The sequence below is a fragment of the Leopardus geoffroyi genome, chromosome C3 (genome assembly GCF_018350155.1).
Source record: "Leopardus geoffroyi isolate Oge1 chromosome C3, O.geoffroyi_Oge1_pat1.0, whole genome shotgun sequence".
In the NCBI taxonomy this organism is placed as follows: Eukaryota; Metazoa; Chordata; class Mammalia; order Carnivora; family Felidae; genus Leopardus; species Leopardus geoffroyi.
Genome location: NC_059338.1, coordinates 102,724,247 through 102,796,335, shown reverse-complemented (window position 1 = coordinate 102,796,335; position 72,089 = coordinate 102,724,247). Strand labels below are relative to the sequence as shown.

At 38.4% G+C, this 72,089-nt stretch overlaps 1 protein-coding gene and 1 long non-coding RNA gene across 3 annotated transcripts in view; both read left to right on the top strand.

The window, feature by feature from the left end:
* The window catches only part of ZFPM2 (zinc finger protein, FOG family member 2), a 473,986-nt gene extending 468,940 nt beyond the window's left edge, over nucleotides 1–5,046 (top strand). For both annotated transcript variants that reach the window (XM_045453925.1, XM_045453926.1), the window contains one exon: nucleotides 1,512–5,046. In XM_045453925.1, the coding sequence (XP_045309881.1) occupies nucleotides 1,512–4,003 (2,492 nt within the window). In that variant the 3' untranslated portion in view covers nucleotides 4,004–5,046. The remainder of the gene's footprint in view (nucleotides 1–1,511) is intronic.
* Nucleotides 5,047–12,619: 7,573 nt separating this feature from the next.
* On the top strand, nucleotides 12,620–63,973 carry LOC123585609. The gene is made up of 3 exons (XR_006706312.1): nucleotides 12,620–13,431; nucleotides 13,640–13,760; nucleotides 63,769–63,973. It is a non-coding gene; the product is annotated as an uncharacterized LOC123585609 (long non-coding RNA).
* The last annotated feature ends 8,116 nt before the right edge of the window (nucleotides 63,974–72,089 follow it).

Genomic DNA, 72,089 nt, shown 5'->3' with positions numbered 1-72,089 from the left:
ATAACCACCAAACAATTCTCCAGATACCAAAGGCGTGTCCTATGACTTAACTCAAATCTGACACTATCACCTGGAGCAGAGTCAGATTCTACAGATTAGGGGGGGGTCAGCCCCCTGCCCCAACTTCAGATGCCAGTTGAAAGCCCAGGTTGTTACCTGTGCTTCGACCAACTGGCTATAAATCAGAGGTTGCTAAGATCCCTCTTTGGGTTCAATTAATTTGCTAGATTGGCTCACAGAACTCAGGAAATCCATTTACTCACAAGATTACTAGTTTATTATAAGAGGTAAAGATTTAGGAACAGTAAGATGTAAGAGATCCCTAGAGCAAGGTTTGTGGAAAGAGTGAGGAGCTTCCGTACCATCTCCCAGCCTGTCATTCTCCTCAAACCAACTGGGAAGCTCTCTGAAACCAGTCCTTTCGGGTTTTTATGGAGGCTTCATTACCTAGGCATGACTGATGAAATCGTTGACTGCTGGCACTTGAACTCAATCTCCAGCCCTCTCCCCTCCCCTCCTTCCCCTCTGGAGGGGAGGAACTAAAAGTTCAAACCCATCAATTGCAAGGTTGGTTCCCCTGGCAACCAGCCTCACCCTTAGTTAACCTAGGGTTTTCCAAAAGTCACTACATTAACATAACAAAAATACCTTTATTCCTCTCATCACAGGAAAATTCCAAGGATTTAAGGAGCTGTGAGCCAGGAAGCCTGGTCAAAGACCTAATATAATATATATGAATGACCAGACACACATGACTTTATAAATCACAATATCACAGTAAGGCTGACTCACCAATCATTGGTGATATTCAAAATATTTTATAACTGACTAGAAACAGGTGGTGATTGGTCAACACAGATGTCAGTCCTAAATGACTTTATTAAGGTACTGGTGTCTACCAGCTGAATATCAGCCCTGGATAGAGATAAACCATGTTCAGCAAAATCCATGCATAAAAATCTAGAGTTGTACCAAAGATAAATTAGGAGGCTATTGATTACTTTGCAAAATTGTTCCTACTTGGATTCTTCTGAGTAAATACCTAACCTGGTGCACTGGGAGTTATTTGATTTTCACCTAGTTTATCAATATCAACTCTGATGTCTACCTGCTTCTTCCTAGTGCAGAGCCTAGTGTTGTAATGAGAAGGTTATTGGATTAGAAATTACAAAATCTCAGGTTTGGGCATGGCTCCATCATTGAATAGCTTTAGTACCATAATCAATTCCCTTGACTTCCTTGAATTTGCTCCCTGACCTGTACAATGCAAACAATGAAAGCTGTCCCACAGGATATGATAATATACTTGGCTGTGCTCTGGAAACCATGAGGTGTTATTACTCTGATGACCAACCTGACAAAAGACGTCGCGAGAAAAAAAATAATAATAATAACAGTATCGCAAATGAGATTCTGAAAGATTTCAATTCGTTCCTGCAATGTAAAGGTTCATATCATTAGAAAACCAGTGCACGTGGTTCTCAGTGTTCTTATTTTGTATGTCTCTCCAGGAGTGAAAATGGAAGAATTCCTCCCCCCTGGTGCTAGTCTAAAATGCACCGTCTGTAGCTACACCGCTGATTCCGTGATCGGCTTTCACCAACACCTGTTCTCCCATCTCACTCAAGCTGCCTTCCGATGCAATCACTGCCACTTCGGCTTCCAGACTCAGAGGGAGTTATTGCAGCACCAGGAGCTCCATGTCCCTGGAGGCAAACTTCCCAGAGAAGGTGATATGGAGCACTCTCCAAGTGGAACCGAAGACAGCTTACAGCCAGCCACAGACTTGTTGACCAGAAGCGAACTCCCGCAGAGCCAAAAGGCGATGCAGACTAAAGACGCGAGCTCTGACACAGAGCTGGACAAGTGTGAGAAAAAGACTCAGCTCTTTCTCACGAACCAGAGACCAGAGATACAGCCTACGGCAAATAAACAAAGCTTTTCTTACACAAAAATCAAGTCTGAGCCCTCCAGTCCAAGACTTGCCTCATCTCCGGTTCAGCCTAACGTTGGGCCTTCTTTCCCTGTGGGCCCTTTTCTGTCTCAGTTTGCTTTCCCCCAAGATATCACAATGGTCCCTCAAGCTTCAGAGATCTTAGCCAAGATGTCTGAACTGGTACATCGGCGACTGAGGCACGGAAGCAGTAGCTACCCTCCCGTGATTTACAGCCCTTTGATGCCCAAGGGGGCCACTTGTTTTGAGTGTAACATAACGTTCAATAATTTGGATAATTATCTAGTGCACAAAAAACATTACTGCAGCAGCCGATGGCAGCAGATGGCCAAGTCCCCAGAGTTCCCTGGCGTTTCAGAAAAGATGCCTGAGGCCGTGAGCCCCAACACTGGTCAAACCTCCATAAACCTTCTCAACCCAGCTGCTCATTCTGCTGATCCCGAGAACCCACTTCTTCAAACATCCTGCCTCAATTCTTCCACTGTTTTAGATTTAATTGGGCCAAATGGGAAGGGCCATGACAAGGACTTTTCTGCTCAAGCTAAGAAGCTCTCCACCTCTAACAGCAGTGATGATAAAATTAATGGAAAACCTGTTGATGTGAAAAATCCCAGTGTCCCCTTAGTGGATGGGGAAAGTGACCCAAATAAGACTACCTGCGAAGCTTGCAACATTACCTTCAGCCGGCATGAAACATACATGGTCCACAAACAGTATTACTGTGCCACACGCCACGACCCTCCACTGAAGAGGTCCGCTTCCAACAAAGTGCCTGCCATGCAGAGAACCATGCGCACACGCAAGCGAAGGAAGATGTATGAGATGTGCCTACCTGAGCAGGAGCAAAGGCCTCCCCTGGTCCAACAGCGATTTCTTGACGTAGCCAACCTCAGCAATCCCTGTACCTCCACTCAAGAACCCACAGAAGGGCTAGGAGAGTGCTACCACCCGAGATGTGATATCTTCCCAGGAATTGTCTCAAAGCACTTGGAAACTTCTCTGACGATCAACAAATGTGTTCCAGTCTCCAAATGTGACACTACTCATTCCAGCGTTTCCTGCCTCGAGATGGACGTGCCCATAGATCTCAGCAAAAAGTGTTTATCCCAGTCTGAGCGGACGACCACGTCTCCCAAAAGGCTGCTGGACTACCACGAGTGCACTGTGTGCAAGATCAGCTTCAATAAAGTGGAGAACTACCTGGCCCACAAGCAGAATTTCTGCCCAGTCACAGCACATCAGCGTAACGACCTGGGCCAACTCGACAGCAAAGTATTTCCAAATCCAGAGAGCGAAAGAAACAGCCCCGATGTCAGCTATGAAAGAAGCATAATAAAATGTGAGAAAAACGGAAATCTGAAGCAGCCTTCCCCTAATGGAAACTTATTTTCATCCCACTTAGCAACCCTGCAAGGCCTGAAAGTCTTTAGTGAAGCGGCTCAGCTCATTGCTACAAAGGAAGAAAACAAACATTTGTTTCTTCCCCAATGCCTTTACCCCGGGGCAATAAAGAAGGCAAAAGGGGCTGACCAGCTTTCTCCGTATTATGGCATAAAGCCAAGTGATTATATTTCTGGTTCTCTTGTCATCCACAACACTGACGTGGAGCCGAGCACAAATGCCGAAAATGAATCCCCTAAAGGCCAGGCTTCCTCCAACGGGTGCGCCCCGCCGAAGAAAGATCCCCTGCCGCTGTTACCCAAAAACAGAGGCATGGTAATAGTCAATGGTGGACTGAAGCAAGACGAGAGACCTGCCGCCAACCCACAGCAAGAGAACATTTCCCAGAATCCTCAGCATGAAGACGGCCACAAATCTCCCTCTTGGATCTCTGAGAACCCGTTAGCCACAAATGAGAATGTCTCCCCAGGGATTCCTTCCGCGGAGGAACAGTTGTCTAGTATAGCAAAAGGTGTGAATGGCTCCACCCAGGCTCCCACCAGCGGGAAATATTGCCGCCTGTGTGATATTCAGTTCAACAACCTCTCAAACTTTATAACTCACAAGAAGTTTTATTGCTCATCACATGCGGCAGAACATGTCAAATGAAATAACTTCATAAATAAACACCAGTCACCTTTGGTACCAGTGTTTAGTATGTGGTTCTACCCAGTCCAGAAAACAAAAACAAAACAAAACAAAAAACAAAACACAAAAGCTGTTTGAATTACATCTGGGCAATCAGGAGATAATTCATTAAGGCTGAGTTGAAGACTTAAGGTGTAATTTCATTACAGTCCATTAGTAAAGTGTATTATTGGTGCCATTTTCAAAAAAAAAATTAATTTATTTTACCAGCAGTATTCATAGCTGTGGTTATGTTATTTTTTATTTAAAAACTTTATATTAAAGTCATTTGTAATGTTATTGTATAGTTATTGTGTAGCACATATGGTTTGCACAGTATAGTAGCTTTTAAAGAAAATAGTCACGAACAATACCGAAAAGCATTTTAGAAATAGCTTCAAAAGCACTTGTGGATCTTGATTTCTTCTTATATGCTGTTGCAGATATATGTATATGCTAAAATATAACTTGCAACGATGTTCTAAATACACATGCTATAAGTTCGCCTTAAGATTTCAATTCTTGGATAATCAGGCTCTGTTTGCACTTTATATTTTAGCAGATACAGTCTCTTAGTCACTAGGCTTTGCATTTGTATGTAGCTGTATGTTTCTGTCCATTTTCTTAATCTTAAACATGTATGTTAAATGAAGATGGCAATTTTTTTCTTGTATAGTACTTGTATTTTCTTTCGCTGATGCAGCTCTGTCTCAATTTTTAAACCTTTGCTGTTAAATGCAATACTTTATAAAGAATGAACAAAATTACTGGAAGCAGTATTGTAAGTAATGAGGTAGTGTTAATCAGTTTTATCTTTTGAAAGGCACAGTCTAAATCGAAACCCTAAACTCAATGCTGCAAGTATGAATTTAATTCATATATAAGATCTATTTAAATATAAGAGTAGCAATACTGCACCTGGTGATCACAAAGATAATGTTCTACTTCTGATAGAAATGATTTCTCAACAAATATTGTTACTATGCATGTATATGGATGGAATAAAATTCCAGATTGTTGGAGAAGTTTGGCAGACTTTTTTTCTTTAAAATACAAAGGAAAGTATATATATATATATATTCTTTGTGGTGAGAACAGGTTCAAAATAGCACTGAATAGCTGAATGCTGAATATTATATATATATATATATATATATATATATATATATATATGTATATATATGTATATATATACATATATATATAGATATATAGATATATAGATATGGTGACAAATCAGTAAAGGAATAGATTGTCCATTATATGTTCCTAATTAATATAACACATATAACATCTCTCCCCCCACCACTGTAGCACAGAAAGAAAACAATTTCATAAAAGACTTGCAAAGCCTATGCACAAGAACTGTAACAAACGTTGATGAAAAGCACCCAACTTTTAAATGAAGTTTACCAGAGAGAGAGAGAGAGAGAGAGAGGTTTGCCTGTCAAGGAGCCATGAAGTGGTATAGTCAAGCAATTCTGATGAATAAAGACAAACAAATTTCATGCAATTTGCACAAGACCCTAGATTTCACACATCTCACTTGTACTTTCCAAGGGTTTGCATACTGACGGGGAGGGGAGAACAGGGGATGTGAATCAGATCATGAAGGACCTCATGGGGTATCCAGAGGTGTTGAGGTGTGACTCAGCAGGCAAGATGGGCACCTATTGCCAATCAAGACAAACCGCAGTCTACTGCACTTTTAGAAACATCCAGATCAGTTACCTCACCTGTAGTTAAGATGCACTATTCACAGGCGGGCTGTGATGCACTATTATTTGTCCATATCGGATTTGGTAACATAATGAACTTAAGGTGCCAGCCTGAACACAGCCTATAAATACTGTGACGAAACATAAAAAACTACTGTGCTGTCCAGAACCATTCCTCCGATTGTTGTCTAGAATAACTATTTTTAAATGTAGAATCTTGACCTTAACTGATGTTTTTCATTTCAGTCCGTGACAAAGCAGAGAGGTAAACAGAACTGATCCGCTTAATAGAGTTTTTCAGGAATCTCGTGAAGCATCAGAACCTTGGGGACCCATAGGCATATTCATAAGGACCCATGCATTTCTCAGGTGGGAACTGGCAAGACTGGGTAGTCCCAACAGGACTTGTCTCCCCAGTCTCTTCTTTTTCCTCTTCTCTAGGAAGGAAGGAACGAAGGAACAAAGGAAGGAAAGAGAGGGTGGGAGGGAGAGAGGGAGACAAACAAAAAGAAAAACAGAAAGAGAGAAAGACAGGAAGGAAGGGAGGGAGGGAGGAGGAAGAAGTCAGCATATCTTTGTTGACCACCTGGGATTGTACCCACTATTTGGGGGATGGAGGCAGAGGTATAATCCATGATAGCTTCCCTGGAGGAATTTATACTCTGACTCAGTATAGAGCTTCTCAACCCTGTTCTTTCATTAGAATCACATAGGGAACATTTTTTAAATGCCAATGAATATGTGTTCTTGGTACATTGAGCTTTACATGAGATCAATTAAAGAAAACCTCTTATCTGGGAATCTCTATTTTTAAACATCTGTCCAGGTGGCTCTGATATGTGGCAATGTTGGGACACACTAAAGGGTCAACTAGGATGAGGTAAAAAGGACGAGTGAGACTGAGTAGAAAGATAAAAAGAAAAGGAAATCAATATGGGACGAAAGCACTGGGAAAGATCGTGAGGATAGGGTAAGGTCTAGAAAGGTGGGCACAGTGACGAGGAATGCCACCTGTCCTTCTGGTAGCCCTGAAATATTTTGCTGTATCCAGAAGAATATTTCTGATATTGTTCCAGTAGCCATTCACAGAAGGAAATTGATAGCAGAGGCTGAAATAGTGATGTTCAGACCACAGCGAAACCCTGAAGAGTATAGAGGAACAAAACAGTATTTCTCCATGTGGAGATCACTGTAAATAGTAGCATGGAAGTCGCATGTGATGATGAAGGGTGAGTAAAAAACTTTCCAAAAGAAGGGTCAGACTGCAAAGTAGAAGTAAACAAGGGTATAGAGATCTGGTCTCCCAAGACCTTGAGTGCCAGGCTGAGGTTTATGGGTTTTCTTGTACCTTGCCTCTTACGTAGAGTAATTGTGTATAGGAACAGTGACAGGGTGAAGCAGGAGGCCTAAATGCTAGAGGGGTATTTTCTAGAAGGCCATAACGATGGTCCAAATGGGGACTACTGTGAGCCCACACGGAGTGAACGAAGAAGGACAAGTCTGTGTACAGCTTACATTATAACAGATCTTGGAGACCAAATTGAATGGAAAGCCCAAGGTCTTCAACCCTGATTGCAACACTCTATGTTCAACGAGACAACATTGAGTCAGAATATTAGCACCAGTCGAATGGTCTGGGGAAGGGTCGTAAAAAAGAATGAGAGTTTATACTGGTTCTTCAGATTGTCCGTGGGATTTAAATCCTCTACAGAACACTAACATCTACTACATCAGAATATTTCAAGACGGCCATGGGTTTCTAGGGTTTTTTGGCAAAGCAACCCGAGGGTATTTTATATTATCCTCCACTGACCACAAATGAAAATCACTGAATTAAATATAGAGGGAAAAGGAGCGCCTGGGTGGCTCAGTCAGTTAAGTGTCCGACTTTGGCTCAGGTCATGATCTCTCAGCCCATGGGTGTGAGCCCCGCATCAGGCTCTGTGCTGACAGCTCGGACCCTGGGGTCTGCTTCAGATTCTGTGTCTTTCTCCCTATCTTTCCTCCACTCATTCTCTCTGTCTCTCTCAAAAATAAACAAACATTTTAAAATTTTAATAAATACATAATAAATAAAGAGGGAATGGCAGCAAGTATTCTGCAGTTGACACCAAAATAAATTAAGCTAAGCAGAATTTAATACTCAATTGGTCTTCAAAGTTGCTATCACATATATGACACATTTTGGTGTTTAAAACCTATAATTTAAAAATAATTCAACACGTGTTTTAGTATTGAAATTAAAACTAAAAATTAAGTCATTATGGAATCTGTGAACAATATTTGAAAATCTTTTAATACGATGGAGCCCTCTCGTTTCCAGGCAGAATTAAGGGCAGAGACTTTAAGTGCCCAAAGTCGCAAAGCTAATGGGTGAGATCCAGAGACCTGAGCCTTGTTCTCAGATTACCTCTCCACCTCAAGTTCCTTTCTCCACTAAACCAGAAGGAAAAATACTAGGGCCTGTTAGCTAAAATTCCAGCTACTTTTTCTTGCTCTGATATATTTAAGTCTAGCCCAAACAATCTCTGGAGGTAGAGAAAAAGGAGCATACTGTTTTCTCATGACTACTGTAACAAATTACCACAAGCTTGGTGACTCGAAACAACAGAAGTTTATTTTGTTATGGTGCCCAGCCAAACTCTACAAATGTGTAGCAGCACAGCAGAAATTGTTACCCGGAAACTAGTAAGTCTCTTGGAACTTGATGGAGACATGAATGTTATTAACAAACATGGATGATAGCCATAAAGGATACAGCATCTAAACTATCACGTCTCAGCTGATGACTGTGGACCCAAACATGAAGCAGAATGTTGTCTGATAACAACCCTGCACCAAGCAGTATATCTGTCTGGAACTTAGTAAATCTTAATTCAGAGAACCATAAAAAGCAGAGGCGGGCTGGGTAAAAGTTTACTTTGGCACTATCTAGAAAAAAGAGTTTGCTCAGTATATTAAAAGAATAAATAGGACTGAAAGAAAATAAACTTTTTAAGAACCTAGCAGCCCCATTTTTCAGGTAAGTAATATATTAATTTCAAATGATTTTTATCTTTATATTCAAGAAGAATGTCAGCACTTTTTGCTTCACAACACTTCTTTGATCATTAATCCCACTTCCTACATATGACATAACTTGATTGCAGATGATGTAAATGTTTGAAATTCACTAAGTGCAGAACTTTTCCTATCAGGATTCAATGACCCTCAGGAAAACAATCACGTAAATAAAATACAATGTTGTTATGTCTATGAAAAAATATGCAATGATGAAATCATCTTTTAAAATTAGTAACAGGGACATAAACTTTATAATACATAGAAGAATGTGTACTCGATATCATGGCTAGTTTAGAAAGAGGAGATGATTCAGATGAAGAAAGAAGGAAGGATTTTAGCATAGAAATTGTAAGAAAATAGCTGAAGAGGAGAGCGGGAAATTCAAGACAAAGGAATTAATAGGAAGGTGTTCATATCAAGATCCTCCCAGATACACCTGGGTGCACCCTCAGAATCCTTCCTCCCGCTATAATGGGTGAATTGTCCCTGATTTTAATCAATGCCATTCCTTCCACTTCAGCCTTTCATTCCCTCTAGCTGATTTGATGATTTAGCTCCTTCAAGTATTCCTTCTTTCCTGGCACAAAAGCAACAGATGTGCCTTTTTTTTTTTTTTTTTTTAAAGGATTTTTTTTTTCAACGTTTTTATTTATTTTTGGGACAGAGAGAGACAGAGCATGAACGGGGGAGGGGCAGAGAGAGAGGGAAACACAGAATCGGAAACAGGCTCCAGGCTCTGAGCCATCAGCCCAGAGCCCGATGCGGGGCTCGAACTCCCGGACCGCGAGATCGTGACCTGGCTGAAGTCGGACGCTTAACCGACTGCGCCACCCAGGCGCCCCCAGATGTGTCTTTTTCAATTTGTGTAGGGACTCAGAGGAGAAGCATCAACATGTGCTCTGAGTTAAAGTCTGAAACAGAAATTAAAGGGTCCTTCTCACAGGTAATGGATTGCATAATAATCCATCAATTTCCTCATCCTGGAAGTTGGAGGGAGTTCCCATAATGCTCAGATTAAATTCCCGGTCAGTCTTGTCAATGGAGGCTTGGAGCAGATTCAATTTAATGTAGCGAGCAGAAGAATGTGATATTACACCTACGTAGCGTTGAGCCGCGTTATCCCTGCCGCATCAGTACTGCAATGACTATTTTACCAACAAACAAACCAAGGCTTAGAGCAGTTGAGTGAGTTCCCCAAACGATAGAGGCAGTAGAGCCAAGTCTTGAGCCCAGTCGTCTGTCTTAAAGCCTTTGCTACCCTTTTCCACGAGGCCCCAGATCTCACTCCCTCTACCTCGAGCTAAACCCCTTGCAATCATGTTGCAGGTCTGCCTGACACCATTTTATTGTCCACTGGCACTGGAGTTGCCTGAGTCGGGATAATCATATGTCCCATTCTGCCTGGGACATTTTTTGGCCTGGCTTGGAATTTATCTTAGATTTTTCATAGTAAGTTTTATTATCAAGAGTTACATCCAAATAAGCTGGGATGGATTCCGCAGATTTCATTTGTATTTCTGGCTTCTAACACTGTTTCCACTACTAGTGTGGGTAAGGTGCATGTACGGTGAAAAGTTTTCTCTTTAACCCGTCGTTAAAGCTGAAAGACAATCAGAGATAACCTGCCTTTTGCAATGACCCCCTCCAGAGGCAATGTAACTAACACCTTTTCAAGGACAACATGTAAGGTACTCTATGATAAAGCACCTTTGGAGAGAAGCATCTGGGAACAACTTAATACTTCTGTGTTTCAGTGCCTGTGGGAGAAGATTTGGAAACACTACCCCTGCATACTGTTGGGTATAATTGTGCTCTGACCTCCAAGATGCACAGAGCCCCACTAGGTAATGAGAGCTGTGAAGAACGTGAGGAATTACTAGTTCCAGTACAGAATATGCTGAAAAATATCTTGTCAAAGTTACAGGTAGACAATAGTCTGAGTGCTCTATTTACTCTGGTTTTATCACTCAGTATATAGTCGTATAGGGTATAAATACGTAGTTGCTATCTATTTTGTTGTTTGGTAACATCATTTTATGTAGCAATATGTCATTTTCACAGCAAAATGCTTAAAACAAAATATATTTGATGTAAAAAACTAAGAACTTAAGTTTGCACCTTTCAGGAAAGCTAGATAATGAAGCTGTAATTCCTCAAATGATTCTTTGACACCTACCTTTCACCAAGGAAGCTGTCAAGTTATAATAAACCATGCAAAATCAAATCACATAAGTCTGCTCAAGAATGTTTAGCAATGGGAACCTGGATGGCTCGGTAGTTTCAGTGCCCAACTCTTGATTTTGGCTCAGGTCATGATCTCATGGTTCATGAGTTCGAGCCCCACGTTGGGCTCTCTGTTGACAGCATGGACCCTGCTTAGGATTCTCTCTCCCCCTACCTCCCTGCCCTTCCCCTAGCGCACCCTGTCTCTCTCTCAAAACAAATGAATAAACTTAAAAAAGAAAGAATCCTTAGGATTGACTTCAAATTTAGTCATTATTTAACTCATTGGGCCTGAAGATGATGATTCAGTGTGTGCAGTCGTGGAGGGTATATATGCATTACCCTGGCTTGGCTTTATGTTTCAATCAAATGTTGATCCATATTAAGTTCATTATGGAGATTGGTACAGTGCACATATAATCTAGAACTTTTGAAATTAAGCTACAACATTCTATCAGTTGAAATAGAAGTCATAATTGGGGAAATTTAAAATATATATATACTTTTAATGTAAATTAAATGTAATTGATAATTTAATTTAATTTGAAAGCTTATGTATATATGTGTATATACCAATAGTTGAATAACTGAACAAAATTTTTGTGATAAAGCTTATGTTGAATGCAAAATAGTCATTGCATGGCCGTACTCCATTTCTCTCCACTTCCCCTCAGAAGATTTTAGAAATGTTTGAATTACTAATTTGAAGAAATTCTTTGTATACCCACATATATGTTAGATAATGATATTGACTTTTTTTTTTTTTTACCAATTCCTTTGAATTTTGTTTGTATTTAAATCAAAAAATTTGGAACTCTTTATTCAGTATATTCAATGAATGGAGTCTCAAATGTTTTCATAGAAGCTAATAAGAATACATGAAATTTATCATACAGAATTGAGAATCTAAATCTGTTAAACATTAAGAGTTAAAACTGTCCAAGATTTACTCTTTAAATGCTATAATTGCATTTTGTAATATCCCAACTTTGGGGAATGCTTTTCTGTTGGAGCTTCTATTTGCAATTGGATAAATTTTTATTTTCTATTGCAAGGGAATCAAATAAGGTTGATGATCTTCCATTCATATTCAAAAAACAAGAGATAAATTATATGATAATTTTTCTTTAAAATATATTTGTCAAAAGAAGGCAGTTAAATTGAAACAAAAAATAGTCCTTCTGTGGATATATGGGCCAACATATTTGCATGTTTTGATTAAAAATAGATGAAAGTAGGGGCGCCTGGGTGGCTCAGTCAGTTGGGCGTCTGACTTCAGCTCAGGTCATGGTCTTGCAGTTCATGAGTTCAAGCCCCACATCGGGTTCTGTGCTGATAGCTCAGAGTCTGGGGCCTGCTTCGGATTCTGTGTCTCCCTCTCTCTGCCCCTCCCCCACTCACTCTCTCTCTCTCTCTCTCTCTCTCTCTCTCTCAAAGATAAATAAACTTAAAAAAAATTTTTTTAAATAAATGAAAGTATCTCATTAACAATTTCTTTCTGAGATTATACTCTACATATTAGATACTTTTTTCTATGACCTTGATATTTTTGAAGACTATTAGTCACATACTTTGTTGGATACCTCAATCTGAGTTTGCCTGAGTTTTTTTATGATTTTTTCCCTGGTGTTACAGATTTGGAAGAATAGCAGAAATGCAAAATGTTTCTCACTACATCTCATCAGGAGACATCTGATATCAACCCAATTATCACTGGTGATGTTAACCTTGACCACTTGACTGAGTTGTATATGCCAGGTTCTCCACTGTAAAATTACCTTTTTTTTTTTTTTTTCTCCTTTCCACTCTCCATTCATTAGAGGTGAATCACTAAAGCTGGTCACCATTCCAGGGATAGGGAATTAAGCTCTACTTCCTGAAGGGAGAAGTATCAAAACATTTGTGCACCTACATTAAAATCACTATATAGTTAATGCACATCTGTGGGGAGATACTTGGAGGCAATGTGTACATCCTGTTTCTCTGAAAAGTTTCACCCACTGATTTTAGCTTTCAGAGGGGTCTTGCCTGCTGCAACTGTTACTGTGGCATAGATCTTTATTTCTCTCATTCTTTCTATATTGATTATTGAAGTTCTTAGAGGAAAGCCCACCCCTTCTCCTTCACGTAGGTATTTATCCAATCATTTATTTATATCAGTACAGACTTAGGGCTATTTACTTTGTTCTCTGTCATATAACCTGTAGTGTGCCTTTATCCGTGGTTTTACCTTCTGATTTCAGTTACCCGCAGTCAACCAGGGTCTGGAAACAGATGATTCTCCTTCTGACATAAGGTCAGAAGGTCAATAGTAGCCTAACGCTCTGTCACGGTGCCTACGTCATTCACGTCACTTCACCTCATCACGCAGGCATTTTATCATCTCACATCGTCACAAGAAGAAAGGTGAGTACAGAACAATTGGATATTTTGAGAGAAAGACCAAATTCCCATACTTTTTGTTAGAGTGCATTGTTATAATAGTTCTATTTTATTGTTGTTGTTGTTGTTAATCTCTTACTGTGCCTCATTTGTAAGTTAAACTTTATCACAGGTGTGTACGTATAGGAAAAAACATACCAAAAATAGGATTTGGTACTATCTTTGGTTTCAGACATCCACTGGGGATCTTGGATAACCCTTCCATTGGATAATGGAAGGATGATTGCACTACCACTGTTTCATTGTTCACATCGTTCTAGCTTTTGCTATGGTGCTATGGGCAACTCTTTAAGGTAGGTGCAACTTTTTTTTTTTTTAAGCCATTTCCTTATAGTCTGGCACTATGAGATAATACATGCTTCAGAATGCCTAATTTCACAACCTATTTCTATGGAACTCATCTTATATTTTCCTTGACCCAGCCCTAGAGTTAATCTCTTCAAAGGACCCTCATTTCTCTTATTGGAGAATGGTGTTGAGAAGTCAAGATCTTGACGCTAGGTATATTTGTTGTGACTCGGTATCACTGTGTCTAGACCATCTCAGCAGATGGCGCTAGGACACGTGTATCTATAGTTACCAGTGTAAACACACATTTCCATACTTACATGTGTACTACGTATATTTTAAAGTAAACCTGAGTTTAGAATAAGCATAGGGTCATACTCTAATCCAGCAGTTATGTTATATTTTAATATCCAGCTCCATACAAAGAATTTTTCTCTAATATACATTTATTTCTATTTTTTAAAAGAAATTTACTTTTAAAGATGATTTATGATTGGGGAGCCTGGGTGGCTCAGTCGGTTAAGCATCTGACTCTCGATTTTAGCTCAGGTCATGATCTTACAGTTGGGGAGATTGAGCCCCACATCAGGCTCCACACTGACCACACCGAGCCTGCTTGAGATTCTCTCTCCCTCTCTAGCCCTCCCCCACTCACACTCTTTCTCTCAAAATAAATAAACATTTAAAAAATAAAATAAAAATGGTTCATGACTATAACTATTATATAGATCCATTTATATAAAAATTAATTTGTCCTAATAACCAAATGTTTTAAATATATACAGTTATAATTATTTCTTTTTTCAATTTTTAAAAATTTATTTGAGAAAGAGTGCTCGAGTGAGTGGGGGAGAGAGGCAGAGGGAGAGAGAGAGAAAGAGAGAGAGAGAGTCTCAAGCAAACTCCACACTCAGTGTGGAGCCCGATGCAGGGCTCAATCCCATGACCCTGGGATCATGATCTGAACCAAAATCTAGAGTCAGACGCTCAACTGACTGAGCCACCCAGGCGCCCCTATAATTATAATTATTTCAGTACTTCCTTTTCACTCTCAAAAATGTCCTAATCTCGATAATAAACTCTAAAGTGACCTTACAATGAATTCATCTGAGCTATGACTTATGAATTCATAAATGCTATGATTTAGAGCAAAGCCTCCCAAGATTTAAGGTCCATACCAATCACCTGAGGATTCTGTTAAACTGCAGTCTGATTTAGTAGGACTGGGGAGGGTCCTGAGAGCCTGCACTCCTCACAAACTCCCAGCTGAAACCAGTGCTGCAGGTGCACACACCACACTTGGATTGGCAAGGCTGAAGACCACGTAGCTGTCGTTGCATGTGCCTTGTACACAGTTGTCCTGCGTCCTCATCCAGACCCATTGCTACTGAACTCTGTATCCTACTCACTAGGATTCCATTCAAGTCTGTAGCTCTTTTCTTCATTGCTATGCTTATTTCAGTTTGGTGGCTTTGTTCGTAATACAAACAAGGCGAGTTTATATCACTTTGTACGTTAGATTAGTTGTATTTGACAGGTGGGAATGGGAGGGGTGTCCGGCTCGCCCCCTTTTTATTCTTTAATAGTTTGGAAAATCGAGAAACTTTAGAACTTATTATTTGCCAGGATACATTCATGTTTTACTTACACAACAGCTGCCTTTTATGAACTTTCCCATTTTCAATTTAGTATTAATTTTGATGAGTTTTTTAACCCAAGGAAAACACTTGTGGAGTCTATTACAAGATTGGTGGACTCACACTGTGATCAGAGACAGATGCTTAAGGGAATAGTGGAGTCATTTGCGATTCGAGACCATTCCTGGTGGGGGGTTGGGTGGGAGTGGGGAGAGAGTGAGAGCGGGGGAGGAACAGAGTAAATATGTAGAGAGTATTGCAATCTCACAGCCATCTGTGCTAACTGCATGCTGCAAATCTCAAACAGAAACAGACAGCGTGAAAGCAAATGTTATTAGTTGGTTTCAATATTGTGCCCTTCAAAATTATTTGTTTCACTCCCTTCATTCGTTCATTCATTTATTTGTGGTTACATTTGAATTTTGAGTTCTTATTCTGACACAAGCATTATAATGGGCCCTGGGGACCAAATGCTAAGGGATAGTTCCTGTCTTCTATTAGCAGTGGGTAGAGAAGCTTAGAATGAAAAGTACACAGGTGAATACAATGTTATGTAAAATGTTACGCTGTTGCATGGAGTCCTAAAAACACATTAAGAAAGCACCATATCCTATCTTGGGGATCCTAGGAAAGTTTCACACAGGAAATGGCGTCTACTCTGAGATGTAACAGATGAACAGAAGTTATTCAAGTACAGAAAAACAGGTGGCAAATAACAGAGAAAACGGGGAAGGTAAGAGGAACTGGGTGGAAATAGGGTTGGCTTTAGAACATTGTAAGAAGAGAGATTAGCAGGTGCAAAACCCAAATGCTGAGAAGAAGATAGGATTATCTTGAAGAGAAGAGTATAATTCACTATGGTAACTGTAACTTCCCACTGTTCCCTTTCCCCGGGCTCACTAACTTGGTCATATCAGTGCCACCACCCACCTGGTCACCCAGACGACAAACTAGGAGTCATTCTGGTCTCCTACTCTCTCAATGCTCCCAATTAGATGATCATCTAGTTCTGTCAATTCTTCCTTCTAGATATATTTAAATTGTATTTATTGTCTGCCTGCATGGGGCCACTAACCTATAGCATGATTGTCTCATACCTTGATTACTATAGGAGCCTCCAGACTGAGTTTCTTCATTTGTTTTAAACCTTTTCAGGTGGGAAAACTTATTTTGACTATAGTGATCTTCCCAAAGACAAAATCTGGTTACTGTCACTCTCTCCTTAACTACTTAAGTGACTCCCCATTGTCCACAGGATCATGTCCAAATTCTTTAACATAGTTACAGCTAAAACCTTTGTTTGGCCGACTCCTGCTCACACCTCCACCTTGCTGCTACGGTACTTGATTCGTTTCATGTACACTTGTTGATCAGCTATAATCATCAAACCAGACACTCTAAATAAAATGATAAATAAAATAAATAACTTGACATACACAAAATTTATATCCTACCAGAAAAGATATTTAAAGAAATAATTAAATTATTACCAACAGTTGTGATAATTCTTTGCTACCACCACTATACTAACTCTATAGTATTTAGGATTATCTTGAGCCTGACCTATTCTGGAGTGAAGTTTTTCTAGATCTTAATTTTCAAATACACTGATTATTAAAAAAGAAAAAAAAAGACATAGTCATGCTATTAGTTACATAGGCGTTATGATAGATAAATCATGAAATTTCAGTTATTTAAGACCATGAAAATTTATTTCTAGTCCCTCAAGTGCTCAGAGGCAGGAAGGACCAGGCAATAATCGTTCAGGCATTTGGGCCAATGAAGATTCTCCCATTATTAACCCAGGGTTTCTAAGTTCGCTGAGCACTGACATCCTGCTGATAGTCAAGGAAAGAAAGAAGTTGGAGACGGGTTTTAGTGGACCAGAACTGGAAGCAGCATATATCCTGTCTAACCACATTCAGTTGTCTAGAATTGTCCATGTAGTCAGGCCCAAGTGAAAAGGAGAAATTTCTGGGGAAATTCAGAACAGTTCTGTGCCCAGAAACAGAAGGAGGTGGGTTTGGAGAATTGCTAACCAATCTCTACTGCACTCACCAAAACACACAAATGACCAGAAGCAATCATGACCTGTGCCTGTCCGTGAGTGCAGTGAGGTTCACTGGCATTATCCACTCTCATCTATATCATCTGCCACTTTGGACTGACAGGACCACTGGCCACACACAGCCTAGCAGGCCACCCCATCAACACGTGCCTCACACTAGTGAGGATTTCTTCAATTATCACAAATTCAAAAATGGATGATCACTTTTAATATCTTTAAAAAGTTATTTTAGATGCTTCTGGTGTTAAGACTGAAAGGGTCATCTGGCACATTAGTTTTCTCTCAGCTGTGAATCCTCTGTGGAAACATTCCCTCCCGTGCCTATCTTCCCCATCCCTGCCTGTGTCCCCACCGATCTGTGATTTGCTAACTCTTAGTTGTCTTTTAGGCCTTAGTTAAAAATTACCATTTATGTCACGCTCTTGTAGATCACCTCAAATCTGGGTTAAGAGTTCCTTCCGTGAATTCTAAAAGCACTTTGAAATCTCTATCTATGTATACTATAAATATGTGTGAATAATTCTCTAGGTAAACCTTGTATTCATGGAATGTAGCACAACCTGACATATCATGGCTAATATATACTTATTGACTGAATTTATTTGAATTTATCTGTGTGTCATTTACGCAAATGTTAGATAATGGGACACACAGATATATAAGAAATCCTAGATTTTGAAGACCTCTAGACACACATACATTTATATAGAAACACATTTGTGAAAAATATATATGTATGTAATAGATATTCTTTATGATGAATATATGTATATATATTTTATATATGTTTAGTATATATAACATATAGTGTGTGGACAGGTATGTATGCATATATATTTGTGTGTGCACACACACACAGTTATATATATATTCAAAAATGATTAATATAAAGGGATCCTAACCCTTAAGGACCTTTAGCTTAGTTTAGTTTTGTGTGTGTATGTGTGTGTACATGTATGTATGTAGTAATATATGACATATATAAAGTATAATATATATCTCTATCTAAATGCACACACATACATATAATATACACTGTAACACCTTAGGTGATGGGCTACTAACTGACATAGAAAGAGGATGAGAAGTCCGAAATTTGCCTCATAGAGAAAGGAACCTGTCCCCCAGTGGTCCAGAACATGTCCCCCAGTGGTAAATGGTCTCTGTACTCTCAATGATTCATCTTCCTGAGCCTGAAGAGGGCTGGCCCTCAGAGGATGTTTCAGTTATACCATGAAGCTTCCATACTTAAGTAAATCAGGAAGGTTGGGAGGACTGACCCAAGAAGAACACTATAGTTCCAAAGACCTAGGCATCAATCAGCTTGGCCAGCATCTTTAACAGGACATCTTACCGGGCACAGCCCGCTGAGAGAAGTGCTGGAAAGAAGAGGCCTATGATACCTTTATTGCAAGACTGTATTGAGAGAAAAGAGAGGCTTGTTTGGAAACATTCCTCTCAGTTTCTCACTGGAAACTATTGCCTGGGAGTAATGACAGAGCTGCTCCCACTTGAAAGCTGATTTAGGAATGGAAGGGCTTACTTTATCTCAGACCCATGACTCATGGGGGAATCAATGAAATCTATTTCTCTTAATGTTTTCCAAAGAGACTTACTGATCAAAGTTGTTTCCTTCCCAGAGGTGTGTTCCTTCTAGCTCAGGGATGAGGCATATCTCTGGGACACCCAGAGGACATTTATAGTCACTTCCCAAGTGGCTCTTGTTCTCTGGATTAAAAACGGAAATTATCTCTCGGCTGTCAATGTAACATCTTCCAGCAGCATGAAATTCTGTCAAACAGAAATTGAAGATGAATAAAACGAAGATACACACTCAGGATTATTCCTATTGTGAAGCAGCAGTGCTCTGCGCTGACGATTCTACACCCTAATAGTAGATTTAGGGAAATAGAGACATACTGGTTTTCTAAACGCCCTGTACACTTTGCCACGGGAAGTAGCAGTGATTGAATAGACTGACAAACGCTGTGAGCATATGCAATGAGCCAACCATACCGCACTCCAGGGCAGGATTACAAATGATTTGTGTGCATTTGGGGGGGGGTGGTGGTAATCAGTTATCATAATTCCATTTGTAATTTATGTTTGCATGAAAATGCAGTTTTTAACCATTGCTAGGATTTGAGGCGCGAGTACAACCTGTTTTCATTTTGTCAAACTCCAGAGAATTTCAGCATGTCAGTTCAGTAATATTGCATATCTACATTATTGGATGGCTGGTTTCAAAGAATAAGTAACTACTCTTTATAGGAACAATATTTACAGAATATGTCTGGTGCATGCAAAGCTGTTCATTACCCATCAGGCTTCATTCTAAATAGACACATATCCAAATTCAGGACAAAGGAAAGGAAGGTAAGTGAATAGGGAGGGCAGATATGCGCTCCACTTTAGATACGTCAGCAACACCTGAGATTTAGGTTTTTAGAGAGTAGTAGAGCGGGAAGTTGTAGAGAGGTCCAGCCAGATGAACTGAATGTGAAAGTTTCTTTCTGCCCAGAATAGCAAGGGAGTGGTTAGAGAGATAAGAGGGAGAGAAGACATGGAGACTAGACAGAAACTCAGGTCAAATAGTCAGATGTGAAAACGCATGCATGAAAATGGGAAGTGTGGGATAAAATGAAGGGTTCAAGAATTTGGGAACAAATTCCAAATAATTGTAATTATTTAGGACAGCAGACCTAAAGCTTATGTGAGCAACACTCTTAACTTTTCTGAGCTTGTGTTCTCGTGTGCATTTCTGGAAAAAGAGACCTGCTTTTACCAGATTTGAAAAGAGATCTATGCAGGGGCACCTGGTTGTCTCAGTTGGTAAAGCATGTGATTCTTGATCTTGGCGTCGTGAGTTCAAGCCCTGTGTTGGGTGTAGGGAGTATTAAAAAAAAAAATATGTATATATATATATATATATATATATATATATAGGCATAAAAGTTCAAGAACCACTGATAAGAGATTTAAGGAGTTTAAATCCCCCTCTGTGGAATGTGAGGGAGATAGATGTACTCCTAGTCCCAGCATTTAAACTTAGTGTTCCTTAAGTGCTTTTGACCATGACCAATGGTAAGAAAAATATTTCATCTTGAGACCCTGCACAGTCTCTTTTCTTCTGTCTTAAGACTAGAAAAAAAAAGTTTCACAATGTAGTTGTTATCCTTCCTGTTAGATCCACTATGATATTTTCTGTTCTATTCTTCTCTCTTCTATTCTAGGCAATTCTGTTTTATTTATACAATGCTAGTCATGACCTACTAAATTGATTTCATGACCCATTTAGGGATCGCATCCTACAGTTTAAAAAACACTGTTTTCACGGACTCAAATGTGACAAGTGCAAAGGCAAGAAACCATGCAATGCACAGTTTCAGTAGGTGAGGGGAGCTCTCCTTCCAGCATTGACAGAGGTTCAAGTACAAAGAAGAACAGCTGACATTCACAAAATTGACATAAGGGGAGTAGGGGGTGGGAGGATAAGCTATGTCCCGGTGAGATGGAAATGAAGTTTAAAGCTCTGTCTAGACTATATGAAAGGAAATGTCCTGTTAATTCTGAAAAAAAAATACTATTTATTAAACAGAAGACAACTTTAATAATTTTCAATACTTTGCTTTGTGGTTCTACAAGTAGAACAGCTGTATACCTGTCTGGGTACTGAGAGAAATACCACCCAGTGTGGAAAGAAGAAATAAGATGGGACAAAAAACAGATTTGGAGAAAATAATGATAACCTTCCTTGGGGGCCTTAATAATAAACAATATTTCTATAACTAAACATATGTGACTTTGGGGGTGTCATTTTTGCGAGGAGGTTTAGAATAGAGGAGTAACTGTCGAATTGGGTGGACAGACTACTCATGTATTTTTCCATCAAAATTAATGGGAACAACTATAGGCACACCTCATTTTTATTGCACTTTGCTTTATCGCACTTCACAGATACGGTGTTTTTTTACAGATTGAAGGTTTGTGACACCCCTGCTTCAAGCAACTCTATTGTTGCCATTTTTTTCAACAGCTTTTACTCGCTTCATACCTCTGTGCCACACTTTGGGAGCTTTTGCCATTTTTTGAGCCTTTTCATTATGATTATATTTGTTAGGGTGATCTATAATCAGTGGTCTTTAATGTTACTCTTGTAATTGTTTTGGGGATCCACGAACCACTCCCATAGATGATGATGAAAGTAATTCACAAGTGTTGTGCCCGTTCTGACTGTTCCAGCCCTTCCCCATCTCTCTCTCCATTTCCTTGAGACACAACAATATTAAAATTTGGCCAATAAATAACCCTTCAGTGAAAAGAAGAGCCATCGTCTCTCACTTGAAATATAAAGTAAGACATGATTAAGCTTAGTGAGGAAGATGTGATGAAAGCCAAAATAGGCTGAAAGCTAGGCCTCTTGCTCCAAACATTAGCCACGTTGTGAATGCAAAGGAAAAGTTCTTGAAGGAAATTACAGGTGCTACTTCAGTGAACACACAAATGATAAAGAAGCCAGACAGCCTTATTGCTGATATGGAGAAAGTTTTAGTGGTCTGTGTAGAAGATGCAACTAGCCACAACATTCCTTAAGACCAAGCCTAACCCAGAACAAGGCCCTAACTCTCTTCAATTCTATGAAAACAAGTGAAATGAGGAAGCTGTAGAGAAAAAATCTGAAGCGAGCAGAAGTTGGTTCATTAGGTTTAAGAAAAGAAGCTCTCTCTATAACAAGGTGAAGCAGCAAATGCTGATGTTGAAGCTACAGCAAGTATCCAGAAGGTCTAGTTCTGTGCCAGATAATTAATGAAGGTGGCTACACTAAACAACCTACTTTCAATGTAGACAAAACCTCCTTCTATCAGAAGAAGATGCAATCGGGGCGCCTGGGTGGCGCAGTCGGTTGGGCGTCCGACTTCAGCCAGGTCACGATCTCGCGGTCCGTGAGTTCAAGCCCCGCGTCAGGCTCTGGGCTGATGGCTCAGAGCCTGGAGCCTGTTTCCGATTCTGTGTCTCCCTCTCTCTCTGCCCCTCCCCCGTTCATGCTCTGTCTCTCTCTGTCCCAAAAATAAATAAACGTTGAAAAAAAAAATTAAAAAAAAAAAAAAAAAAAAAAGAAGAAGATGCAATCTAGGACTTTCATAGCTAAAGAGGAGAAGTCAGTGCCTGGATTCAAAGCTTCAAAGGACAGACTGACTCTCTGGTTAGGGACTAATGCAGGTGGTGACTTTAAGTGGAAGCCAATGTTCATTTACCATTCTGAGAATCCTAGGGCCCTTAAGAATTTTGCAAAACCTACTCAGCCTGTGCTCTATAAAAAAAACCAAAAATGTAGATGATATTACATCTGCTTACAACATAGTTTACTGAATATTTAAGCCCACTGTTGAGACATACTGCTCAAAAAAAAAAGAGCTCTTTTTTTTATGATAGAGAACAAACTGTGATGGAGGGAAGTGGATGGGAGTTGGGATAGACGGGTGATGGGTACTAGGGTACTAAGGAGGGCACTTGTGACGAGCACCAGGTATTGTATATAAGTGATGAGTCACTGAGTTCTACTCCTGAAGCCAATATTGCACTGTGTGTTAACTAACTAAAGGTTAAATAAAAATAAATAAAAAATAAAAAAGAAATACACTCAGAAGGCTACAGCTGCCATGGATGATGATTTTTCCAATGGATCTAGGCAAAGTAAATTGCAAACGTTCTGGAAAGTATTCACTATTCTAGATGCCATAAAGACCATTTGTGATTCATGCAAAAAGGTCAAAATATCAACATTAACAGTAGTGTGAAAGAAGTTGATTCCTAGCTTCCTAGATGACTTCAAGGGGTTCAAGTGGAGGAAGTAACTGCAGAGGTAGTGGAAATAGCAAGAGAACTAGAATTAGAAGTGGAGCCTGCCAAACTATGGAAGCAGCCCAAGTGTCCGTTGATAGATGAATGAATAAAGAAGAGGTAGTATGTGTATAATAGACTATTAGTCATAAAAATGAATAGAATCTTGCCATTTGCAACAGCATGGATGGCGCTAGACAGTGTAATGCTAAGTGAAATAGGTCAGTCAGAGAAAGACACATACTACATGATTTCACTCATATGTGGAAGTTAAGCAACAAAAACAAATGAGCAGAAGGAACAAACAGAGAAAGAGACACACACCAAGAAACGGACTCTCAACTGCAGAGAACAAACTGATGGTTACGAGAAGGGAGGTGGGTGGGGTGGGGGAAATAGGGGGTGGGGATTAAAGAATACACTGATGATATTAAATAAGTACAATAAAATTATATATAAAAAAAGAAGTGGAGCCTGATGATGTGCCTGAATTGCTGCAATCTTGTGATAAAACTTTAAGAGACGAGGAGATACCTCTTATGGATGAGCAAAAAAGTGGTTTCTTGAGATGGAATCTACTCCTGGTGAAGATTATGTGAAGATTGTTGAAATGACAACAAGGATTTAGAATATTACATAATCTTAGTTGATAAAGCAGCAGTAGACTTTGAGAGGATAGATACCAATTTTGAAAGAAGTTCTACTGTCCATAAAATACTATGGGTGCCGGGTGGCTCAGTCAGTTGAGCGTCTGAATTTGGCTCAGGTCATGATCTTGCAGTTTGTGAGTTCGAGGTTCACGTCAGGCTCTGTGCTGACAACTCAGAGCCTGGATCCTGCTTCACATTCTGTCTCTGTCTCTCTCTGCTCCTCTCCTGCTCACGCACACGAGCATTCATGCACTCTCTCTCTTTATCTCTCTCACTCAAAAATACATAAACATTAAAAAAAATTTTTTTAAAGCATCATATTCTATAGAGAAACATTCATGAAAAGAAGAATCAATGAGGTAAACTTCACTGTTGTTTTATGTTAGGATTTAAATTGCCACAGCCACCCCAGCTTCAGCAACCATCACTTGGGTCAGTCAGCAGCCATCCATGTGGAGGCAAGACCCTCCACTAGCAAAGAGATTATGACTCACCGAAAGCTCAGATGATGGTTAGGATTTTTAACACTGAAGTATTTTTAAATTAAGGTATCTACATTGTTCTTTTTATGACAGAACGGTATCGTACAATTAATATGCTGCAGTATAATGCAAACCTAACTTTTATATGTGCTGGGAAACCAAACAATCCATTTGACTCATTTTATTGTGATGCTTGTTTTATCATGGGGGCCTGGAACGGAACCCACAATATCTCTGCAGTATGCCTGTGTCGGCAAGGCACAGTCATCCAAGCTGAAAACCCTTCTGAAGATGGCATGAAGTACCTTGGAACAATTCAATTAGCTAATCACAGATGGTTGCCAGATACGCAGTCTCAACTTTCATTTCACTAACAAATGTCACAGCTAAGAAAATCTGAACTTTGGGAAATTGGAGGTGATTCCATGAGAAGGGTAACTTCTGTTCTTGTGGTGACTCCATGAAGTCACATGGAGGAATCTTTGTAGTAATTAGTCATCCAAGAATGAGTGGTCAGCACCACCCAAAAAGTGAGACTTGGGTTGCTCATCACCCTGATGTTTCCTGTGTAGAGGGCACTCTGAACTTGCGGCAAGACGAAGGGCACTAACAATAATACAACAAATATATTAAACTGAATTTGATCATCAAATTAATACAGTCCATAAGTATATCCTACCTGATTGATATGAATTAATATGTGTCAGTGTTTATGACTATTTTTGAGTAACAGAATCCTTTGATAAACTGATACAAAGTTTTCTTCAGAGAAGTGGACATATCGATAATCACAGGCAGATAGTCACTCAGGCTTTTGCAGGCAATCTAAGGTTTCAGAAACCCTGCAATTCATCCAGAGATGGCTAAACCAAGGTTGCGGGACACCTTGGTACACTTGATCTGGTATGAAAATCCACATTTTTCGACTGTTTTAACGGCATAGGAACTACACTTGAAGTTTGCACTTGGGGTCGTGAGGAAGAAGAAGGAAAGTGTTTAAAAGTGATCTCTGTACTTGACATTACATCCCGCGGGCCTATATCCTTTGCTTCACACAGTTAAAGGAATACGTGTCACACTTAGCCTAACTTCTGAGAAAACTATGTATATTTTTTTGTTTGTTTTTATCAAAAGTTCAAGTTTATTTTTGTGATAGAAAATGTTCCTTTAATCCCAATCTTTTTTATCAGTCCTAAACAGTACTTGATAGGAGAATTAATGAATGGATGGATGAATGAATTATTTAGAGATCTCTGGAAGGAAGAGTAAAAGAAATGATTTAATTATCTAGTGATTCATGCCCAAGAACCCCCATTAGGTGTGGTTGAGTCTCCAAATTTTTTTTTCCCAGAAGGAAGATAAATAGTAACTCCATGGAGAACTTTAAGCCTCATGGTCCAAGACAAAAACAACCATCGGATTAGAACATACATAACTACCCCTAACTTCTAGTAGGAGCAGAAACACCATTCAGTACATCATCTGATCCCATAATACAGAAGAGGTATTTGGTTTGATTAACATCTGATAAAGGATAGCAGCTCTATTTATCTTGGATCTCAGAGGCAATGAATTTCCTTCCTCCCAAACCCAATACTGTAATGGTTTTGATATTTCAGATACATGAAGTACCATCATGAAGTATGATACCCATTGTTCTGTATCAATTATCAACATCTGCAATTCAAACTCTGTATGAACCTTACACACTAAATCACCAGATTCATTTAAACCCAACAAGTACTAAAAATCCATTTAGGCTTTTGGATAACACTTTGCAGGTACTCTACCTACAGAGAAGCAGTAGGAGAGAGAAATGTGTCCCACTCCCTTCTTTACTGTCTGGACCTGTTAATATTCAGGAATATAAGACAGATAAGGCCCTCATATTCAAAATTTATACACACACATATACACATAAACACATATACATATATATGCATATACATGTGTATGTATATATACATACATATATAGATGCATATACATATATAGATATATATACATATATGTATATGTATATATGTACATATATGTATATATAACATTTATGAAAAGGTATATATAATTTAAAATATCAAATAACTTCTGTTTTTATAGGACACACTCAATAGCATCAAGAAGTTGACCCAAAGCCCATTTACATATTAAAAATTCTTCACCTTTAAAGAATATATTGTATCTACCCTAACAGAAATTTTGAAAAGGTAAAATATTTTTTATTTTCCCCTACTACTGGAAATGATAAAATAAATAAATAAAAGAGTGACATACCAGTAAATTCATAAATAACCATTCATCATTCAGTTATGGCTATTTTAGCTAGCATACAAATGTGTATCAAGAATTAAGAATGGCCAGCAACAATGACACTTCTCAAAGTGACACACACAGCTGAGTGGCATCTCCAATGCACCAAATCAAGTTCAGTTGAATGTAATGTAATCCAGTTCAGTAAATGTCTCCAAATTTTTTTAATGTTTTATTTATTTATTTATTTTTTTGAGAGAGAGCACAAGTGGGGGAGGGACAGAAAGAAAGGGACAGAGGACCTGAAGCCTGCTCTGGGCTGACAGCAGTGAGCGGATGTGGAACCTGAACACACGAACTGTGAGATCATGACCTGAGCTGAAGTTCGAGGCTCAATCCACTGAGCTACCCAGGCGGCCACGTCTCACAGAGACACAGGGAAATGTTTCCTTCTGTTCAGCATTTTAGTAAGGCAGGAAACCAAAAACTTTGTCCAGGGACATCTATGAGTACAATTCAGTGTCCTTCAAAGGATGACCTGCTGAGCTTGGAGGTGATAGTGAATGGCAGAGTTGAAGCTCATTTTGAAGATGCTCCCAACTGTCAGTCTTGCAAGAGACACGATGTGGTCTCTGATAATAACAGGGTTGGTTCATTACCTACTGAAAACTTCTTTTGTGAGATGGAGTACCCTCAAGGCAACAGAGAACTTTCAACTGCCTTCATAATTGGCAAGAAGTCATTGGTGAAATTAACACCTATTACCCACAAGTACAAGGAAATAATCTAAAACAAAAGCCTTCTTCTAGTGGATATCTGCTTTTTAAATTGGCCATAAAATTGCAAGTCAGACTTCTGAGATGCAACTAATGTCGACAAACACCTATTGAAAGGAATAAATCATGGAATCATTCCCTTCAACAGCAACTCCTAAAAATGAGAGAAAAAAAAATAACTCGGTGGCCTTTCAGAGAATTGGTCTTTTCCTGGCCTCTACCAACTGCCACAGAGGTTCCTTATTTCTTTAATAAATGGTCTTCAAATCACTATTTTTAAAAAAAAAAAAAATGTTTATTTTTGAGAGAGATGGAGACAGAGCAGGCGCGGGGGAGTGGCAGAGAGAGGGAGGGAGACAGAGTCTGAAGCAGGCTCCAGGCTCTGAGTTGTCAGCATAGAGCCCGACGCAGGGCTCAAACCCATGAACTGGAAGATCATGACCTGAGCCAAAGTCAGACACTCAACCAACTGAGCCACCCAGGCATCCCCAATCACTATTTAAAATAGGCAATGTATTCATGAAAATCCCCTCATCAAAATTTAGCATGACAAGATTGTAAGACAGTTTCCTTGATTGAAATATCTTCAGAGGATTTCAAAAATTATCCGCTAAAACCTGAAAATAGCAAATTGAAAAGTTCTAGGCTACATTTTATATATTGACATATTAATGGGAATTATTCCATTAAATCACTATAACTGATAAAGTGACTGCAGTTTTATCCCACTCATCTAATGGATTTATGCACACTGAAATAACACCTTCTTTGATTAGATTCATTAAGCACAATTTGCATTTTAAAATACTAATTCCAGGCATAAGATAGCCATGGTCCTAAAAGATAACTGGCAAAGACTCTTGAAGAGTATGTCTCCATTATGTGGATAAGTAGTAGTTCTTCTTTTAAATAAATTATAGAGTTTCCTGAATTGATAATTTAACTATTTTAAGATTATAACGATTTCAAGACACTCAACTTTTTTTAATTGGTATTCTTATCCACAAAAACAGATTTGGTGCTAAATAGTATCTAAAGTTTCCCTCAGTTAGGCTGACCATAAAATTTATCATCCAGATGAGGACACTTTTGATATTACAAAAGGGTGCCATTAATAATTACTGTGGGGGTGGGGGTGCCTGGATGGTTCAGTTGTTTAAGCTTTCAACTCTTGGTTTCAGCTCAGGTCATGATCTCAGTGTTTGTGAGTTTGAATCTGGCATTGGGCTGCTCACTGACAGTGTGGAGCCTGCTTAGGATTCTCTCTCTCTCTCTCTCTCTCTCTCTCTCTCTCTCTGCCCTCCCCTGCTCATTCTGTATGTCTCTCTTGAAATAAATAAGCTTAAAAAAATTTTTTTTTAAATAATTACCCTGGGAAAATAGCTACAAACTAGAACTATCCCAGGCAAAGTAGTACATATATTCACCCTCCTTTTATCAGTACTTGTTTTCAGCTATAGAAAAGGGCTTGAACTGCTGTGTCAACTAGAGGTCATTAACATTAGCAAATAGATAATTTTATGTGTAAAGTGTGTGCTGCTAAAGGAATTAAGAAATAAGTTTTTGGGCTGCCTGGGTGGCTCAGTCAGTTAAGGGCCCCACTCTTGATTCTGGTTCAGGTCATGATCTCACGGTCCGTGGGATCGAGCCTCACATCCAGCTCTGTGCTGACAGCATGGAGTCAGCTTGGGGTTCTTTCTCTCCCTCTCTTCTGCCCCTCTCCTATTCAGGCATATGTTGCTCCCTCTCTCTCTCTCAAAATAATTAAACTTCAAAAATAATTTTTTTAAATAAGTTTTTATCTTCTTCCAAGCTTAATTATTCTTTGAAATGCTTTTTTGCAATCTCAGTTTGTTTAGCACATCTACTTTTGCAACGATAAGAAAGGAAAAATGTCAAGGCAGGTCCTTATGAGCTCTAACTTTCAAATTGATTTAACTTAAATTCCACAGAAGGGATTCCCTCCTTTCAAAGGACACATTCAAAGTTTCCTAAATCCAAGGCCCCAGGATTTTATTCAGTGTCTTTGGTTCTTCATTCCTGGACCATCATTAACAATCACAAAGTCAGCCAATTAACATTTTCCGTGATGTAGATCTATCTGTTGCTGTGTTCTAGAGTCATTTAGCAGCTGAATATTGTATATTTATTGTACAATAAATTTTTCATATTTGTTGATAGCACAGACACTGGAAGGTAAGGAAACTTCATCTATATGTATTATAAAAATGAATGATCACCCTCTTTTACTTATATTTGCATGTTTTTCTTTAAAAAATTTTTTAATGTTTATTTATTTTTTTAAGAGAAAGGTACAGTGTGAGAGGGGAGAGAGAGAGAGAGAGAAACACAGAATCCGAAGCAGGCTCCAGGCTCCAAGCTGTCAGCACAGAGCCTGACACGGGGCTCAAACTCGCAAACCGTGAGATCATGACCGAAGCCGAAGTGGGATGTCTAACCGACTGAGCTGCTCAGGCTCCCCTGCATATTTTTCTTTATATATTTCTATATCAATTACCTACTATTGCATAATAAAATAACCCAAAATTTAATGACTGAGAGCAGAGGTCAGCATACTTTTTCTGTGAAAAGCCAGAGAATAAATACATTTGACTTGGAGAACCAAAAGAAAGACAAAATCAGAGATAATATGTAGACTCTTAGGTGATAAGAGAAAAAAACATGTTCCCACCAAAATTTTATTGACAAAATCCAAAAGTACAATAATGGCTGAATACATCTTTTTTGTAATACAGATCTATTATTAAAAGAATGGAATTTTTCTTTTGGCTAATCAGGGTACAGAGTTCACGTTCCCTCAATAGTAAAAAAACATGGCCTCATTCTCCGGCAAAGGCTTTGCTTACTTCTCTGAAACAATGTCCTTCTTGGGAAATCACCAGAAGGTATTGTCTCCATCTCTCTATCTCCCTTTGAGCACTCCAGTTGGTTAAGTGTCTGACTTCAGCTCAGGTCATGATCTCTCAGCTCGTGGGTTCAAGCCCCTCATTGGGCTCTGTGCTGATGGCTCAGAGCCTGGAGCCTGCTTCAGATTCTGTCTCTCCCTCTGTCTCTACCCCTCCTCTACTTATACTCTATCTCTCTCTCTCTCTCAAAAATAAACATTAAAAAAAAACCCGATCTAACGAGTTAATAAATGCAAGAATTTAGAACTGAATGTGACATACTATACAGCACTCAATATAAATGCTCTCCCTTGGGGGCACCTGGGTGGCTCAGTGGTGAGGCTCTGACTTCAGCTCAGGTCATGATCTCACAGTTCATGAGTTCAAGCCCCACGTCAGGCTCTGTGCTGACATCTCAGAGCCTGGAGCCTGCTTCAGATTCTGCCCCTCCTCTGTCTGTCTGTCTGTCTCTCTCTCAAAAATAAATAAACATTAAAAATTAAAAAAAAAAATGCTCTCGTTTATTTGTATTTTTCCCCAGACTTTTACAGATATAAACTCATGCTTAACTTGCTCACCATGCAAAAGCAGGCTGCAAGTCAGAGTTGACCTGCAATACATAGTTGGCCAACCACGGACTTTAAGGTACAATGATATAGTATTGCTCACAACTTTGTGGGTTGACTGGCTGGTTTCTACACTGTTTTTTTCCCAAGACTCAGACATACTTCTGCATTCAGCTAGTGGGTCAGCTATGCTGGAAGGTCTAAGAAGGCCTGTTTTGCAAATTCAAAACCATTTAGTCCTTTTAACCTGCATTAGTCTAGACCATCCGTAGTAATTTCAAAGTGGTTTTCCAAGAAGAAGAAGGTGAGAGCTGCAAGGTCTCTTGAGGCCAACACTTCAAAACTAGTGCAATATCACTTCTGCCAAGGTTACAAAGCAAGCTCAGATTTTGAGCATGGGAATATCTACTCCATCTCTTGATGGGAGGAGCTCCAAAATATTGCGGTCTTATTTTTTCAAACTACTACAACTTCCCCCATGCCAAGGCTCTCCAAACCCAAGAAACCATAGACTATGTCTTAATATCAAGAGAAGCTACTCTTTGTACTTTGGTACGAAGTTGCATCTATTGTAACACTTAGCCAATGCACCTTATATCATAGTTATCTATGTATAAGACTTAACTGCTCTCCTACATTGTGTTATCTTTTAGGATAGGCACCATGTGTCCTTCACATCAGATCATATGTATAAAATTATTTTGTTGAAACCTCCAAAGCATTCTAGAAATGCAAGATATTTTTATGATAGCTTTTGCCATTAGTCTTTCTATTACTAGCACTTGACATGATGCCTCTTCTTGGTTAAAGCAAATGATCATTTGCTTCTGGCTATTTGTAGTTGGCAATTTTAAATATTAAAGTTTACGTGGTCTAATAACTAAATCTTTTCTGAACACATATTTTGTTTTGTTTATTTAGAAGTGGAGGCAAGGGAAAGAGAATGAGTTTTGGCTCATTAATTATCTTAGTGAAAAATATTTACTGAGAACCTACATGATAGGTGGTATGCTAGTGTGCATACTACTTTGAGAGTGTCTCTTAGAAGAGGGTCCACATGGATAGAGGTAATAGATAAAACTGTAAATCAAAATTTAATATAGCAAAATTAGACAGCAGTAACAGTTTGATAACTCCTTCTCCTTACCTCCACTGTCCTATTAATTTATTTCTCAAATATCACACAAAATTCACCTTCTCCTCCTCTTAACTGCCATTGCCTTAGTCCAAGCTTCCCTGGCTATTGTGATAAAACCTCAACTTTTCTTACCACATTCACTCAATGCCTCCCCTTAAACTCACCAACCCCTTCTTCTTTATCCTGTAATTTAAGTTACTTATAAGAGGGAAATCTGGTCAAGATAGTTCTAATTAAACCTTTCAATGCTTCCTTTTATTTTCTTAGGATAAAGATAAAATCTCCCAAACTATCCTCCCTTATTCCCCTTCTCCTTTGCCATGTGCCACCTAATGATATTAACATATTTTGATTTATCAAACTCATTGCTATCTCCTTTGAATTACAGTCATTCTTTGTATTTGAGCTGCAGTGTGACTCTCTTCTGAGAAGACTCTAATCCACTCAACCAAGGGGAGAGAACTTTCCATCCTATGTCCTTGCATGTTTCACATTCTAAGATGCTCAGTAATCTTCCCCATGAAGACTTCAATCTTTCTTGATTGCTCTCAAGGCTGGCTTCTTAGATATGCAAACTGTGCAGTAACACAGAATCCTACACTTAGAAAGATCCTGAAACAATCTGAGAAATTTCCTGTGGCGTGGAAAAATAGATGTCATGAACTGTCCATGTCCACCCAGAATTCATATGTTGAAATCCTACCCCCAATGTGATGGTATTAGAAGGTGTAGATTTTGGAAGGTGATTAAGTGGATCATCTTAACCCATTCTAAAATTTTACTGAGAACTATTTGATTGTTGAGAATCAAAGCTAATAGTAAAACGTCAAAGTTTTAAAAAGGTACATTTCATGATACATTGCATTGTGCTCTTCTTTTGGGGGTTCAGAAAAATTTAGGACTTTTCAATAGAGGTCTAGTAAGTGATTTATTCTGTGTAAGCCATACAGCTCTGGTAACTAAAACACAGAAAGGAAAAAGGATGAAATTATATCTTGCTGAGTAAAAATTGATCTTAAAAGATTTTCTTTACACTCATTAAGAAGATTAACATAATATCTTCTGTATCCCAGGGAATCAAAGTGGATTTAGGCTTTGCCTCTGGCAGGTGGTCTATAAAAAAAGGCTTGAACATGTTTGACTGGAGCTCCACTGAAGTGAAGCCTGTCGTTAAAAAGTCCCCGTTTACTGTAAGACTGTAAGTCATTAGGGCTAAAGCAAGCAAAATGAAGGCACAAAAGAAGAAAACTTTGGTTTTGAATTTTTTTTAATGCAAAGTACGGGACTTACACCTTTTTCTAGATTTTGGTATAAGACTTGATTCTTTCCTAGATATTGGTAAGATTGTCATCAGTGTTTATTCCCCATTTTCATATATCATGTCTCAGCCTTTTAAAATTTTCAACTCCTAATTCTAAATTTTCTTCTCCTCTATTTCAGTTCCATATACACCTCTCTAAGCCTCGATTTCCTTATCTGTAATTCTGTCATATTGAGTACATTTACAGAATTTTTGCAAAGGGATTTCATAAGATACTCTGTATAAACCTTGTTGTTTAGTAGATGGTTCAGACTTCATTAAATTGTAGCTAGTACTGGTACTACTATGATCAAGCTCATATAGGATATCCCTAGAACCTATAGCAAATATACTGTTATTACTTAGAAATCAGTTTAGTCTTCATTCTCTCTTAGCAGAATGCTTTAGGCATGACCTCTGGGACATCTACATGTAAGTACTGTGGCAGACATGTTTAGTATTCACATATCCTCCCTGTGTTCCTCAACATTTTCCATTGAAATAAATTTTGATTTAACTATGGCACCATATAGCCTACGGTGTATTGCAAGTTTAGACAATGAGAAAGGGTGTGAAGAAAGGCAGCCAAGCTCCAGGTAAGATCCATACAGAGGATTCAAAATAATTTGGACATAAGCCACGAGGTGCTAGGTGAAGTAGAGTCACCTCCATTGACTCTTACTTTCAGAATAGTTGGTAGTCACTTCTTCATCAATGTTAGCAGTTTCCATGTGGTTTCTCATTAAATACTAATGATAGCCATGAGGAGTAGATTGATCTCATTTTCTTCATTTTATGGAGAAGTAGATTGATTTTTTTATTTTTTTTACTATTTTTTTATTTTTTTAACGTTTATTTTTGAGACAGAGACAGAGCATGAATGGGGGAGGGTCAGAGAGAGGGAGACACAGAATCCGAAACAGGCTCCAGGCTCTGAACTGTCAGCACAGAGCCCGACGTGGGGCTCGAACTCACGGACTGCGAGATCATGACCTGAGCCGAAGTCGGCCGTTTAACCGACTGAGCCACCCAGGCTCCCCTAGATTGAGTTTTTAAAGAGATTAAATGATTTTCCCAAATTCGGTATAACCAAGTGGTTGAGTTTTGGAGTCCAGTAGACAGGTGGGACATGTGAGATTTGGGAAATACTGTTTACTTCTTGGAGTCTCAGTGTCTAGATTTCAAGGGGTCATTTCATGGTTTGAATAGGATAATTTATCTTTAACAGTAAACATTAGCTATTGCTGTCACAAAATTAGTAAATGATAGAATAGGCTTCAAACCTAGGCTTCTCAGACTACAAACCTATTCTGAACCACTGACAACAACTCCCCATTTTGGCTGATAATGTAGTGCTCCATTAGCCAAATTGTTATTTTAACCACAAGTCTGGGACTGCATGCCCTCTAAATCTTAGAAAGCTTGACATTTCCAGTTCTTCTTGTCAAGTTCTTGACATCGTCTTTCTTCTTCTTCATTCAGTAAGAAAGGGTATGATAATAAGTGGTGGTTCATTTGATAAACATGTTTTGGGGATCTATTATGTGCTAGGCAATAGACCAAATGCCAAGGCTACCAAGAAGGGCTCACAATCTAGAAGATAAGATAGATATACACTAGTAAATGTCAGTCAGCATAATTAGCATTATTTAAAAAATATATTATAAAGAGTTTATGGAAACTCTGTGGATCCTATTAAACAGCTAATCCAAAGACAAAGAAAATTGTCAGAAAAAATAAATATAAGTGATTAATAAAAGTCATTGGAAACTAGAATAAACTGTGCTTTTATTTACTAATATCTTGTTCCCCTGCCAGAAAGATTATACTTTCCCCAACCCCTTATATCAGGTTGAGCCATGTGGCCTACCAAGAAAATGTTAGCAAAAGCGGCATCTCTTTTAGGTAGAAGCTTTAAAAGCCTACCCAAACTTTGCCATATTCTTTCCCTTTGTCTGTAAATGACCAAATAGTAAATATTTTAGAGTTTGAGGGAATGTATAGTCTCTGCTGCATATTTATTTATTCATTTTTATACCAACCACTTAATTTTTTAAAAAAGCATTCTTAGCTGATTGGCCATACAAAAACAGATGACAAGTTAGGTCTGGGTCACAAGTTTGCCAACCTCTGTTCTACCTTATGGTTTGTGGAGTGTGGAGAATGACAACATGGGGCAGAGAACCCAGGTGACCCATGATGGACATGTGGCATGATGACAAATTCCTGTGATGAGCTACTAAGATTTCAGCATTATTTGTTAGTGTAGCATAATCGAGCTTATCCAAACTGACAGGAAAGCCTGAAACATTCTACCCGGAGAAATTGGTTTTTGTACAGTGTTATATTTGAGATAAATTTTGAAGGAGGCATAAAATCTTGCATCCTTAGAGAAAAAGGGAACTAGGCATTTTAAGTAGAGAATAGAGATTGGGCAAAAGTTTGGATTCTTGAATGTGTATGGGTGAGGATAGGAGGAGGGACAGATGGACAGGAAAAGGCCAAGTGGGAATAATAACTGAGAGGACAGCATTATTGCATTATCATCTGGGATGGTAGAGTAAGGTGTGTTTTACAGAAGGATACTGCTTAGAACATTACTACCTTTATTTGTAGAAGTTCTTTCCAATCATTGAGGAAAAGTCATAATAGAGAATAAGCAATGTTGCTATCTAGAGAGAGAAAGCTATCCCAGTCTACTGTACATAAGCTAAATATTCTGAAGAGTGCTTCAAGACTTTTATGATTTGAACAGTACTTCCTAAAGGAACTATAGATTTTACAAAGGTTTTGATGATGTCTTCATCTCCAATATCTCAATCCTCAAGAACCAAGAGTGAGGCTAGGATCACTTTAGTAGTGAATCAAATGACTTTTAGGCTTAATATCTGATGTCAAAAACTCAAGTGAAGTGGAAACACACATACAGTACCTTATAAATATGATTTGATGTAACAATTTTAATCCTTTAGCCTAATCAGTGGAGAAAATATTTTTTTTCTAGTATATAATTATTAAAGAGTAATTTATCAGCCTAAATATTGAAGTATGGGGTGATAGTGTTGAAAATACAACTGACATTGAAATTGATCACCTTACAATTAATCAAAAACTCACAGTTTATAGAGCCTTATAGTTTATAGATAAGCTAATGTGGATAATTTGTATTTTGAATCTCCCACTCCATCCAACTTACATTTAAAAAAAATTATCTTAGGTATATATTTATTCCAAATGAATATTTTGGTTATATATAGGTGTTTTTTGATTACTCAAATTAATAACTTTTACCCTTTTAACTAATTTTTAAATGTGTAAATGTAAAATGCCAGCATTTTTTGTCATCTTACAATGCATTGTCAGTAGTTGCTTTTCAACTAAAATAGAGTATCTCTGCAGAGATATTAGGATTGGCAATATAACTATATATATATATCCCAGTTACTCTGGATACTGACAATGCATTTTTATTAACATATTTACAAAATTTTCCAGATAAATGTTAAAGAATTTTGACAAATTGAGAAGCTGACCAGCTAACCAGAAACTCACAATCACTTCATTTTATCAACAGTGACATTTTAAATTATTCAACCATGAAAGAGATGGGAGATGGAATAAAGGAGGGGGGGAGCATTTCTCTGAAAGAAGAGAGAGTTAGGGACCTTACAACTATGATCCGAAGACCTCTCTTTCCAGTGATCGAATTTTTTTCTAATTTCCACTGGGAACTGATATGATAATTTTCAATAAAATTTTAGCTGACAGGCTGCAAAAATCTTTCTACTAGGTGTCAAAAATGAGCTCAGCACAGAGACAAATAAGGCAAATCCCAAAGCTTAAAAATTTGTCTGGGAGGATGGAATATAGAGTCAGCCATATAAAAGGAAATATGAATTTCAATGAGGTAAGCACAATGATAAAGTGCATAACGAGGCACACGTGGCAACAAAGGGAATCCTGTAAGGTCAAGGATTCAAGAAATGTTCTTGACATAGGAGTAAGATGTCTAAATTGAGTGGTAAGTGATATATAAGAGGCAGGGAGATGAAGGGAGAAGTAAGCAGCTTGGGCATCCCAAACAAAGAAAAATCCTTACAAGGATTCTTACTTCTTACAAGAAGTTCATTTCTAGGATTATTCTTTTCTTATATATAAAATTATTTGGAAGCCCCATACTTATACCAGTAAATGTATACTGTAAGTATGTATTACAGTGTAGGCTGCATATCTTACAATATAGAATAGTGTCCAGGAACTTCTTGGGAGAGAAGGGGGAGAACATGGAGAGCCAGCTTGTTGGTAGAGAAGAGCCTTACTTCTTTCCTACATTAATCAAAAATATGGGTTCCAGAGAAAGTTTCAACCAAAGATTTATTCTTTATGTTTTGACATCAAACTGTATCAAGGTTTAGCTATGCAAATAATTTTGATATATGTAGAATAAGTGGAATAATACAATAAAGTAATATAGATTACATATATATATATGTATATATATAATGTTTATTTATTTTGAGAGAGAGAAAGAGCACGAGTAGGGGAGGGGCAGAGAGAAAGAAAGAGAATCCCAAGCAGCCTCTGCACTGTCAGTGCAGAACCCAGCATAGGGCTCAATCCCACGAACCATGAGATCATGACCTGAGCTGAAGTCAAGAGTTCGACGCTTAACCGACTGTGCTACCCAGACACCTGATTTTTTTGTTATAATATAGATTAAGTTATTAAATAAAGATATTAACTGAAGAGTGAGCTAATCTATTTCTTTTTTTAATGTTTATTTATTTATTTTGAGAGAGAGAGACAGAGGGAGGGTGGGAGAGAGAGAGAGAGAGGGAATGTGAGTGGGGGAGAGGCAGAAAGAGAGGGAGAGAGAGAATCCCAAGTAGGCTTCATGCTGTCAGCACAGAGCCTAACTCAGGGCTCAATCTCATGAACCATGAGCTCATGACCTGAGCCAAAATTAAGAGTCAGATGCTGAACCAACTGAGCCACCCAGGTGTCCCAAACTATTCTATTTCTTAGTTTAGGTTGATGGAAAGTGATAGATTCTTGAGAAAACAAAGTTTCTCCTTTTATTTGTCACTTCCAAATGGTTAATATATTTAACACATTCAACTGAGAATTGTGGAAAATCCAGGATAAATGGAGTAAAATATACAAGACCCAGATAATTAATAAGTGGGTGATCTATAGTAAATTAGCCTCTATGAAATTAATCAGTCAGAGAGGGACAGATATTATGTTTTCACTCATATGTGGATCTTGAGAAACTTAACAGATGACCATTGGGGAAGGGACAGGGAAAAAAAAATGAGTACAAACAGAAAGGGAGGGAGGCAAATCATAAGAGACTCTTAAATACAGAGAACAAACTGAGGGTTGATGGGGAGTGGGAGAGAGGGGAAAGTGGGTGATGGGCATTGAGAATGACACTTGTTGGAATGAGCACTGGGTATGATATGTACACCAATTTGACAATTATATTAAAAAATAAAAATAAATAAAAATCACAAAAAAATAAAGGAAAGATTTAGACAATCTTAAAAAACCCCCCAAATTAGCCTCTATGAAAAGGAATAGTGCCCACCCAATCTACTTCACAGAATTGTGATATCTTGGGACAGGACATTTGGAACTGTAAAACATTAACAAATGTCAACTATTTTCATTCTTGAAATGAATTTATTGTCTTTTAAAGACTTTACTGTCTCTTCCATTCCTCACTGGTTTATCTATCTCCTTTTCTTCAATTTATATGACACACAATTTATAATTTAATTATATAATTCATCATCTTGTTTTTACTGCTTCTTGGGCTTGTCTCTCCAAATTGGATACAGACTGATTACCATACTAATTTTTTTTTTGCTGTCCTCAATTCACCTAACATGGAGCTGAGCCCATTTCTTATAGTTTCCCTCCTTTAGTTAATCTCTGTCCATATGTCCAAAAACAATCACGAGTCTGATCGTGGTGAATTGAATTGCGTTGGGTTATTTTTCAGAGCATTTGTTTCCCAAGTTGCAAAGGCAAGGAAACCCTGGCATTGGATCCAAGTTCCAAGTAACCAATTGAGTGTGAAGGTCAGTGACACTCACAGAGACCCAACTGTTCAACAAGAACTAAGAAAAAAGGGTCTGCCAAGACAGAAGGAAGACTGGGAATTAATTAGCTTTTTAGTAACATATACTTATTGAGTGCTGTGGGAAACCCAAACCCATGGCACTGGCCTCAATTTAGACATGAATCTTACCTTTTCAGAGATAAGGCAAGAACATCCTCTTCTCTCATCATTATCTTTCACAACACATTGCGAGTTTGTTTTGTTATTTTTTTTCTCATGCATTATTCTATAACCAAGAGAAAACCACATTTAAAGATTTAGAAGATTGTCACTCACATCTTTCCCCGAGCTCAAGCCAGATGTAAACTTTCCTCTGGGAGTCGGCAGAAAGGAGTTCCTTTTTCAGGATCACATTTGGTTTATAGAGATGTGAGTAGATGCTTTCCTCAGAGTGCAGAAGCCAAACTGGAAGACTCATTCAGCAGGATGTGTTCTTTGAATGCTTTGGAAATAAAATATGTTCACAAGATGAAATAGTTTATCGTGCTCCTAAAGTGCTTGATTTGCAAGTTGGAAGGCTCAAAAATTCCTAAAAGATTCTATTGTACAAAAATCCCAGTTTTCTCCTCAAGGTCATTGGTCTTGTATGCTAGCGTTCCATTATTTAGATTCCAAGGCCCTTTGCCAGGAGAAATATTTTTCAAGTCAGTAATAAACACTGAATAATAAAGTTCGCTAGTTTGTTTTTGTTTCATGGAACAATGGCATGGGACTTTCTTCTCTGGATGTAAAATACAGAACTCTAAAAAGTAAAGACTAAAGGAATAAAATCTCAACACTCAAATGTATTGTGTAGATGTATTACACATTACACATGTATTATACATTTCTGTGTTCTATGTACCCTAACAGATGGCAATCTGTCTTATTTTAGAAATTATGTGTACATTCTCTACCTACTTCATTGAGAACTTAAGGTCACTTTTATAAGGACTTTCAGTAAAATGGAAATAATATGAACCATCTAATAACATCAATATTTAAAACACAAAAATAAAGAGCAGTAAAGCTCATGAACATCTATACAACTATAGCTGAATAGAAAATTAAGCACTCAACTTCCTCATTCATGAAGACAGAGGAGAGGAGACAGTCAGTTATGTATTTAACCTTCTCCATATCAAGACGTCTAAATTTTTTAGGGGGTGCCATGTTTTCAGAAATGAGGTCCTAAAAACAACTTCTCATGCAGGGTTTCAAATTCTGTCATTTACTGGCTGTGTGACTTCTACAACTTACTCAGCATCCCTCGTGTTTGTTCTTCATGTGAAAATGAAGGTAATAATTATAACAAACTCATAGGGTTATTAAGAAGACTAATGAACTAGTATCAGTGAAATAGAATAGCGCCTGACACACAAAAATTGCTATATCGATATTTGTTAAATGTAATATAGGAAACACATAGAGATGTAACGGACATCTTTAATAATGTTTCCTCCAAAAAATGCAACCGTAGATTTCATGTGGATATCATGTGTAGAGGCCCTTCCTAGAAGCTGAGACCACAGTAACAAATCCCAGCCTAGTGAAAGTATTAGTTGTCAGGGACTTGAAAAATGTATTCCAAGTATATAGCTTGTGTGTGTTTGTGTGTGTGTGCGGCAATGACTTTTTAAAATGTTTTGAATTAATTTGTTTAATTTCAAGTTAGCATAGAGTATAGTATTGGTTTCAGGAGTAAAACCCAGTGCTTCATCACTTACATATAACACCCAGTGCTCATCCCAGCAAGTGCCCTTCTTAATGCCCATCAGCCATTTAGCCCAACTCCCCACCCACCTCCCCTCCAGCAACCCTCAGTTTGTTGTCTGTCTCTTATGGTTTGCCTCCCTCTTTGTTTTGTCTTATTTTTCCTTCCCTTCCCCTATGTTTATCTGTTTTGTTTCTTAAATTCCATATATGAGTGAAATCATATGATTTTGTCTTTCTCTGACTTATTTTGCTTAGCATAATACATTCTAGTTCCATCCACATTGTTGCAAATGGAAAGATTTCATTCTTTTTGATTGCCAAGTAATATTCCACTGTGTATACATACCACATCTTCTTTATCCATTCATCAGTCAGTAGACATTTGGGTTCTTTCCATAATTTGGCTATTGTTGATAGCATTGCTATAAACATTGGGGGTGCATGTGACCCTTCGAATCAGCATTTTTATATCCTTTGGATAAATACCTAGTAGTGCAATTTCTGGGTCATAGGATAGTTTCATTTTTAATTTTTTGAGGAACCTCCATACTATTTTCCAGAGTAGCTGCACCAGTTTACATACCCACCAGCAGTGCAAAAGTATTCCCCTTTCTCTTCATACTTGCCAACATCTACTGTTTCTTGAGTTGTTAATGTTAGCCATTCTGACAGGTGTGAGGTAGTACTCACTGGGGTTTTGATTTGTATTTCCCTGATGATGAGTGATGTTGAGCATCTTTTCATGTGTCTGTTAGCCATCTGGATGTCTTCTTTGGAAAAGTATCTATTGTCTTGTGCCCATTTCTTCACTGGATTATTTGTGTTTTGGGTGTTGAGTTTGATAAGTTCTTTATCAAACTTTACAAATGTTATGTCATTTGTAAATATCTTCTCCCATTTTGTCAGTTGCCTTTTAGTTTTGTTGATTGTTTCCTTAACTGTGAAGAAACTTTTAATCTTCATGAGGTCCCAATAGCTCATTTTTGCTTTTGTTACACTTGCCTCCAGAGGCATGTCTAGTAAAAAATTGCTGTGGCCAAGGTCAAAGAGGTTGCTGTCTGTTTTCTCCTCTAGGATTTTTTTTCAATGTTTGTTTTTGAGAGAGAGAGGGACCAAGTATGAGCGGGGAGAGGCAGAGAGAAGGGGACACAGAATACGAAGCAGGCTCCAGGCTCTGAGCTGTCAGCATAGAGCCCGACACGGGGATCAAATTCATGAACCATGAGTTCATGATCTGAGCTGAGGTCAGACACTTAACTGACTCAGCCATCCATGAACCCCTCTCCTCTAGGATTTTGATGGTTTTCTATCTCACATTTAGGTCTTTCATCCATTCCAAATTTATTTTTTGTGTATGGTGTAAGAAAGTGGTCCAGTTTCATTTTTCTGCATATCACTGTCCAGTTTTCCCAGTGCCATTTGCTGAAGAGACTGTCTTTTTTCCATTGGATACTCTTTGCTGCTTTGTTGAAGATTGGTTGGCCATACATTTGTGGGTCTATTCCTGGGTTCTATATTCTGTTCCATTGATCTATGTGTCTGTTTTTGTGCCAGTACCATAGTGTCTAGATGATTACAGCTTTGTAAAACAGCTTGAAGTCCGGAATTGTGATGCCTCCAGGCTTGGTTTTCTTTTTCAACATTACTTTGGCTATTCAGGATCTCTTCTGGTTGCCACAAATTTTAGGATAGTTTGTTCTAGCTCTGTGAAAAATGCTGGTGTTATTTTAGTAGGGATTACATTTAATGTGTAGATTGCTTTGTGTAGTATAAACATTTTAACAATATTTGTTCTTCCAATCCATGAGAATGGAATATTTTTCTTTTTCTTTGTATCTTCTTCAGTTTCTTTCATAAGCTTTCTACAGTTTTCAGTATACATATATTTTTTACCCCTTTGGGTGTATGCCTAGGTATCTTATGGTTTTTGGTGGAGTTGTAAAATGGAATCAATTCCTTGATTTCTCTTTCTGCTGCTTTATTTTGGTGTATAGAAATGCAACGGATTTCTGTACATTGATTTTATATCCTACAACTTTGCTGAATTAATGTATCAGTTATAGCAGTTTTTTGTTTTTTGTTTTTGGGTTGAATCATTTGAGTTTTTCATGTAGAGTATCATGTCATCTGCAAAGGGTGAAAGTTTGACTCCTTCTTTGCTGATTGATATGCCTTTTATCTCTTTTCGTTGCCTGATTGCTGAGGCTAGGACTTCCAGTACTATGTTGAACAACTGTAGTGAGAGTAGACATACCTGTCATGTTCCTGACCTTAGGGGGAAAGCTCTCAGTTTTTTCCCATTGAGGATGATATTAACTCTGGGCCTTTCACATATGGCCTTTATGATATTGAAGTATGTTCCTTCTATCCCTACTTTCTTGAGGGTTTTTATCTAGGAAGAATACTGTATTTTGTCAAGTGCTTTTTCCTGAATCTATTGAGAGGATCATACAGTTCTTATCCTTTCTTTTATTCACTGATTGATTTACAAATATTGAACCAGCCCTACAACCCAGGAATAAATCCCACTTGATCATGGTGAATAATTCTTTTAATGTACTACTGAATATGATTTGCTAGTATCTGGTTGAGAATTTTTGCATCCATGTTCATCAGGGAAATTGGTCTGTAGCTCTCCTTTTTAGTGGGGTCTTTGTCTGGTTTTGGAATCAAGGTAGTGCTGTCTTCATAGAATGAGTTTGGAAGCTTTCTTTCCATTTCTGTTTTTTGGGAATAGCTTAAGAAGAATAGGTATTAACTCTCTTCAAATGCCTGGTAGAAGTCCCCTGGGAAGCCATCGGTCTCAGGTCTCTTGTTTATGGGGAGATTTTTGATAACCAAGTATTTAGCTTTCTAATGCTCTGGCAAAACCCAGGGATAAAAAACAAAAACAAAAACAAAATCAAAAACAAAAAACTCTCTGTCACATTAGACTTTAAACCAAGTTTCATTGTGTCCCATCAAGATATAAAGTCTGCCTTGAATCAGAAAAGTTTCCTGTCTGTTAATCTGTTTTAGAAATCAATCTTTCAAAACAAATCAATTCATCTGTTCTACAAACCAATTTCCACTATGAAAGATGGAATAAAGGAACAAGCAAAGAAAAGAATGAAGAAAAAAGAAAAGAGAAGTTAAAATCAAATGTGAGACTATGTCATTGAGTGCTTATATAATGTTATTTTCTCTGTTCTCACTAACCAAACCTGGGAAATAACCAAATCCAAATTCAGTTATAAACCCTGATTATCCAACCATAGTAATTCCATTACACTTCACCATTTATTATTCTTAAATGTTTATTCATTTTTGAGAGAGAGAGAGAGAGAGAGAGAGAGAGAGAGAGAGAGAGAGAAAGAGCATGAGTGTGGAAGAAGGGAACAGAGGGGAACAGAGAGAGGGAGACAATAGAATCTGAAGCAGGCTCCAGGCTCTAAGCTGTCAGCCTGAGCCCAACATGGGGCTCGAAATCACAAACTGTGAGATCATGACCTACACCGAAGTCAGATGCTCAACCCACTGAGCCACGCAGGTGCTCCCACCATTTATTGGTTAAGTGTTGAGCATGAACACAACCACGGCCTAAGAAATGTAAGGGAAAGTCTGTTGTGGGATTCCAGGGAAAAGTTTCCTCACTTTTAAAGACATACCAGAAAAATTCTCTCTTCACCCTCTTGGATCTTCTTGTGTCTGCATTTGACGTAGAACCACTCCATTCATCTTTCAGTAGTAAGGGAAGCCAGGTTGAAGACAGAGCCAAGAGACTAGGTACATTCCCACAGAAAGACAGAAAGAACCCAGGCCCCTGAAGACCTCGTTAAATCATTAAATTAACTGCCTTGGCATCACACTAACTCTGAAATTGTTATGTGAGATAAGTCACCTCATTGTATAAGGCTGGTGAGCTGAGTTTTCTTTTACTTCCAGATCAAAGCTTCCTAAGTTTAACAAATGGTTCATATCTTCTAAAAAATGAGAAATTATTGATGTCTTGACAATGTGCTCATCAGTTAATCCTCCACAAGTATCTTTTTTTTTTTTTAGAAAAGTTCTGGAAGACACCCTATGCAGAATTAGCAAGAAGTTGGGATACTAGGACTATTTAAGAAAGACTAAAATAAGGTTGCATCAACTGAGTACAGAAATAAAAATAAAGAAGATAATTCATAAAAAAAAAAAAAAAACAAACCTGGAAGCACTCTGAAAAGGAAACAAAACCCTCATACAAGAGATAAGTTGAAATATAGACATTTTTAGTTGCTGAGAGCTCATACTCCTCACAGAGTCTCACTGAAAGAATTAATAAATGATGTACTTCTGTAAGATGAGATTTAAATCAGAAAGAGAGGAGTAGGGCACAAAAAGCAAAGGTAAAGAGATTGGCAAATGTGTGATCAATCTAGCAACGTTTGCGCAGGGTCCATGGAAGGAATTTATATTTATGTTGTGTTTGCCTCAGGCCTCTCAGAGGTGAATTTTTAGATCTTAGCCAAAATTTCTAATAAGGAAACTTTATTCTGTACAGCTATATGAGAGTGCCAGTCACATGCTATCTTAAATACATACTCACTTAAGATACAAAGAGACTAATTTCTTAACACAAAGCTGGAAATGGAATTTGTAGGTATAATTCCTTATTTTCTTCCAGTATACGTATTATGTGACTTATAGGATAAGAAGTAACATTTACACAGCCCGTAATAAATATTTTTAAATATTTTGTTAGTTTCGTAGACATTATGGTTAAGGTTACATTCCTGAATGACAAGGGACATTTTTATATTTAAATTTTAGGATACTTCATGAAAGCGTTTCATTCTGCCTTCTCAAATATAAGGAGAAAAACCAGTCATTGTCATAAAATTAATCAGATCATGTAGTTTCGAATTTAAACACAACCCATGCTCCAGCCGGCTAATCTATAATGGTATTATTGTATACAGAACTCATGTGGTCACTGGAGTGAGATTTTTAACCTTCTCTTCCGTATCTTCCTACTTTTAACATGTACTCGACCTCTGTCAACAAGATAATCCATCCATTAAGGTTTCTCATAAAATTCTAAATTGCACTTCTCAATTTACATAATTTGCATGTACAGTTGTGATTTCTGATTTTCACAAGGCTCAGAACTTTCTAAGAGAGCTCAGACTGTGTCCATTTTTAAAGTTTGATGTAACCGAGTAAGGCTTGTAAAGTGAAGGGAGACTTCAACACTTTCTGTCTGGGCTTCCAAGTTTACCGCTCTGAATTTTATAGGTTTTTGCTTGAATACATGAAACTCTTTTTATTTTCTCCATATATTTTCTATTAGTTTCTATACATAAGAAGCCTTTTGATGGGGCGCTTGGGTGCACCTGGACTGGGTTAAGCGCCTGACTTCAGCTCAGGTCATGATCTCACAGTTGGTGGGTTCCAGCACCCCTTGAGCTCTGTGCTGACAGCTCAGAGCCTGGAGCCTGCTTCGGATTCTGCCCCTCCCCCACTGCCTCCCTCTCTCTCTGCCCCTCCCCCACTCGCACACGCACATGCTCTCTCTCAAAAATAAACATTAAAAATTTTTTTTAAAAAAGAAGCCTTTTGATATTTATGTATTTATTTTTTATGTTTTATGTTTTATGTATTTTTAAAGTGTATTTATTTTTAAGAGAGAGAGGTGGGGGGAGGAGCAGAAAGAGGAGACACAGAACCTGAAGCAGGCTCCAGGCTCGCAGCTGTCAGCACAGAGCCCATGGAGGGCTCAAACTCATGAACTGAAAGATCATGACCTGAGCCAAAGTCTGACGCTTAACCACCTGAGCCACCCAGGCACCGTTTCACTTCCTCTTTTTAAGTATGTACAGTTCTTACTCCATGATCTTGCCTTCGGAGAAGTAGTGTCCGGGTCACTGGTTATCAGCGTTGGCAGTGTTTTCAAAAGCACGTGGATTTGCATTCTAGCCCTAAAACTCCCTAGCTTTATCACTCCCAAGCTTGGAAAAATTACTTTATCTTTAAAGCCTCAGTTTCCTAATATTTAAATTGAGGATGATAATACCTGCCTCAGGGTTGTTGTCAGGAGCAAATGAAATAACACACGTAAAATTTAAGAGGACACTTTACACATAGTAGATCGTCAAAACGTGGTAGCTAGTATTATCTTTACATAGGTAGAAGGTCCTTAATAATATGTATTAATTTTGATAGGGGGACTTTTTTTTTTATCTTATTTATGATTCTAATGGGAAAGTCTCGGGTCTACTGTTTTGCTGTTATTTACGATTTAACAGTTTGAAATAATCTCAGGACGTTGGAACAGGAACTGAAGCGTAAGGGTGTTTGTCAAAAGCTTATGACAAAGTTAGCAATGTGGTTCCATATTTTCCCTCCATTACTGCATAACAAGTTAGGAGGTTGAGGTTAGTTATATCTTTAAATTTATTGTTTATAGGATGGGTAAGTATTGTATCTGGATTAAATTGAATATAAAATTCTTCAGGGTTAAATAAAGGGAATAGAAGCCATTATAAATATTTTAAAATCAACTTTGTTAAAGTATAATTTACATACAATAAGATTGCTACTTTTAAGTTTATAGTTTGATAATGTTTGTAAACATATGCCATATAGTCACCACTACAATAAAAATATAGAATTGTGCTATTCAGTATAATAGCCACTATCTACAAGGGCTATTGAGCATTTGAAATATGACTAGTCTAAATTGAGATTTTTTTTTAAAGTAGGCTTTAAAAAGTTCATTTTTAAAGATTCTCAGAAAATAAAAGAAATTATTACCCCCTTAGAGTTCCTTCTGATATTCGGAAAGCTCAGGAAAAAAAAAAAAAAAGAAAAAAAAAAGATCTCTTTTCTTACTAAGAACCTAATCTTTTCAGGCTATGTAAACCCAGTCTTTACTTTTCCCCCAAGGTTCCTGAGTATTCTTCTGAGATAATCTCAAAGAGAAATAAATACTTTAGTCACCTGCACTGAGAGCCTTGCCTTGAGCTTCTATTCAGTAACAAAGATAGTTAAAAAAATTTTTTTTTTCAACGTTTATTTATTTTTGGGACAGAGAGAGACAGAGCATGAACGGGGGAGGGGCAGAGAGAGAGGGAGACACAGAATCGGAAAGAGGCTCCAGGCTCTGAGCCATCAGCCCAGAGCCCGACGCGGGGCTCGAACTCACGGACCGCGAGATCGTGACCTGGCTGAAGTCGGACGCTTAACCGACTGCACCACCCAGGCGCCCCAGAAAAAGATAGTTTAAATAGAAGAGAAATGACCTCTGAAAGGGTAAAGCCTGAATATGCAGATACAGCATTGGACAGGCATTTGAAATCGGACTGGGTGTGGAAGACCTGTAGCAGGCCAGCTTCTTATGAATCTATAGAGGGGATAATGTGCATTTTGTATGTTCACCTCACCCAGAATTCACTCACAGAGAGCTTATCATCTTCCACCCTAGGCCTCAACTCCTCTAGATCTTTTTGAGAAATAGTATATGTTGGAACGCCACAGTAGGGATCACCAGTTAGAAACTGGTATGGTGAGGCCACCCGAAGACTCTTTTTCATTCTCCCTCCGTAAGTGATGGACGTCATTAGTAATGGAAGTTACATAACTTCTGTTTTGTACGCATAACTTTTTTATTTGAATATCTGAGCAGAGAATGTTGTTTCCTTTCAGAACAATGAAAAACATCCGCTGAAGGGTATTGTCACCACTTTCATCTTGAAGTTATATCATCAATGATATAAGGTTCAGTGAGTCCCCCAGGAGTCTGTCAGCCTTTTAGCCAAATTTCCTTATCCTTAAAATGATAGCTTCACACATTCTGATAAAGCAACCTCAAAATTACATGGGATGATATCCTCCTAACTGGTGTGAAATTACATGATAGTTTCTTCCTGGGTGAGCATCATTTAAACCTGGAAAGATTTAGAATGAAGTATATCAGCGTCTGAGAGAATCAAATCCATACCAGCGATTATATTTTTGTTTGGCAGTCTTTGTGATTTTATATGGCGGCAATATTTGAGAGACTTTGACATATTAGAAAAATAGGTTAGTCATATATTCCATATTGATTTATACTTGTGATTTATATAGGGTTTCAAAGCACTTAGAACGCAAGGCTCACCATACATGTTCAAATTATCAGATATATAAAAGTTATTTAAGTACTTGGAAATAGTTTGTTTATTAATTCAGACAACCCGAGTACTTAGAAAGAAAGTGTAAATTTAATGAAATTGTAAATGAAACCAAATATTTTCCAAAGGCAATTAGGAGGTTGGTAAAATTTGCTAGAATTTTAAATAGAATTATATGAAATGTAACTCAAACAAAAGCCTCTTAAAAGAGATGATAGGTTCTTGTATTCGTAGCTTTAATGAAATAAGAACTTTTAAAACAAAGTAAAACTATGGATTGACTTTTCTGCATATAAAAATATCGTACGTTACCCCCAATTTCTTATGTAACATGGAAGTAACAAAAGTAACCCAGTTTTTCAAGTAGTTTTGTTTTACCTAGTATATACCTATTTAATGCTTACTTACATTAAACCTTAAGGCATGTGTTCGATCTTTTAAATTCCCTGTGCATAGGCAGTGCTTGGTCTTTACTTAGAGGCTTTTGGGTGCTGGTGATAAGCTTCTTGTACAAAAAGCAGAGAGAAGGCACTAGTTGATTGGCATAACTAATGGAAGAATGCCTCGAGTTACCCACGCGTATAGTGCTGATTCACCACAAAGGCCACTGCTCATTTCTCCCCTAAAACAGATACATATTTAGCCTCAATTTTAGATTATAGAATATAGTGCTGCCAAACTGCTGGACCCGAAGAGAACTCAATAAATTGCCATCCCAAGAGATTCTTCCCCAAAGGCTACTACTCAAGGATCCAAAAATGCTGCAGGCTTCATGCATACTCATTCAACAGGCATTCTCTGGGTACCCACTATGTGACAAGCACTGGAAATGCAGAGATGAGGACATAGATGTCTCTCTCCCACCAACTTTTAGATAGAACCCTCTAGATAGATGGAAGACAAGCAATTAGAGAAGCAAGAAAGAGCATAGTGTGATAAGAGCATCCTCAGGGTGAGGGAGCACATTATGGGGATCCCCAATCTAGCCTGCAAAGGTAGAGAAAAAATTTCAACAGACATTAAACTTGAACAGTGAGTAGGAGTTGTGTTTATCGTATTGCATAGAAAGGAAAAAATGATGACTTTTCAATGAATTCTAAGGTTGCTTTGGATCCTGAAGAGCAAAAGGAAAACAAGTCAGAAATAAATTCTACCTTTGGCATCTTGTTAAAAGTGGAATTAAATGTATTTGCATTACTGGACTAACAAAGCTCAAATTTCAGATTTTAAGGGGAAAGTAAATAAATTGCAACTTCCCTGCACCATAACTGAGTATGACAAAATGTTGGGGAGGATTGGGCATGCATGAAGAGAACTAGAATATACAACCAATGTCCTAGTTTTTCCGAAACCTGGAAACCCATTGTTACGTGATGATCCAAATTGGACAACTGGTACAATGTGAAACTTCTCCCTGATGATACACTATGCTTTGGTGGAAATTCTGCAAAGTGCCATAATCAGTCAGAGCCTGATAAAAGTGGTCAGTTTTTTGGGCACAAAAGTGTAAATTATCAAAGCACACAAATCAAAAGGCTAAATTTAACATCTCCTATGCTCATTGGATCCAGAAATATAAAGCACAAACAACATCCCAAAGAGCTAGACAATGCAGTCTTAGAATTTTACATCTGGGCTCAAACAGTCAAGTTTTGTTTAACTTTTATTTGATTCTTCTTTAATTTAAATTTAAATGTTTAAATTTTCTTGCATATGTTAAATAACCAATAGATAATTTTAAGACATTTTAAAAAAAAGACGTATTTTTAGGGGTGCCTGGGTAGCTCAGCATCTGGTTAAGCATCCGACTTCAATTCAGGTCATGATCTCACTGTTCATGAGTTCGAGCCCTGCATTGGGCTCTGTGCTGACAGCTCAGAGCCTGGAGCTGCTTCGGATTCCGTGTCTCCCTCTCTCTCTGTCCCTCCCTGCTTGCACTCACTCTCTCTCTCTCTCTCTCTCTCTCTCAAAAATAAATAAACATTAAAAAAAAACTATTAAAAAAGAGATGTTTTTATGTCAATGCATAAAAGTTGACATGCTCTGTAATGTTCTAATCTATGCCTCATTAAAAAGACATGTTTTCCAAATTGTAAGGATTTGTAAAATCCTTACGAATTGTTGAATGTTTGCTTACTTAGCCCAGTCTGTGGTGCATATGAGATGCTCAGTTAAAGTTTCTTCAACTGGGGCACCTGACTGGCTCTGACAATAGAACATGCAACTCAATCTTGGGGTGGTGAGTTCAAGCCCCATGTTGGGTGTTTAATTACATGTAATTACGTGCTAATTGCAAGTTTGTTTAATTACATCTAATTGTGTTGTGTTGAACTTGCATTGCATTACACTGAATTGGGTTGGACTAAGTTGAGTTGCATTGGGAATAAATTGACTTGGATTGCAGGGAATTGAGCTGCGCTGAAATGAACTGAACAGAATTGGCTAGACTGAGAAAGATCATCTCTGCTCCCTATGGTGAGGGACCTTATATTTATGGCTCATCCCTTCAGCTCTAGGATATAGCACATTTCTTAGTACAAAACATACATGCTGTGAATTTTGGAGGAATAAAAAAAAACTTAAAATGATGGGGTGCCTGGATGGCTCAGTAGGTTAAGCATCTGACTCTTGATTTCAGCTCAGGTCATGATTTCACAGTTTGCGGCATCGAGCCCCATGTTGGGCTCTGCACTGACACAGTGGGGCTTGCTTGGGATTCTCTGTCTCCCTCTTTCTCTGCCTCTCCCTGCTCTCAAAAATAAACAAACATTTTTGGATATAAAATGATAGAAAGGCTTTATAGTAGTAGTACTTATATATTCAATAATAATTTTTTATCACAATACCACGTAGGCACTGTGCTATGTACTAGGGATACGGTGATAAAGAAAGAAAAATCCTGTCCTCAAAGAGATTACAGTTTACTGATGGCCACAGAACAAGTAAATAAGCAAATATAAAATAAAACAGTGTCATTGGTTTTGTAACAGCTGAAGAGCCATTCACATTGTGGGCTATGAGATCAGTACAACCTAAAACTGTGTATTGTAATGGCCTTGGTAAGTAATAGGAATAAATACTAAGTCCTATGCTAGAACTACCACACATGATTCTGTCCTACACAAACGTCACTAACTTGCATGCAAGGCAGTGAGTAGTAATCCTCTCTGTCTTCCACTAACCAAGCCATTAGCCTTCTAAGATCTTTCTTCTGAAATTCCTGGAAAGGATTTTCCAACTCAATTAAATTATCACATAGGTCAGGGGATCAAACCATAAAGAGTATTGACTGAAATAATTATTTTAAGTGAGCGAACAACTTGATTTTATTTTTTCTAAAATCAATATGAAGAATAGTTGAAAGGCTGGGAGACTATCGAAGAGGTTAGTGCAATAATCTTTTTAGGGTATTTGAATTAGGAAAGTTTATTCCTCCCCTCTTTCTGTTTGGTAGCTTTCATGTTTATTTGCTAGATCTTCTTCCTATACCCTACCTTTCAAATGTTGGAATACCTCAAGGATCCTTCTGAAATCACCTTACATTCTCTCTACACTTACTCCTAAATAGTCTCCTTTATTCTTTTAAATACCATCTGGTGGTGTTCGTGTACCTGATCCAAACCTTATCGCTGTGCTCCCCTCCCATTTTTCTACCTACCAGCTCATCTTCATTGGAATGTCTCCCAAGAAACTCAAGATTAAAATGTCCCAAGTGAAACTCCTGATTTATTTTCTCTTTGAAATTTCTTCCTTCCTGTGTCTTTCCAACACCACTGACTGCCATTATCCTGTATCTAATTCCTTATGCCTCACACCTGTGAAGTCACTTTTGATCCTGCCCTTCTTGCAAACCTTGTTCTCTATTTTCAATCCCCATATAGATGAGTGGTTTTCAAAATGGGATCTGAGAAGAATGGATCATTATTGCAACATTAAAAAACTTTTGTGGTCTATGCAGAAATCCATGTTATCTTTCCATGTCCTAAGAATTTATTGAGACTAAAAAATTGCGTATGTTAAGGATATGAACCCTTGCCTATTTTTAGAAAGATGACTATATCTGTACAAACAGTCATTGTGCAATGTGCTTGGGACCTCCTACTCTTACATTTGTGGTTTTTTTTTTTTCATCATTTGGCCCTGTGATATTGTGATTTATACATGAAATTTATATTTGATCTTCATGGTCTTTTCTGACACAGAGCTCCCAAAACCCTTGGACAAAGGTGTTTCTTACTAGTTAACGAAGAGACAAGCATGGAGGCTGGTTGCCAGGAGAACCAGCCCTTTGATTAGAGAGTTGGAACTTCCAGTCCCACCCCCTTACCTCAGGGGAGAGGAGAAGGTATGGAGATTGAATCCATTGCCAGTGGTCAATTATTTAATCAGTCATGACTGAAGCCTCCACAAAAACTCCAAAGGCCAAGGTTTGGAGAGCTTCTGGGTTGGTGAACACGTGGAGGTGGTGGGAGAATGGCGCTTTTCGAGAAGGCATGGAAGCTCTGAGCCCTTTCCTCATACTTTGCCCTAAGTGTCTCTTCCATATGGTTGTTGTAATAAGTCAGTACTCTAGTAAGTAAAATGTTTGTCTGAGTTCTGTGAACCACTCTAGCAAATTAATCAAACCCAGGTAGGGGGTCCTGGGAATGTCTGATGAGTAGTCAGTCTGAAGTATAGCTGACAATCTGGGCTTGTGAGTCGGTCAGTCTAAAGTACAAGGAGGAGTTCCCTGAAACCCCCGATCTGTAGCCAGTCAGCCAGAAGCACAGGTAACAACCTGGGTTTGCAAACTGGCATCTGAAGAGAGGGAAGCAGTCATGTAGGACTAAACCCTTAACCTGTGGAACCTGATGCTACCCTGGGGTAGATTGTGTCAGACTTGCTTGTTAGACTTGTGGGGAAAACACTCCCCCTCCACACGTTGGAATGGAGTCCGGGAACCTAAAAGAGGCCCAAAAAGGGTAATGACAAATATCTGACAGAGCTTTATGTTACAGCACAATAACTACTACATAGAGGCTGTGGTTAACTGTGCAGTTCTCAAGCTTTACCAGGATACTCTCGTGTTTTCATGGTGCTCTCTGTTCACTGCTACTAAGAAAAATAAATAAATAATGCTCGTTTAGTAGAACTATCCCCAGAGAGCAGATTCTCATTTGTCTCACCTAGCATATGGTCAATATAAAGTAATTGTTAAATTCTCTGACTACCAATTCAATTAACTAGTGAGGCCTGACTGCTGTAATTAACATCTAACATAAAAGTCCTGAAGACTATTACTGGGATCTAAACTGTTGGCCCTGTTAATTATTCAAAGACTAGTTAAGAGTGACTTTGGTCTGCCTGCCCTTTTTTTTTTTTTTTTTTTTTTTTTTTTTGGTATTGAGGTACATCATTTTCCAGGTCAGCCAGTAGGTCACAGAATGGGTTTCAGAGCAGTGAAAGGCCATTAAGTTTCTCTGTGGACTGTTTTCTTGTAGCATTACTCTGTAAAATAGCTGTCTCTACATATCATGAATAATCATTGACTTGGGAACAAGGACTCCACCATTCAGAGTACAATGCTTCAATTACTGCTCTGTTCACTGGTCACTATGCCTGTCCTTAGTCCAATATGACACTGTTCTTATTCTCAGAACCTTGTAACCTAATACTATAGCATTAAGACTTATTGTGTCTTAATATCTCATAAGACAACCCCTCTTTCTTTGTACTGTTTTCTTCCACGTTTCATTAAGAAATAGGTCCAATTTTCTTGTTTCTTTTCATGCCTCATAATTTTTGATTGACTGCTAGGCACTGTGTGTTAAAGAAAAGTAGAGAATGAAGTAATTTTTTTCTTAAAGTTTATTTTGAGAGAGCAAGGGAGAGGGCAAGAGCATGAATGGGGGAGGGGCAGAAAGAGAGAGAGAGAGAGAGAGAGAGAGAGAGAGAGAGAGAGAGAATCCCAAGCAGTCTTCAGTGCTGTCAGCGTGCAGCCCCACATGGGGCTTGATTCTACAAACTGGGAGATCATGACCTGAGCTGAAATCAAGAGTTGGACGCTGAACTGACTGAGCCACCCAGGTGCTGCTGAAGTAAATATTTACCCCTAAAAAAGAGAATGTCCCTCTGTCTCTCTGGCCACTAGGATGAAGTCTGAGTTCTTGGAGACTGTGGGGAGGCAGTAAACTCTCATGCTTGCTGCTGAGGGAGGTCTCTCTCAACTTGCCTGTCCTGCCTCCCATGTTTCTCCCGGACCCAGAAGAGGCTGGTGGGAGTGTCGGGTCGGCCTGTCTTCTTTTGTGCAGATCTTAGAGATTCCACACCACCATGCCAGCTCACATTCAGGCTTAACAATTTTGTTAGAATTTCCACAGACTTTTTTTTAGCCATGTCTGGAACAGATTCTTTCTCTCCTGCTGTGTACCAAGGATGGCAGCAGCTGTGGGTCTTGCCTCTCCTAGGAAGGGCTCATCACTTTCTGGATTTGTTTGTTAGGTTTCTGTTTTGTTAGGTTTCCTCAACTCTCAGTTGGTTTTAAAAATACAATGTGATTTTCCAGATTGTTCTCATCATTAGGAGGAGAATGCAGTGTTCTTGCAATTTTCTCATTTGTAAGCTTAAGTGAAGTCCTTTATTGGTATCCATAACTCGGGGGGGGGGGGAGCATATTGTCCTTTCCTAATTTGGCCTTGAAAACACCACTACACCAGGCTCAACTTACTCTTTTTAAATTTTCTGTAACAACTTGTAAAAAAAACATAGGAATTTCCTGTTCCTTGAAAGTTTGTTGAAACTCTTCTTTACAACTATCTCAACCCTAATATATGAGGGTTAAGATACCCGACTAACACTCCTATTTCTTTAATGCTTATTGAGCTGTTAAATTTCTCGTGTGTGTGTGTGTGTGTGTGTGTGTGTGTGAGTGTGGTATTTTTAAACACATTTTTACATTTTATAATGTTTCAATTTATGGGTATACTTTTATTAAGTCTTTGTTCTGGAAGAATGGAACACAGAGATAGACCAGTCTCTGACCTGCCCTCCAGGAGCAAGTAGTCAAGAGGAAAGGCAGACATATAACTACTTAGAACTACGTGTAACTACAAAGATGGGCTGATTAGTAGGCCTCACAGGGGTAACACAAGAAATCCTATCTCTGGTGAATTTATCTCAATCTAAGTTCTTTTCTTAATAAGTAAGAAATTTAATCTTATTACACCCAAGAGACGGACGCTCCATTGAACAAAATTATAAGAGACTGATATGTAAGCAAAGATAATAATTCTTAATTTAGGGTAAGAGATCTCCTTTCCAGTGATGGACAGCTGTTACCTGCTACACAGACCACACTGTGTCCTAGTGCTGATGTACCAGAGGAAGACAAATTAGATTTTAGCTTGATGTGACAAGGTGGTGACAAACAAAATAAACTATCTTATAAAAGTACTTACCTGTAGCTATTTCCTTTTGAAATATTTTCATACTGTTTAGTTGCATCTTCTTTTTTCCACAAGCTTATCTTTCCACAAGCTTATCTTATTATATTTTTTAATGTTTATTTATTTTTGAGAGAGAAAGGGACAGAATGTGAGTGGGGGAGGGTCAGAGAGAGAAGGAGACACAGAATCCAAAGCAGGCTCCAGGCTCTGAGCTGTCAGCACAGAGCCCGACATGGGGCTCGAACCCATGAACCGTGAAATCATGACCTGAGCTGAAGTCCAGTGCTTAACCAACTGAGCCACCCAGGCGCCCCTCCACAAGCTATCCTATTAATCCAAGTAACCAGTTTTTGTTTATATTCCTCTTCTCTATTTCTGTTTATTACTTTGTTTCTTTGATTTCTGCAATTCTTTGTTTCTTTGTTTCTTTGGGCTTCTTCTGTTGGTCTTCTAACTTCTGTCAAATACTTAGCACGTTTTTTTAATTTAATATTTTATTATGAACAATGTAAAACACAGGAGGGTAGAATGGTATAACGTGCTCCAATGTGCTCAACTGATTCCCAACTATTATCACCTCATGGTCTCTCTTATTTCTTCTGTACCCACATCTTTCTTCCCTTTATTATTTGAAAGCAACGCTTCGACATTATATCATTTTATTCAAAAGTTTGGGTGTCATTTCTAAAAGATAATGAAACAGAAAATAACATGCTCATATCTTTAAAAAATCAAGATACTACTGTAATGTGATTAAATATCCAATTAGGCTTTCAAATTTCCACCATCTCCTGTTATGTCCGAATCCATACACTGCAATTGGTTGATATGTCTCTTAAATCTCTTTTAATTTATAAATTCTTCCATCTCTTTTCTCCCTTAGAATTTATTTGTTGAAGAGATCAGGTTGTTCACCCTGCAGCATCTCCCACAATCTAGATTTTGCGGTCTGTACCCCTGTGGTGTCACTCCACATGTTCCTTCATCACCTGTACACATTTCTTGCTTCATGTAGTTGAATGTAAAGATCTAATCAGACTTCAAGTTGATTTTCTGGCAAGTCTGTTTCACAGGTGGTACTGTATCCTTCCATTGGGAGGGTCATAATGTCTAGCTGTCATCTTTTTAGTAATGTTAGCAGCCACTGATGATCATTGCTTAGATTCACTAGTTCTTCAGGGTTTTTATTTAAAGTGATGATATTCTAAATTTATCGTTTCTCCTTCCTTTGGTAGCTTGAATATTCTTACAAAGGGAAATTTCCACTATCAGATATTTGGTTAGGTTGCAATTCAGTTTGCAAAGAGAAGTTACATGCTTGATATTTTCTCTTTCTTTCTTTCTTTCTTTCTTTCTTTCTTTCTTTCTTCTTTTTTTCTTTGTTTTTACTTACAATATGGTTTTTAACAACGAGTTGGTTCCCTGCCATCTTCCAAAGATAACTACTGAATTTTTCATATCTTGGGAACTCATGGATTCAAACATATGATGTATTTAAATCTATATGGTAATTATTATCCTTATTGATGTTCAAAGTGTCCCAGCTGTTTCTAGCAGGAACCTATTCAAATGAGCTTCTTAGTCCTATTGATATGGCTCCTGTAGTCTTTGAGAATATATTTTTTCTGGTTTTATTTTATTTTTTGTTTTTTGTTTGTTTTGTTGTTGGTGATGTGGGTTTTTTGGTTTTTATTTTTGTTTTGTTTTTGCAAAGAAGGTATCAAAACAACTAAATCTGAGAAAATGTTCCAGATTTACTTTACACATATATTTCCCAGATCCAAAATCAGCCATTTTCTCCAGAGCCCTGTTTCCCTTTATTGGAAAATGGTATTTAGAAACCACACAATCTAGTTGCCTTGGTTATTGTTTCTAGGCATTGTTAATAGATAGCATTTTTTAGAAACGTTGTTGTGGGGCACCTGGGTGTCTCTGTCAGTTAAGCATCTGACTTCAGCTCAGGTCATGATCTTGCGGTTCATGAGTTCGAGCCCCACATTGGGCTCTGTGCTGACAGCTCAGAGCCTGGGGCCTGATTTGGATTCTGTGTGTGTCTCTCTCTCTGTCCCTCCCCCACTCACATTCTGTCTCTCTCTCTCTCTCAAAAATAAATAAACATTAAAATTTTTTAAAAAATTAAAAACATTTTTGTGATCTGATAAACTTATTTAGATTATACATAAACTTCCAAGTTCTGCTTTATCCACGTACTACAAACTTTGACTACTGCTGTTTTCATTATCATTTCATTGTAACCATTTCTTAATTTTCTTTTGCTTGTAATGTTTGGCAATATGTTATTATTTAGTCACTGAACATGGATGTTTAAGTTCTTTGTTTTTAATTTCTCATTGTGTTGTCTTATGTGCAAAGAACATAGCTGGTCTGACATTGATAACTTGCAATATATAGAGGTTTATGTAATGGCCTAATAATAGCCTATACTTATCAATATTTTTTTTGATTAAAAAAAGTATAATTTAGTGATTCTGGGAATTTGGAGGAGTCTAGGGGTGAATTCCTAGGAATGATTTCTCAGACTTCATCTGTTTTACCTTATTTTTCAGCTCAGTAGGGCTTTTGTGCTGCCCAGTTCTTACCATTGGACACAGACATCAGAGACCAGGGCCACTATGATCACTGATCTCCGTGGTCAAAGGGCAGGAAATGATTTGGCCAAGGCATGTGGGAAGAAGCTTTCTTCCAACTAACCTTCTCCCTGCTGCCTCTGGTTGGCATCTGTCCCAGGATCTTGCTGCCCATCATGTGCACAAACACCACACACACAGATATACACTACATTCCACACACCACCTACACACACACACACACACACGCACACACACACGCGCGCGCACACACACGCACACACACACACCACACCACACTGTACACACATCACATCATGCCACACACACATACATACTATGCGCTCCACATACCTCCCACACCCTACATATACACCCCCCACATCACATCACAAATACCCCACCATACCATACATACCACATACACACATGCACACAGACACACACACACAAACCTACATCGCGCACATCACATACCGCATGTTCAAGAGAGATTTCGATCTGGCCAAGTTTTTCGTGGTGTATTGGTTTCCTCTGGCTTCTGTAGATTCCCCAGCTTTAATTTTAACTCAGTGGCTTAGGCTAGTTTACCATCATGGAAAGAAACAGCTGCTTCCTCCTGTCCATTTTTAAGCTAAGTTACTGGGTTAGCAGCATTTGAAAATTAAGTCAAAGGCAGCATCAAAGACATTAACCATTTAACTTAAATGTTACATGAAATGGTCTTGAAAACTGTATCAGTCTTCAGTCTCTTGGTTTGAGGAGTAAGGGTACTCAAGACTTCTGTGAAGTCATAAAAATCTTCAGAACTATAGTATTTCTAGAAGTTTTTAAGAAAGGAAAAAAAAAGAAGATAGCACAATTAGAGATGTGAGCCTTTGTACTCCTGAAAATATATATATTTAAAAAAATTTTTTAACATTTATTCATTTTTTTGAGAGACAGAGAGAAAGCACAAGCAGGGGAGGGGCAGAGAGAGGGGGAGACACAGAATCCAAAGCAGGCTCCAGGCTCTGAGCTGTCAGCACAGAACCCAATGCAGGGCTTGAACTTATGAAATGCAAGCTCATGACCTGAGCCAAAGTCAGACGCTTAACCGACTGAGCCACCCAGGCGCCCCCTGAAAATGTATTTAATGGGGTGGGGGGAAGGGGGCAGGCAACAGTGTGGAGGAGAAAGAAATTTGAAACATTCTAATATAAGTTTTGAGAAAGTTATAGCTAGGTTTTATTATATATTTAGCTAAGTTTCCTAATATTATTTATTGAGCAATGTATTCCTCTCATTACTCTGTGATTCTTCCTTTACCATATAGTAAGTTCTTATTATCAATACTAAAGTTTGTTTTAGACTGGTCTGTTTAGCTGATATATCTATTGAATCATTAGCACATACCCTTGTTTAAACAGCCATAAAAGATATTTTAATATATTTAATAAAGTTCCCCCACTTGATTGTTTTCAAAATATCGTTAGTTTTTTTTCCCCTCCCATCCACTTATTATTCTAGAAGAAAAACAGCAGGAACACTCTGTCTTACAACTTCTCAGATAAAATAGTTTCTATCTTCAGAGTCTTAGTAGTAATTCCCACAATGATTAACATTTTGCCTATTAGTTTTAGGCTACAAGATGTTCCAGGTGCTTTTTTTGTGCAACATATTACTTCCTTTCAAAAATCAGTCTAGTTGGAAAAAATTATAGCCATTTTTTTTTTAATTTTTTTTTCAACGTTTTTTATTTATTTTTGGGACAGAGAGAGACAGAGCATGAACGGGGGAGGGGCAGAGAGAGAGGGAGACACAGAATCGGAAACAGGCTCCAGGCTCTGAGCCATCAGCCCAGAGCCCGACGCGGGGCTCGAACTCACGGACCGCGAGATCGTGACCTGGCTGAAGTCGGACGCTCAACCGACTGCGCCACCCAGGCGCCCCAAGATGCTTTTCACTTTGAAGATGTTATAGTCTTCCTTGCGTTGATTCACACTGTACTTTTTGACTGGAAAATAAATAATTGATTTACTAACTTATTTTGTAAGGTATATCTTAAAAATGAAAGAAATTTACACATAGAGAGAGATGGCTAAAGGGACGACTGATTGGAAAGGAAATGTCTGAGAATGGGTCTGAGTTCAATGCCATCGACAAACAAAATGCTAGATGTCTCAAGGACAGCAAACATGCCCATTAAGTATATCCAGTTGCCATGTTTCATCCCCTGATCTCTTTTCAATGGCCTTTGTCTCTTGCTCCCAAATTCCATTTATATATGCTTGGTTTGATTTGAAAAAAACAACGGTAAATCAACAAAATGGTGACTGAAGAATAAGGATGGGAAGTGCTATCATTTTCTCAGCCATATCATGTGCCAAGTTTTCATTTAATCCTTATTTCTCTCAATGTATACATGAGGAAACTGAGCCTCAGGGAGATGAAGTAATTTGCCAAAAAATAAAAATAAACAAAAAGTCACAGCTACTAAATTGTGGAAATGGAATAGAAACCAGTATCTGATTTTTTCCAATTGCCCTAGCACAAGTTGGTGCAAAATGGTGAGTTTATCAACTGTAAGTAAGGTTGTTAATGCATATCTAAACCATCAACTTATTCTGAGACACTTCCAGTCACAGGTAGTGACAAAAAAAAAAAAACAAAAAAAAAAAAAAAAAACACAACAAGCTAAGTGTTGAGTCTTCCTCTCATGTTTTCAGGCAAAACAGAAGCCAAATCCAGAGGTTCTTAATAAATGGGAAGAAACAAAGGAAGAAATCTGGAGCCAGAATGAGCAATTCGCTAATGGCACATTTATGTGCAAGTGGGATATGATCTTTCCTTATGTTCTCAAGAGGAACTTGTCTTTATTTGCCTAAGAGCACTTCTTTCCTCATATCATCTAAACTCTAAAAACACTAGGTCTGACCAACATAAGCTATATTTGTAATTTCCTAAATGAATACAATAGTTAGGAGTCAGGGTGGAGATACCACTCAGGCTGGTTACGAATACATACGTTTTCTGCAGCCCTAGCAATACTTCTTCAACAGTCCTTCCCCATTAGACTTCAAGGTCCTTAAGAGCAGCCATAATAACAATTAACAGTTGTTCACATTGTACGTTCTCAAGATAGGCTATCACACCGAATCCTTACAACGACTCTGGGAGGTTGAATATATTATCATGGACCTCTTGAAGTCGTTGCAAATGCCGTACAGAGAATTCAAAGCAAAGTGCCTGAAGTCACAAAGGTGGTGGATGGCAGGTTGGATTTGAATATAGTGAATAAGCTGTGGTCACATGCTGGGGTCTCAACAACATAACAGAGTAAGAAAGGGAAGGAAGCCGGGACTGGGCCATCATGGGCAGAGCTACTACCTGTAAGAGGGATGGCTCCTGGCAAGGTGACACGCTAGTTAGGAATGCTACCCATGGGGATATAATTTGGATCATGTTTTCTTCAAGAAAATATTTAGTGAGCCTTCTAGTGTCATGCTAAACAGTGACTAACATAGGATCTGGAACATGGTAGACATAAAATAAATCTTTAATGAACAGATCAGTTGGGATAGTTGCAATAATGCAAACCTATACCCTGGTAGAGTCTATATTGCTACATCTGGCCTTCATGCGAACCTGGTGTGTCTTCGGCATACTGAGTCAGTAGTAGAACATATGGAGGGTTTTCCTCTTAGGAAGATTCGGTACATGTAAGTGTTAGGAAAGGCAAGACACAAATGCCAATCTGGGAATATACTAGTATATATTGGCAACTGGGAAATGGAGAAAGAAAGAGTAGAAAATGAATTTAATGACTTTCCAAAGCTAAGGAAATAAGACAAGTAGCTAAATACAAACACATTAAGTATAGAAAAGAATTAAAAAAACAACAACAACCTAAGATTTAACAGTGTGTTAATTTGCTATGGCTGCTGTAACAAAGTCCCAAATGCAGAGGCTTAATAATAGAAATTTAGTGCCTCACAGCTCTGGAGGTTAGAAGTCCAAAGTCAAAGTGTCAGCAGGGCCAGGCTCTGTCTGAAGGCTTTAGGGAAGAATGCTTCCTTGCGTCTTCTGGCTTCTGGCAGTTGCTGGCAATTCTTGATATACTGTGGCTTGTAAAACCTATCACTCCAATCTCTGCCTCTATTGTCACCTAGTTTGGGGTACTTTGTTATGGCAACTCCAGGACACTAACACAGACTTTGGTGCTGAGAAGTGATGTGCTGCTGTTGCAAATAATTTAAAATGTGGAGATGGCTTTGGGATTGGGTCACGGGTAGAGTCTGGAAGAATTTTGAAGCTCATAATAGAACAAGCTTAGATGACCTTGAAAAGACATGTGAATAAATGTCTAATGGAATGGGAAAGTCTGTCCTGTCCTATCCCACCACTGGATTTTAGGAGCAGATAACCTATTTTCTAATTTTACATGTCTATAGATGATGAAGAGATTCTGCCTCAAGATGGCAGGATCAATTCCCGCCTGAGTTTCCAGACTGCTGGCCCAGCCTACAGGTCTCAGACTTGGAGTCCCATGATCACGTGAGCTATGTACAATCACATACACCTGTGTGTATGCCTGTGTATGCACATGTGTGTGCATGTATGCATGTGAGTATATGTATCTATCTATATATGTATATATAAAATATATATAAAATATAAAATATATATATGTATATATAAAATATATAGAATCTCCTATTGGCCCTGTTTGTATAGAAAACGCTGACTCTTACAAACAGCAAAGAAAAGAACTCTGCTTTATACCTAAGTTAGCTTTGTACTTAAGTTAGCTCATTGAGCAATGTTAGAATTGAATTTTTTAATGTTTCTTTATTATTTTTGAGAGAGAGACAGAGAGAGAGAGAGCATTCAGGGGAGAGGCAGAGACAGGGAAACAGGATTTGAAGTGGGCTCATATTGACTCATTGAGCAGGTTTCATTTCTTCAAAGTGTTAGGAAATATAGAGACACATATTAATTGCTAGCATAAAATATTTTTGTAAGGGTCATGGAAAAGTGAGTATAAAGGTTAATTTTACCTAATTAAAGCTTTAGTGATGTATAATTTTATATATTTTCTTGGTCCGATGAGCAGGCAGCTAGTTAGATATGGTAATATATCCCAAAGATAGGATTTGGGTGCCTACGTCAGGGCTTCAATAAATATTTAAATATGAATATTAATCAGTGAGGTTGGTGATTTTCTCTTGACGACAAACAATACAGTGAGTTATTTCCTCTCTTCCCTTTGACTGTGTCTCTTCTCTCCTTAAAAGACACAAGTCACCTCTAATTTTTTCGTAAATATGCTATGATTGAAGAATCCATGTGGTACCAAGGAACTTATGTTTATGTGTAGAAATATCTTAATATTACACATAGTAAACCCCTTTTACACTGATACATTATTCTCACAGCTAATTTCAGGGCTCCACTGAAATTTTTTTTTTAACGTTTATTTATTTTTGAGACTGAGAGAGACAGAGCATGAACGGGGGAGGGGTAGAGAGAGAGGGAGACACAGAATCAGAAGCAGGCTCCAGGCTCTGAGCCATCAGCCCAGAGCCCGACACGGGGCTCGAACTCACGGACCTCGAGATCGTGACCCGAGCTGAAGTCGGACGCCCAACCGACTGAGCCACCCAGGAGCCCCTCCACTGAAAAATTTAAGAAGTTTAAAGCTCAACCCAACATGGACAAATCAGTAAAGAAAAAAACCTTGATTTTTTTTTAAGTTTTTTTTTAACGTTTATTCATTTTTGAGACACAGAGAGAGACAGAGCATGAATGGAGGAAGGTCAGAGAGAGAGAGGGAGACACAGAATCTGAAACGCTCCAGGCTCTGAGCTGTCAGCACAGAGCCCGATGCGGGGCTCGAACTCACAGACCGCGAGATCATGACCTGAGCCGAAGTCGGACGCCCAACTGACTGAGCCACCCAGGCGCCCCAAAAAACCTTGATTTTTGAAACCATAGAGTGAGTATACACATTGAAAGTGACTTCCCTGAAATGTACAAGGCTGTTCCGCAGGGGTATCTTCATCAGTTCTCTTCGCCTACATGCCTTTGTTCCTATTTTAAGGTCACATCTGAGCTGAAAATGGTAGTGAGAGTTGGTGCAGCAGAAGCGAATGTGAAAGAAATTCGCAATAGCTGTTGTCACATGTGCTGCAGAAAGTTTATGATGCAGGAGTTCACCTCTCTTGAAGCTGTAAGTAACGGGAGCCTGGTGCTCTCATAGCCAGTGGACATAGCTTACTGGGTATTATCAGAAAATCCAGCTGGAAAATTATTAAAAGAAAGGCCTCCTACCAGTATCCTTGGTTGTCAGACTACTTACTGAAAATAAATATGATTAAATATATATGACATGGAAAGAGAAGTCATGCATGAATGAAATTCTCATTTATGGTGTCTGTTTTTAGAAATCCTACCCAGGTGTTCTCTCTTGTTCTCATTTAAATTCTAGTATTGAACAGCACTATGGAATGAATGGCAATGTTTTGGCTCCACTGGAATCCTGGGGTGTTCCTTGAGGTTCTCCCACACTGGCTTATTCTAAAACGTCTCCAGCCCTGTGTGAACTCCAGTGTTGTTGAGCTCGCAATTCCCTGTAGTTTGTTCTCTGTAGATGTACTTCATCAGGCTTCACAGAGACTTGACCTATGAATACAAAGCTTGTATTTTAGACGGAAACTCAAAGAAACTCAAAGGGACACAGACCGGTTTCTGCAACTATTTCTCAGCAAGTTCTCTTATTTCTTATGATCTTGTTTTGCAAATTCCAGCTACTCTATCATCTCTTACTTTCATATCTGTCTTCTGACCTCAGCAAAGCCACTGTCTGTTTGTGGTCCCTCCCACCTATGCAGCCATCAGGAAGTGTCCCAACAGAGAGAGATTTCATGATCCTGGGGCCTACTTTGCTTGAGTTCATTATCTTGGGAATCATAAATCTGCACTGCTGGTTTTCCAACATTTGGTATACTTTCTTCAGTTATGTAATTGTTTTTGGCAAAAGCCTGAACCATTACAAGCTACTCTGTCATAGCCAGAAGTAGGATTCTCTTACAACATGTTTTATGTTTGTGTCTTGCCTTGGGAGTAACTAGAACATCCAGTTAGTATAAATTTAAATTTCAACCTGGAAATAATTCAATTTGCCTCCTACAGTCTCAACCAAAACATGATATCTATCTTCTCCTTTCCTGTGTTAACTGGAATATTATTTCTAGACTATTCTTTCACTGAACATGTAACTCTTTCAGCAGGTGAGGTCTTTTTTTTTCATTAGTTGATGAGGGCTAAAACCTATATCCTTAGATTATACAGTCTGGATTTCCCTTCCATGATAGTTTCATCACATAGTTACCTGCTGTGATTAAGTTTCCTCCTCATTTCTGGTCCCTCATTGTACTTTGAGTTGAGTTTATATTTAAAAGAATATTTATTACAAATGGGTTGGTCAGGGTATGGGGAAAGAGGGACCCTCATAAATCGTTGGCTCTCAGTGTCAATTTTTCAAATCTATAGAAAAAATTTTTGTAAAGTCTATCAACCTTTTGAAGGTGTATACCCTATGAGGCCAAAATTTATTACAGCATAATTTACATTAGCAAAAGTTTTCAAACAATTTAAAAGTCAGTCATTACAGGACTGATTAGATACCTCTTTTATATGCATACTCTGTAGTTTAAAGAAAGAAATAATGAAGACAATTTATCTTAAAATGTGAAACTATCTCTAAAATCTATTGGTAAGTGAAACAAACACAATGAACTATGGCATGCATATTTGGTGTTCTATTGGAATAAAAATATGGTACAGTTAACCCTTCAACAACATGGCTCTGACCTATGTAGGTCCACTTATTTTTTTTCAATAAATACAGTATGATGCTATAAATATATATTCTCTTCTTTGTGATTTTCTTTTTTTTTAATTGAAATATAAGTAACACACAGTGTTACATTAGTTTCTTGTATACCATATAGTGATTCAACAATTCTGTACATTTATCAGTACTCATTAAGATAAATGTACTCTTCATCCCTTATCTGTTTCACCCATCCCACTGCACACCTCCCCTCTGGAAACCACCTGTTCTCTATATTTAAAAGTACATTTTTGTGTTTGTCTCTTTTTTTCTTTGTTTGTTTGTTTTGTCCTTAAATCCACATATGAGTGAAATCATGTAGTATTTGTCTTTCTCTGAGTGACTTATTTCACTTAGCATTATACCCTCTGGGTCCATCCATGTTGTTGCAAATGGGAAAATTTCATTCTCTCTTTATGGCTGAATAATGTTACACACACGCACACACACCCCCCCCCCCATACACATACACATCTTCTTTACCCATTAATCTACCTATGAATACTTGGGTTGCTTCCATATCATGGCTATTATAAATAATGCTGCAGAAAAAATAGGGGTACATATACCTGTTCAAATCAGTTCTTTTGTATTCTTCGGGTAAATACCTAGGAGTGGAATTCTGGATCATATGGTAATTCTACTATAATTTGTTTTTTACAATCTTTTTATTTTATTTATTTATTTTTTAAAATGTAATTTATTGTCATCCAGTGCTCATCCCAACAAGTGCCCTCCTCAATGCCCATAACCCACTTTCCCCTCTTTCCCACCCCCCATCAACCCTCAATTTGTTCTCTGTATTTAAGAGTCTCATATGGTTGCCTCCCTCCCTCTCTGTAATTTTTGTCCCCCTTCCCTTCCCCCATGGTCTTTTGTTAAGTTTCTCAAGATCCACATGAGTGGAAATATATGGTATCTCTCTTTCCCTGACTGACTTATTTCACTTAGCATAATACCCTCCAGTTCCATCCACATTGCTGCAAATGGCCAGGTTTCATTCTTTCTCATTACCAAGTAGTATTCCATTGTATGTATAAACCACTTCTTTATCCATTCATCAAACTATGGACAGAGCCTAAATGGCCATCAACTGATGAATAGATAAAGAAGATGTGACTTATATATACAATGGAATTCTACTTTTAAATTTTTGAGGAACTTCCATATTGTTTTCCATAGTGGGAGCTCCAGTTTGTATTCCCGTCAATAGTATCTGAAGGTTCCTTTTTCTCCACATCCTCATCAACAATTGTTGTTTCTTGTCTTCGATTTTAGCTGTTCTGACAGGTATAAAGAGATATGTCATTGTGGTCTAATTTGCATTTCCCTGATAATTAGTGACGTTGAACATCTTTTCATATGTCTATTGGCCATCTGTATGTCTTCTCTGGAAAAATGTCTGTTCAGGTCCTCTGCCCATTTTTTAATTGGGTTATTTGGAGGGGGGTTGGTATTAGTTGTAGGAGTTCTTTAGATATTATAGATATTAACCCCTTATCCTTGTGATTTTCTTCACAACATTTTCTTTTCTCTAGCTTACTTTATTGTAAGAATATAGTATATAATACAATAACATACAAAATAAGTGTTAATCAGTTGATGTTATCAGTAAGGCTTCCAGTCAACAGTGGGCTATTAGTAATTAAGTTTTTGGGGAGTCAAAAGTTATATGTGAGTTTTTGACTGCATACAGTTTCAGTGTTCCTAACTCCTGCATTGCTCAAGGATCAACTGTATATAAATATTTTTCTTTTATATGCATAGCCCATCTCTAGAAAGGTGCATGGTGAACTGGTAGTTTTTATGACTTCTGTGTAAGAAAGCTGGGTAGCTAGGCATGAGAGTGGGGGAAGAAAATTTACTATAAATACTTTTGTGTACATTCTTGTTAAACTGTGTAAATATATACCTCTTGAGAAAAATGCTAAAAAGCAAAATGCAGTTGTTATATTTTGTCTACAATGTCTACAATGTTCTGGAGTTTTTGACTTATTGAATCTACAATATATTCAGAACTGGAAGTCTATGACCTTCCTACTCACAAACTCCAGAATTCTTGTTTTTCCCAGTTTTATTGAGCCATTATTGGCTTATGATATTGTGTAGCTTTAAGGTGTATAACACGATAATTTGATACAGGTATATATTGTGAAATAATCACCACAATAAGATTAGTTAACACCTGTAGCCATTCACATACACACCATTTTTTGTGTCTGGGGACAATAAGAAAGACATTTACAATCTACACTCTTAGCATCTTTCAAATATGTAATATAGCATTGTTAACTATAGTCACCATGCTGTACGTTAGATCTTATTTTTCTTATAGCTGGAAGTTTATACACTTTGACTGATATCTTCTATTTTCCCTGATCCCTAGTCACTGGCAACCATCATTTTACTTATTCTATTACTTTGGTTTTTTTAGATTCCACATAGAAGTGAGATCATATAATATATCTCTTTTTCTGTCTTACTTACTTAGCTTAACACCTTGTTTAGCTCCAGAATTTCTATTTGGTTCTTTTCAAAATAATTTTTGCCTCTCTGTTAAACTTCTCATTTTTTGGTGTGTATTGTTATCCTGATTTCACTGAATTCTCTTTCTATGTTTTCCTGTTACTCACTGAGCTTTCTTTCTTTTTTTTTTTTTTTTTCAACGTTTATTTATTTTTGGGACAGAGAGAGACAGAGCATGGACGGGGGAGGGGCAGAGAGAGAGGGAGACACAGAATCAGAAACAGGCTCCAGGCTCTGAGCCATCAGCCCAGAGCCTGACCCATCAGCCCAGAGCCTGACGCGGGGCTCGAACTCACGGACCGCGAGATCGTGACCTGGCTGAAGTCGGACGCTTAACCGACTGCGCCACCCAGGCGCCCCTCACTGAGCTTTCTTAAAACAAGTTTCAGTTTTTTATTGGGCACATCACGGATCTCCATTTCTTTGGGGTTGGTTACTGGACAATTATTGTGTTCCTTTGATGGTGTCCTATTACCTTGGCTTTTCATGTTGTTCCTTGAAGTCATGTCTTCCGTCTTCACTTTTGAAGAAACAGCTGTCTTCCACAGCCTTCACGAACTGGCTTTGGGAGACAAATACCTGTCAGCCTTGTTAGGGATTCTGAGGCTTTCTCAGAGCTTTTCTATGGATACACCTGCTCTACACTTCCTGTGCCCTCTTGTGACAGAATTCTTGATCTTGCAGTTCTGCTCTCAGTCCTGCAAGGCCAACCCAGAGCGGACAGCCTTCCTTTTGCTTTTCCTAGCATGATGCTAACTGTTCCAAGTTTCCTCCCAGGTCCACAGTCAGCTCCACTTTCTGCGCATGCTCACTATTTATCTGCAAAGATGCTCTTACTGCCCATGTGCACACATCTAGGGAGCCAGCCATGGGGTGGAGGGGTGAGGAGTGCAGTGTTTGAAGTGTTTTTGGTGTTTGTGGGCCATTGGGGGAATCTGCAGGTGGAGCGTCCCCAGCGGCTCATGGATGGCCTTTCCGATGGAGACTGTGAGGTGGTTGTAGGATCAGATACCTCTGATGTCCTCCAAGAGCCCTGCTGTTCTCCCAGCTGCTCTCTGCCCACCCAGTTGTACAGCCAGTATTCTGTACATCCAGTATTCTGGATGGAGCGAGAGGAAAATTAGTTTCTTCAGTAGCTTCCCACACATACTCTCACTTTCCACCACAGGAGGAAGCATGGGCTGAGAAGGTCTTTTCGGCACTGATCTGCACTACCTTGGGAGAGTTCCTTTTACCCCTTTTCACCCTCTATTCACCCTCTTCAGTGCCCCCAGTCTCTGACGTTTTGGCCGCAGGGGTGTACTGGATCTTTTCCATCGGACTCCTGGGTTTTCACAAAAACTGTCTCATCCATGGGTGATAACGAAATCGGTGTTATTCAGGGGAAATGTGGTAGAAAACTCTTCTTCTGCCATGATGATGATGTGTATCTGTTTAGTATTCTTTACAGCAAAGAAAGCGTGAACAAAATACAAGAACTAAATTCTCCATTACTGCAGACCCACTGAAGATATCCAGTTTTTTAGCAGCTCGTACAGAAAAGCATCTTAGGGAGTTGATTGTCAGTGGCAGCAATCGGTGATGTGATACGGTTGTCTAAATGGAGAATGCAACCATAGGCTGCAGCAGTGGAAACACAGTGCCTGGAATACACTGACAGTTAGCTCTGTTTTACTGTTTACTGATTAGACCACTCATAACGTAATGTTTGTTTTGATTGCTCTTTATTACAGGGAAGACACACTGTCTTAAGTTACCAAGAAGTAGATTTTGAAACGAGGACTTATGTGAAATGGTTTATTAAGGAAGTGCTCTGAGGAATATTGATGAGGGAGACTGCCTGGTAGCAGGACAGAGAAGGACAAGAAACCAAGCAGAGGTTAATTTAAGTCCTACTTCACCCTGATTCTACAGGGATGCTCTTGAGTGAAAGAGAGACCTTACAGTTGCCCAAAACTGAGAGAAGGAAACTGGGCATTCACACTTCCCCGTATCTTTGAGTTGTTGGCCAAAGTCCCTGAGCTCAGGCAGTACATTCCCAGACATACTGGGTTCTCAGCCCACAAGGGTCTCCAGCAGCACAAGGGCAGGCCTCTAAGAAACAAACCAGGCAAAGCATAACTAAAGGCAGGGAAGGGATACACAGCAGAGAAAAGGGACACAGAAACCACGATATATGACTGACTGAGCTATACAGTATTTGCCCATATTGCTACAATATTCTCAGGGAGAAACAAATGTGATCTTCAAATAGTGTCTTGTGGAAAGGGGTAAAATGTGTCTGTATGGCCTCCAGAGACTGAACAAAACCTCTAGATGGAAGGACCTCAGAAAGGCTAGAAATTCTCTGGA